Source organism: Pinus tabuliformis, chromosome 7, assembly GCF_031772625.1.
Source record: "Pinus tabuliformis cultivar Carrire ecotype Pingquan chromosome 7, CPIR1, whole genome shotgun sequence".
NCBI classification, from domain to species: domain Eukaryota; kingdom Viridiplantae; phylum Streptophyta; class Pinopsida; order Pinales; family Pinaceae; genus Pinus; species Pinus tabuliformis.
In genome coordinates this window covers 1885080469-1885152557 of record NC_142293.1, presented here as the reverse complement: position 1 = coordinate 1885152557, position 72089 = coordinate 1885080469, and positions in this window count along the sequence as shown.

The window sequence follows — 72089 nt, the reverse complement described above, 5'->3', positions numbered from 1 at the left end:
GATTAATTTTTGATAAAATATTAGTAAAGAGTAAAATTTATCATCTTTATTAATTAAGAACTAAGTTATAATAATTTTATAAAGCTAAAACATAAATATTAATTCACATTATATAAAAATAATACTACAACATTCTTTATTGGCAGATTAAGTAAAGGGAAATTGAGTCCCTTTGCCATTTGGACGTTAAATTGGCTGACCAAAGAGTTCATATATGCTCTTTTTACAAGCCAATATATACAATAAAATAACAAATTAAGACAATATTATATATTTGTGCATGATAACTCCCAAACATCAAGCTATGGATGATGGTGCATTGTCTTCAATAGGTTGATCAATTGGATCATTATAGTGTTGCTTCTCATTGTATTTATACCCAAAAGGTTTTAGGTTATCCTCGAGGATGATGGGATTCACTTGTGTTCTCTACAAGATACACAATTTCTCTCTCAAACTTGATTTTCATTTCATTTGTCATTTCAGAAACTTCTATGCTTATCCCAAAATTTCTTTACATATTGCTTCAAATTTTCCTTTAAAGATATAGATGTTATGGAGAATTTCCACTGTTCTTCCTTCTTGTTTTCTAGAGCTCGAGAAATATGAGTTTTGATAATCTAGTAAGTATTTGTTATTCTAAAAAAACTTTATCTCGAGGGTATAATAATATGCTAAGTCTTCAAGCCATCCATCTAATTCTTTAGGATTTTATTGTCAGTACAATTTTTCCTTATTTCCTTCACCATTTTTTTGAATTATAGAATTCTTGCATTAACTAGCTCAAGCAACCTTTTATGGAAGAGACTCTCCAACTCTATGGCCTCCTTCTCCGCTCTAGTCACATGCCCTAGATTCTTAGAAACTAAGAACATCAAGGAGAAATTATGTTTTATTTCTCAGTTCCCACATTTGGAGCTACCTCATTTGATTTCATCTAGAAAATGGCTAATAGGATATAAGATAAACGAAACCTTCCATGGCTAGAACATGAAAACTACCCTAAGAGATAGGGATCCCAACTAGTTCAACATAGACTAGAGCCTTAAACTCAAATAACCCCCCAAATAAGAAAAGAATCCCACCTATCACGTGTGGAGTATAGAAAGACTAACCCTCCTCACTCCAACCTAGAACGAAACAAAAAACAAATAAAAGAGTTGATCAAAGACAAGATAGTTATTTGAGACAGTAAGGCAATGACTCTTCGATTTTATTATAGTCTTGCTACTCCAAGGAGGTTATTTTTAATTACCATTATTACTCGATCTATTTGAGTAAGGGATTCCTTTTTTAAATTTTCATTCCAATAATTGTTAGAATAACCATTGTTTTGAGTTGCATTTGTCCCTTCCTCACTATAATTTTATCATGACATCACCCTCGGATATGCCTCCATAGATCACAATACCTTCCACTTGATATAATGTAGAACAAATTATTGTACCTAGTCACTTTCTCTTTTAGGTGAATGGTCATTTCAGAACACTTTGGGTGGGATTTCATATCCCCTTATAAACTCACCTTCTTGCCTCCAACTATGAAAATCACGTCATTCAGTTAATTAATGTAAATCTTGGACAATAAATCATCAATTTAGGGGCATAAAATTGCAATATACTAACACTATATGTGCAAACTTTACAACATTAATGGACTGTATAACATGTGCGAAAAACTTTTATACTTCTAATATAGTATTGTGAAATGAGAGTAATACTTTAAAATACAAATATATTGAAAGAAATGTTACAAAGATCTTGTTCACAAGATGGTAAACTTAGAGAAAGGTTTTTTCATCCATAGAGAAAAATTTTCATTCAATTAATACTCCTAAATTTTCTTATAACATTTACAAAACAAATATTATTCCCCACTTCATTGAGACATATTCTTTTGTAGCCAGCATCAAAAGAAATAACACATGTAAATGTGAAAAGTAAATCAAATCACTGCATAAAATTCACGAGAGATATCTAATCACTTGGTTGACAACACAAACCCTTTTTAATGCACAAGTTGTAATCTATCATTGTACTTGAGTTAAAGTTTTCTTGCAACAAAACATAGAATAACAAAGTGTTTCTCGGTCCTTCAATGAGTAAGGAAAATTTTAGGGGTAGAATTTCGTCATTTCGCTATTTTTTTTTACATTTTCTGAAAAATATATTTGAGCATTTGGTAAAAAAATCGCCTATTTTTTACATATATATGATTAAATGGATAATATTAGCCAAATAATTACTAATTTAAATAGTAAATTACATGTTTTTTTATTGAATGTCCACCTACATTCTATATGGATGACTTTTCAAACTAGAATAGTCACATATAATACTATAAATAGGCATAGTATTTGAATCCTTAAAAAATACTCAATGACTGAGATATCTCATATTTGCAAAAGAGAGACACACAATAGAGAATAAGCAATGAAAACAAAGTAAATGAACTAGTGAATGTAACACATCAATCATGAAATCATAAGAAAATCAACTGTGGACTAACTATAACTAACAATGTTACTCTAGAAAGTCAAAAAAACATAGCAACACGGATTGAATTGAGGGCCCCTCTCAATTAGTGTCACGCTACTTGGAAAGCTACAACATTAAAATAAAATCACACATGGGTTGTCTGAGAACACTAGCATCTACTGCTTTATATTAATCTTAGTTGAAGTTCATTAATAATAATCATTAACTATATGTATCCCATTAATCTACCAATATAAAAAAATCAAATAATTATAGAGATGATATATATAATCAAAAACTCTACTACATTTTTTTCACAATGGTTTATGTAGTTTCTACATAGTGAAAAATGACACATAAGTGGACTCTGCTAAATCCCATATTTCACATGTTGGAATCATCGAGTACATATAACTTTGGAAAAAAGAGAGTATTCTAGTGGATCCTTCAACAAAATTGGACCACGATTGATTCATATAGTGTGAGAATAGCATAGATCATTTCTCTTAGCTCGAACTTCTTTGACGGTCATGCCATTATTGGAACAATTTGACCATAAGTTTGACCAATGAAAAATACATGCTTTTGTTGGTTAGGAACAAATTTGATGGACATGGAAGAATCTAAAGCTATCAAAGACCAGGATTCATGCCTTGGCTTCCCTCTAGAGGTGTGCAGACATGCCAAACAACAAGGTGGGATATTAGATCCTTATGTAGGTTAAGGATCTAAACTAGTTAAACCATCATTAGTAGTAAATCAACTTTCAATCCCTCTAATTCATAAAAATAATGGAAAAGATGAGAAATAGAAAACATAATTACCTTCTAGGATTTCAAGTGACATTTCCATCTAAAGAATGAAAAAAAGGAACAATAATGAGGTGAAAATAAAAGGTTGATATGATCAAAAAGACATATTGGGTATTGAAAATAGCATCAAATTAGAGCCCTAACATCTCCCCATCACCTAATATTTTACTTGTCCTCGTCCAAACAAGATCTGTGGTTAGTTGCTTGATACAAATCTTGTCAAAACCTAAGAAAATCCTTGATTAGTTCTTCAACTATATCAATGGCTACTAGTTTTTAGATTTTCCTGTAGATTCATAGCTCATGTAATGTACTAAAACGTAAGACAAGAATCTACTCTACTCGCAAACAGCATAAACCAATAGAGCAATGAAAAAATTAATCAAAAAGAGGAAGATAATCAATGTCTCATAACATAATATTTATCGTGGGGGAAGCCACAACTGAAAACCCCTTGTACCTATATTGCATTAATCAGAAATCCAAGGTAAAAATACAATGCTTGTTCTCACTAGGACAATTCATGCACATGTATGATAAACTCTCTGCCCATAAGTTAGTTCAAGCCAAACCTTAGCCTATTTTGTTGCTCTCCAAGCCCCTATTTTCTTACGCAATTCCTAGAGGAATTAGCCTCTATCTAATGAGGAAATCCTTCTTCCATAACTGCATAATCCAAACTGAGGTCCTCATCTGATTGCATGCATGATCTGTACAACTTGGAAAATCATACAACTAATTGTACATTGTCCCTACACTCTAATATCTATTGGTTCTTCCTCTGAAATGACATGCATGAGTTTCTCATGAGTGAATATTTATTTAGGTGGAGTAGCATTGGGGATGCCCCAGTGCACCAACTTGCTACTTGACCTCTACTAGCTCCATAAACAATTAGAACTACTTTAATTGTCTATAACTCAGTCAAACTGAGTTATCTAATGACAATTCAAATAGAATCAATCTAGACCCCTAAAACTTAGCGATAACACTTACATGACTTCATATGGACTTCCAACTCGAAATTCCTAAGTCAACTAAGTTAATTAAATTAATTAACTATGTATAAGTTGTTATGAAAATAGAATTCGATTTTAATTCACAGTTTAATTCAAGGACAAATTAAACTATAATTTCTTATTTCCATTTCTCAATACTCACTCTCAATAAGAAATGGATTATCATCTACCCCAATCCTATCTCTGTAAAACTCAAATTTACATATTGACAATGCCTTTGTCAAAATTTCATCAGCTTGCTCCTTTGTGGGAATGTACTCCAACAACACAATCCGCCTCAATACACAATCTCTGAGATAATGATCTCATATGTCAATATGCTTGGACCGATCATGAAAAACTGGATTTTCAAGAGTTTGATACAACTCTAATTATCACAGTAAATCACAGTTGGATCCATCTTCTAACCAAATAAAATAAACCCGCATCTTCCTCATCGAGATGGCCTCACATGTTTCCTCACCTGCAACCATGTACTCTACCTCTGCCAAACTGAGTGCAATCAATCTTTTTTTCCTGCTTTACCAAGAAACTTTCACTGACCCAATACTGAAGATACCTCCCTATGTTGTCTTCCTATCGGATAGACTCCCTGCCCAATCTTACATTGGTGAAGCCTTGACGCTTCACTCCCTTTCTCTGTTGGTACTTCAATCGATACTAAGTAGTTCCCTTGAGGTATCTCAACATGTGATTTTCTACCTTCCAATATAGCTTGGTAGGCCTAACCATCACTCGACTAATCTTGTTGACTACATAGAACATATCCAGTCATGTGTTCACCAAATACATGAGTGAACCCACAAGCTACCTGTAAACAGTAGCTTCCGCTACTTCCCTTGAAGTAGCATCTTCTTTCCTCCAATTACCGGTTAGAGGAGCCTCTCCTCTCCATTTTCAATCTCCTGAGTATCTCATTGGCGTACTTTCCCTGAGACACAAACAATTCCCCATCACCATGCCATACTTCCATGCCATAAAAATAATGCATGAGCCCCATTTCCTTCATCTCAAACTCTCTTGCAAGGTCCTCCTTGGAAGACTTGATTATATGATCATTACCTACCAAAATCAAATCATCGACATTTAACACAATCAACAATTTACCTTCCACCACTATGTGGTATAGGTTTGCATCCTCTTCACTCTTGGTGAAGCCCAACCCGGCGAAGTAGCTATTGATCATAGTGTACCAAGCATGATGTGCTTGCTTCAGCCCATACATCTCTCTCTTGAGCTGGCACACATGCGACTCACTATCGAAAATCTCAAAACCTTCAGGCTGCTCTATCTACACCTTTACCCTGATCATGCAATTATGGAAGGTTGTCTTTACATCCATCTAATGTATATTCCAACCCATATGTTCTCATAGTGCCAATATAGATTTGATGGATGAGTACCTTGCAACAAAAGAAAGGGTCTCATCATAGTCAATCCCCTCTACGTTTGAAAAGCCATGGGCCACAAATATGGCCTGATGCTTCTCCACACTACCATATGTAGCTTGATTAACCTTGTAAATCCATCAGGATCTCACTATTGACTTGTCTTCCAATCTTAGGACCACATCCCAGACACTGTTATGAACTATGGAGTCATACTCCTCCACCATGGCATCAACACAAACCAGCTGCTACACTACCTCCTCATGGTAACACAGCTCTGTCTCAATACATCCTCTCATAAGAGCCATGTATCTAGTGTACCTCTCAGGTGACATCCTTTACCTGTGTTGAAATGTGCATGCTCCCACATTCTCTCGTGCATCATGCAATACTCTGTCAGCCTCTATGGTGTGCTTTCTCCCATCTCTGGAAGAATTTTCCTGAGTGGATGTCTCCACTCCCGATCCTATGCATGTGGTTGTTGCACATTAATATGAGGCTCCTAGACCTTAGGACCTAAAATATCCTTAACCACATGTAGTTGAAGCTCCCTCTTAATGGAAAATTGCATGGCCTTCTCATCATCGAATTTGACATCCATGTGAACCACTATCACCCTGTTGGTTGGAAAGTACACCCGATACTTATGAGGTGTATCAATGTACCCCACAAATATCCCAAACTATGTTGTTGTGTCAAGCTTCTTCTGTGCATCTTTGGTCACATGGGAATATACCAATGACCTAAAAATCCTCAAGTGACCAACATTTGGCCTCTTACAGGAATAAGCCTCTTTTGATCTCTTTTCCTCAAGCATCCAATGTGGGATACGATTCTAAAAATACATCATTTTGTTCCATGTCTCAATCCACAAGTGTAGTGGTAGGCCCTCATCATGAAACATTGCCCTTGTTTCCCCTACAATGTTTCTCTTCTTCCTCTCGACCACCCCATTCTACTATGGGTTATGGGGTGTCGTTAACTCCCATTTAACCCCTTATGATGCACATAATTTCTTAAACTCATTTGAGACATACTCACCAGGGTTGTTACTCCTCAGAGCTTTAACCTTCTTTCCAGACTCTTTCTCAGCCAATTCTTTAAATTCACAAAACTTTGTGAAAATTTGATCATTCTTCTGCATGAAAAATATTCAGCATTTATGAGAAAAGTCATAACCAAATATAACATAATAGATGTGTTTTGTCGTTGATGCTATTGAGAATGCTCCACACACATATGAATTCACTCGCTGGAATCACATCTACATGACTGTCTCTATCGTAAAAGGAAGCCTTGGTGTATTTTCCCAAATTACACCCCTTGCATGTATCAAATTGCTCTAGCTTGCCTTAGGGAAGACCAGTAGAGATCTACTGCATGATTTCAAAGCCCCATGATACAAGTGGCCCAATTGCCTATGCCACAACTCACCAATGTCTCGAGTCTACAACTTCGTTTCTTTTGTGCTCAAAGTGACAGAATCCTTTACCTCCAGCTTATAGAGATTCTTAACTCAAATCCCTACCTTCTTTACTTGACCCGTGGCTATGTGTCAAAGGAATGCCTTTCCTTTTGAGAACATCACATCATAGCTTTTATCCTCAAGGATGGCGACCGGAACTAAGTTCTTCTTCAACCCAGGAGCATACATAACATCCCACAAGGTGAGAGGAGCATCATGATCCCTGTAAAAAGAAATTGTGCCCAATCCAGTAGCACTATACCTTCTGTTGTCACCCATCTTGAGAAGCATCTGCAGATCTTTCTCTTCTAGGTCACTGAACAAATCCTTGTCACAAGTCATTTGGAATGAAGCTCCACTATCAAGGTATGATACATTACCCATCATTGATGACATCATGCATGTAATGAGAGTAAAATCCAATTCGAATTGAGAGGCGAAAGCCTCACCCATCACTCCTCCTTAAGACTTATTCTTAGACTTCTTAGTCAAACAATTTGTAGAAAAATGGCCCAAGTCGTGATAATGAAAGAACTTAACTTAACAATTTTTCTCATCATCGTTCTTTGATGAGGAACCATCTATGGTATTCCTTCTAATCTCCTCTTGCATCAAATATGGACACATTCGTTCCCAATATGGAAGATTCTCCCTCCCATTGATAGAGTCTTGATTATTATTCCAACTCTTGGGAAGGCTTAGGAGAGCTGGGCTCATTATATCATCCTTAGAAATGGTTATTTCAGCACTTCGAAGCTCATCACCAGAGTGAGTGAACCTGGTCAAGTATTTTGGAATGGTCTTGCCTTTCTCCATATTTATTTTTCTAAGTTTTCCTTTCAGTGCCAACTTCTTATGGTCACTGTTGTTATTGAATAGGTTCGTCAATGCTTTCCACATAGCATATGGAGTTTCCTCCCACGGAGACTCGAAACAATGTGGTCTTGAACTCCCTCAAGGATTATCTGCCTTGCCTTTGCCACACACTTCTTCCATTCGTCGTAATTTTGTGCATCCAATGTTGTTGGGCTAGGAATGTCTTGATCAACGAATTTCTTCAAGCCATTATCCTCTAGCACAGCCTCCATTTTATCCTTCAGCACTATATAATTCAAGCTTCCTTCCAAGGCATACTCAAGCCAAAAGGTATAGAATGTCATCAGTCAATCCTGAATTATGTATTGCAAATTTGAATTTCACATGTAACCCATAACTCAAAACTTAGAAATCCCCTCTAATATATTGTCTCCAGCTCAGATACCATGTATATTTTCATGTAGATTCACAACTCATGTAATGTAATGTACTAAAACACAAGCCAAGAATCTACTCTACTCTCAAAGAGTGGAAACCAATAGATCGATGAAAACAATAATTAGTGAGAGGAAGATAATCAATGGCACATAACACAATATTTATCTAGGTAAAGCCACAAATAAAAACCCCTACTATCTTTATCGCATTAATCAGAATCTAAGATGAAAATGTAATGCTTGTTCTCACTAGAACAATTCCTACACAAGTATGATCAACTCTCTGTTTGCAAGCTAGCTCAAGTCGAACCTTAACCTATTCTGCTACTCTCCAAGCCCCTATTTCCTTGCACAATTCGTAGAGAAATTAGCCTCTATTTAATGAGGAAATGCTTCTCCCATAACTATGCAATCCAAACTGAGGTTCTTCTCTCATTGCATGCATGATTTGTACAACTTGGAAAAACATACAACTCATAGTACATTGTCACTGTGTAGTATGCCTAGGCAGATATTATGGGGTATAGAGGGAGGTACTCAAGGGAATAATTTAACAATGTGACGGGCCATAGTTAATAAATAAAGTGGTTAACCCACATCATGTGAGGAACCACAAGTAGTTAGGAATAATGTGATAAGCTCATTGTATTAAATATATGTTATTGAGAGAATCATGGTAATGACCCATGGTATTGTATGTATGAATCCTATATATAGGCTAGAGACTCCCTATTAATGGAGGTCAAGGAATATTGTATGGACAAGCCATATACATTGAGAAAATCTATCATAATGTAGTTGTTAAATCACTAGCAGTAAAGATAGTTACCTTAGGCTAATTCATCTATTCCTCTAAGTCTTAGGTATTTAACATATATAATTACTTATGATGAAAGTAAGTTTTTCACTAACCGAAAATAGTTTTAAGGCATACTCCAAAACCAATTTGCTAAAGAAAACATTTTTTCTAGAATATATTTTAACATGAATTAAATTGTATATTCATAAAAAGAAAAAGAAAAAATGTTGAAGGAAGAAATTAAAAAGAAATTAAATAGAAAAATATGTTTGACTTTATAAATTTAGAGTAATTTTTAAATAGACAAATATGATACAAATATAATTTGACTTTATAGATTTAGATTCCCCTTATTAGTGACATGAAGCTTTTTGGCCAAGATCAAACTTTTGTAGAATGAGAAAATTACACAGCATAGATATAAAGCAACTAGGTATAATATTATATATACCTAATCTAATATTATATGATAGTGAAATTAGATTAAAATAAATATTATAAATGTAAATATATAATAATAATAATAATAATAATTATTATTATTATTATTATTATTATTATTATTATTATTATTATTATTGACATAATTTAATTACTTTTAGAATTTAGTGACATAAGTATTTTGGAAATTATATATTTTTTGTAATTTAAATTACATTCAATGTAGTGAAATTAGATTAAAATAAATATTATATAATATAAATGTAAATATATAATTAATTAATATAAAAAATAAAGATAATAATAATACTAATTATTATTAATATGAGCGATGTAATTTAATTATTTTATTTAGAATTTAGTGAGATAAGTATGTTTGAAATTATATATTTTTTGTATTTTAAATTACATTTTTTAATGTAGTGAAAATAGATTAAAATAAATATTATATTTTTTTACCCCAAGGAAAAATCATAAGTTTTCATTAATTTGAAAGATTACTTATAGTAGATGTCACTGGCATATGCAGTCTGTTGGTCGTAGCCTTCAAGAAATATCAAAAAATTATTGGTCATGTCCATGCAAAAATATATAGTTCTGTACATAATTTACCATGCAGGGAATACTGATAGCTCCAAGAGCAAGAATAAAGAGATATATACAATACATCATCATGATGTTGCCATAAACATTTCCGAAAATAGCATAATAGTTTGGCGCCTCACTGCCCTCTGAAATGCCTTATCAATATGAGGCCAATAATAGTACTAGTAGTGTTCATCTCCAAGCTACTCCTATATTAACCACAGGCCTTTGGGATGTGTCGTGGCCTCTTTGGAAAGTTGGTCAATAGCCGAGATATGGTCCTTGTGAATATGAGGACATGAAACATAACTAAACTGTGCTTTTAAGATCATGATTTCATCCAGTACTTTCTTGAGAGAGTGCACATGACATGTAGAAATGTTATTGAACCAATTGATGATGATTTTTAAGTCTCCAAAAATCTGAATATCATTTCATGCATGTGCAAGTCCAAAGTGTAGAATATGTCTGAGAGAGATCAGTTCTACAAAATTGTTTTCTCCTAATCCTAACCCCATTTTTCTTTTGAAATGGTGGTTTTTAGTTATATGAAGTAGGATTCCCCACCACATCCTTGTGCTTATGCTGCGCCATCAAAATAGGCCCAGGGAATAGAGCAATCAATGGTTTCAGGTAAGACAACATGTCCGATAGGTGTTTGATCATCTTCTTTTAGTTCATGATATGCAACAATGATTTTAGCAATGGTAGACAGCCATCGAGCCATTTTGTCTCTGAAAATGATCCCATTCCTTATCAACCAAATAGACGAGAAAATAAGTCGGGGTAGATAGTGTACTTTTGTATTCCAGTTTGCAACTCGCCAAAGATCGCAAGTAGCTATTACATTTTGTCCATGCCATATGATAGTTATAGATAGAGTAGCAAGAACTTGATTCCAAATACGATTAATCGTTGGGAAAGATATGAATAAGTGGTCATTTGTCTCCTCTGCGTGCTGAAAGAGCACACACTAGGTAGGCCTAACAAAAGATCGATGCATTAAGTTGTGTCCAGTAGGTGTCTTGTTTCAAATAACATTCCACATGAAAAGCTTCATTTGTGGAGGTGCTTTGAGCTTCCATATCTTACCCCACAAATCCATGAGTACAAGTGGTCTGTGCGCGATGTGAATAATGGGATAGCCTACCTTCGAGGAGTATGTGCCATGTTCTGTAGGAGTCATATGAGTTCATCAGCCCCATCTTTTATACAGACACAAGATTCAGTCAGAGCAATGATATAACCTTCCCATTCCTCCTTCCATTGTGCATGGATTCCTAAGTGCTCCGCTAATAACCATGCTTGATTAAAGATAGAGCTATTCCCCAAATCAAAAACATGAACATTTACAATAATATTCCTATTTTTGAGAAATTTAATGAGGTCGGAGGTAATCCAAACATGCTCCCACAACCCAACCAAGGGTCTAATCCAATGTGAATGGATTAGCCTTCATTAATTCTCCATGCTAATCCATTTCTTATAATAGGAATAGTGTTTAGGATCACTCGCCAGACCATAGATATCCAAAATCGTTGTTGTGTGGGAAGACGTATCTAATCCATAAGTTGTTGAGGTGAGATATATTTATAATAGATAACATATGTCCAAATACTGTGAGAGGTGAGGATTAGCCAACCCATCTTAGTAGAAAGTTCTTTTGTGAAAGGGTATAAGTCCTTCCGTCCCCAACCACCCCATTTTTTTGGTATAGCAATATTTTTCCATCCCACCCACGCAGATATGTTACCTTCCTTATAGTCATTCCAAAGGAATATGCATCATATCTTTCGTATCCGGGATATAATTCCTTAAGGAATCTAAGCTAGAGACATCCAGTAAACAGGTGTAGCCTCTAAGACTGATTCAATAAGCACTAGTTGGCCTACCCTGGAGAGGAATCTGTTGTTCCAATTGAGTAAGCTCTTTTTGATATTGACCACAAGCCAAATCCAGTCAGCAATCTTGTAGCAATGTGGCTTGATCCAGAAGCCCAGATATTTGAGCCCATCCTCCAGGAGATGGCTCTGAAAAGGGAATTTTTGTAGTGCAACTCATGCCTCATGTGGAGTGCATTCTAATAGAGTAATAGTGGATTTGAAATGGTTTTCTTCCATACCTATGAGCTTGGCGAAGTTTAGTAGTATATGGAAAAAGGTGGAAGTATCCCGTAAGCCTCCACTAAGGAAGATGAGCACATCATCTACAAAGAGTAGATGAGTGAGTATAAACTGATCAATTGTTTTGAGTCCTTCTAATCGCCCACTAAGACCTTCCATAACGATTAAGAAAAGAAGAGGAGAGAGTGGATAGACTTGTCTAAGTCCACGTTCATCATGAAAAAAGTATGATGCAAAGCCATTTATCAAGAAACTGAAGGAGGCCGATGTGATGCAGCACATAATCTAATCAATATAGGGAGTAAGAAATACCAGGTGGGTGAGGATCATTTTAATATAGAGCTAGCTGACCGGATCAAAAGATTTTGCAAGGTCAATTTTGAGGATGGAACCCTTGAGTTTTTTTTATTCCATGGAATGTAGGGCTTCTTACATACAGCCAATAGCCTCATGGATTTGTCTATTGCGTAGGAAAGAAAATTGTTCAGGAGAGATGTGACTGGAGAGGATAGGTTCGAGGTGGTTGGTTATGGTCTTAGTAATGATCTTGTAAAGACCGTTACAAAGGGATATGGGTCTGAAGTCATTGAACAATGATGGGGAGTCAGATTTGGGGATAAGGGAAATGAAAGTGGAATTTATAAACTCGTACAAATTCCCATATATCTTTCATTCTTCCACCTCCTTTAGAAGATCCTGGCCAGTAGTCTCATGAAAGGCAAGATAAAACTTAATAGACCATCCATCATGCCCTAGAGTCTTGTCTTTTTTGAACCATTTAAGCTACTTTCAAAGTCACCCATTGTAACAGGGGAAGTGAGCTCCTCAGCCTCATCAAGGTCGAAAAACTAAGGGAAATGTCCCACTATCTGAACAATATCAGCAAGAGTGGCATCAGGGGGGCCTACATTTTTCTTTGGAAATGTGAGTTTCCCAGATGAGCGAGTTGACTAAATGATGTTACAAGACTATCGTCCTCATTAGGCATGTGCCAGATAGTGTCGTTAAATTTCCTTCCCTTTGCATAGTTGTGGAACAACTTTGTATTCTCATCACTGGCCTGTAACAAATAGCCCGACTTTGGAGGCACTAGGTTTCTTCCCTCTTTTTAAGAATATTGGATCGTTGTGCCTCCAAGTTGATAAGGTGGGATTTTTCCTCCACAGGTGTGAAACCCCATCCCTATTGATCCAAAATATTGGTCAGAGTCTACTCAATAGTCCTGAGGTTCAGTTCATCATAGTCTCTTTCGTCCTTGGCCCATTTAATAGATAATCGCTTGATTTCAAGTAATTTATCACAAAAACACTCTACAATGCTTCTCCCCAAGGAGCGTGGATAAGAAAGCCAGTAATTGTTAACCAGGTGAATATATGAGGGGTCCTTTAGCGAGGTGGAGTTGAATTTGAAGGGTGCCCTAGGCTTTCATAAGGGACCAGAAAAATCCAAGTGGATGGGGGAGTGATCTGATATTCCTCCAGAACCAACCCATTGTCTGAAATTTGATAGGCCTCTCACCAATGGTTCCTTAATGAGGAAACGATCCAAACGCCTGGCCAGTGCAGCCTCCCCAATTATTCAATTGCGCCAAGTGGGTTGAGATTTTACAATATGGATATCTATTAAGTGATTTTGTTCAAGGATTTTCTCCATAATGGCAAATAAGGGATCCATTTATGCATTACTTCCCCATGATTCCCCATATCCAGTGGAGAAGTTCAAGTCTCCTCCCACAATGGTATTATCAGAAGTGGTAATAGAAATATTTAGGAGATGATTCCAAAAAGCCTCTCTATTATGACAAGGGCCATATGCATTGACAACCTTGAGATCCATGCCTAGATCGAAGGAAAATATATCCATGTCGATGAAGCCTGCCCCACCCCATGAGGCCTTGAGGTTTATAGTGCGAGGATTCATACTCAGGGCCAGCCCACCCAAATTCCCCATGACATGAAGAGACTGGAAAATCCAACCAGGTTTCAAAGATTGAAGAACAGGTATAATATTATCAACCAACCCAAGCGTTTCTTGCAGAAATATAATATCAACCGACTCAGATTCAAATAAGCATCTGAGGTATAGTTAAAGGAGAGCCACTTCAAGCGGGAGACTGAGGGAGGGTAGGCTATGCTCTAAGTTCCAATCGAGAGTAGATTGTCTTCCACAAGCCACTTCCACCCCGGCTGGCTGAATGGCCCTAGACATATGTGATTTTCGCTCCCTGTAGGATTCAGAAGAGCAAGGAGGGGAGACTAGGCCTAGCTCGAAATTCACAAAGGTCACAGGTGGACGTGAAGAGCAGGGATAGAGGCTATAATGGTGTGAGTGACCAGAAATTTTTGAAGGATCAGAATGAGGGGGTGAGCGATCTAGATCTGGGATAGTAGATGGAGTTGTTGAGTTAAACGACAGATGTGATCTTCTATAGATGCAAATGCAGGGTGAAATCTTTTTGCAGATCATAAATAAGAAGAAACAATAAGAGATCTTAAGAGAGGAGCAATACTTGATGATCAAGTAGTCGTGGCTATAACCCTTCATCTTTTCATCGGCGTGGAAGGTGGACAGGGAGTGCTCGAGGATGGCACCTGAGTCGATACACACATCTTTGACGGAGGAGAATTTGCCTATCGAGTCTAATTAGGAGTAGCTGTGAGTGCCCTGGCCGCTACATCCTCTGTGTTTTTTGTTGGAGAGGCGATCTTACAAACTAACGAACATTCCTTATAGAGTTTCCCAACCTTATAGCACCTATGACATCTAAGTGACACATTTTCATAGTCCAAGATTTGAATCATGGGGAATCCTTCCACTGTAGTGTGATTTTTTCTTCCAACCCTTATCTAGTGCACAAGTAAACCAGTATACGAGGCAATGATTGGTTTCCAAAGCTGATGTATGATTTTTCATAGTCCAGATAGGTGCCAAGTGGATTGCAGATGTGAATGAATATACCTCCACACCAGAAGTGTAGGGGAAGATCGGGTAACCTAACCCAAAGGCGTCCAACTCCAACTGATTCTCGCTCTGGATTAATTAGTGGACTCCAGTGCTTTAGCATGATCAAAGCCATATCTATATGCCAATATCTAGTAAGTGCCCAATTTCTGTATTCCTCCTACTGAAAATAGAGCAAGAACCATCCTTGAGCCAATGTTTTTACCTCTGGGAGTTCCTTGAAGATGTCCCTTCATATGGCTGAATAGATGTGACCATGAAGTATTCCTACAAGAACCTTCCTCATTGTGTCTACTACCTACCCCATGTTTACCCCTTCCCCAAATTTTAGGGTCAGATAATTGCTCGTGGCCTTCATACGCATAAGCTTTCATTTCCCAGGGCGTAGCGCAGTCGGATTATCCTACGAGGGATCATGAGAGCCTTGGTTCTCATGCTGAGGCTATTGAGAGGAGTGTCGAGCTTTGATCACTGGGGTTTCAAAATAGCCGGAGGGGGAGGATGAGGAGCCTCATGTCGCCACAGGAGGGGCAAGAGGAGCGAATGAAGGCTGGGCGAGTTTGGTCACCGAATCGAGTCATGCAGGTAAGGGAATTTCACAAGATGTCGGGCAGGCAAAATTTCTCGATGGCAATGGATCAAAAGCAGGGGATGGCAGTGTGTAGGAGGCAAGCAGGTTCAGAGTTGCTGGTAAGAGGGGAGGGCAGTCGAGATATGGGGAGTCAATGGAGAGGGAGGTGAAATGGAGGCCAGATGTGGATGGGAAGAGGAAAGAAATGGAGGGGCGACTAATGGGGATTTGTGAACAAGACAGCCCCTGTAACCCAACAGGCATAGTACCTAGCGTAGGGTTAGGGCTTGACCAGATAGTAGCATAGGGGTTAGGGTCAGCAGAGTAGTCCACCTCCTTAAGCTCCATACCTGACATCCGGAAACAAGCCTGACGGAAATAGAGGGCAACAGGTGACAGCAAAACCAAAGTGCAACCAACTGTAATAGTGAGGACGACAACCCAATTCAACGGGTGATCATGCGAAGTTAGCTACAAATACTGAAACCCTAACCCTACTCCTTGCTTGGTGAATTCACAAACGTATGGTTACCCATCATTCCTACCTCATCATTTATAAGCTAATTCATAATAAATATTATCTTATATTAAATGTAAATATATAATTACTTAATAATAATATTAATATTAGTGATATAATTTAATTATTTATTTAGAATTTAGTGATATAAGTAACTGTTTTTTTTTGTAAGCTTGGTAGATCCTGCTTTTTTCGTTAATTATGAAGAAAATTTACACCACATAGATTGGCTAGGTGGCCTCAAATTACCCGGTCAGAAACCAAGTCCCTTGACCACCTATCCACATTGTATGCCATCCAGAAACAATAAAAATTTAATCTTTCTACCTAAGCTATCTATGTCTCAGATACTATTCCATTCTATAGAGATCTACATACATATATATTTGCATAAGGAAATGTGAAATTTATTCGCATATATAAACAATGCCATAAAAGTAGATTATATATTCATGCTTCTCAGCAGAAGTGGATTCCACAGGCACTCAATCTTTGACATTCGTCCCCCGCATCTCAGTCTGAACCAGTATACAAGGCAGGTGCCTCTTAATTCGACCAAGTCTAACATCTTGTTTGTGCAGCTGGAATTGCAACTTCTGGAATTCCTGTTTGTAATTTGGAATGCCATGGATAGTGACAGCCATGCCCACCTAAATTTGTTCCATATCTTTACCCATCAGACTCTTCATCAACCAATATAGGTAGAGAGGTTGTTCAAACTGGGTGAATCTACCCCTCATGTTTCTAGGGTCTGGCACGAGGGTTATCCATTCCTCCATGTCCATGATTGTCTCACTCTCTTGTTCTATTTCCTCTTCCCAATCCTCTAACAGTTTCTAAATTTCCTCATGGTTGCATTCACGGTAGGCAACTGCTGCTTCACTTATAAACCTTTCAACTGCGTTTTTGCCTCTCCGTCCCTCGGACGTGCCCGATTATGTGTCCTTCCTATTTGCTTGGGCTCTCCTTCCATGACCAGAGGTTTTTGTAGGACTGATCCTGGTTTTTCTGTCATCCACCCCATTCGTTGCAACAAACCATAAGCCAATTACTCTTCAGCAATATACAACATGGAGATTTCACAGAGGTGGTAGGAGTATCACACACTAGCCTGCCTTTCTCAGACACACCTCTGCTAGTTTTAATGCCCGACCATTTAGGGTCATAGATTAGTTCCCTAGATGGGACTAACCAACAACTAGCCCGAGGGGATGCATTGCACTTAAGCAACCTCTTCTCAACTTCAATTCGTTGGGTTTTTTCCCCTGATTTCTGGTTGCTAAACACCACCGCTTACAAAATCTCTGCCAACCTTGGCTAGCATACCCTTGACGCTCTGCCCAAGTCATGAGAGGAGGACCAGACCCAATCTTCTACCCATCCCTGGTCCCCATGAAGTTGCTATCGCAAAGCCACCAACCATAGTCAATTCTATTACCTTGCTAAACTTCCCACCCATAGTTCTCAACCTTCTTCTTCATGTCGAGGTTGTGACCTACCTATTTGTGACTACGCATGGAACTAAAGTAGAGCCTACCAGCCAACATGTAGATGAGTCGGCCTACTCTACCCCCAAGGCTCATTCCTTAGCTTTGCAAGAAGGCCTCTTACAAACTGTTGAACTTGGACCTCAGCTTAGTGCCAATAGAATTCCCATACAGGAATGGAAAACTTCAAAGAAAAGCAAAAGAGATATTATGCCAAACAAGTGTGAGAGATAGACATAAAGCCAAACATATGCCACCAACCCACACCCCCAACTCTTATCAATTCTGCAATTGTCCCCCATACTTCCTCCCCTCGCCCCCATACTAAAACCAAAGAAGGTCAACATTACGAGAGCGAAAATATGTTTTAATACATACCCATTATCCTTTGTTCACAACCAGTAAGCGTGTTGCAGATGGTAACACCACAATTCCAACCAGATGCACTTGTCTATTCGAACACCAGCAGTCTTCCCTCCTTCCTTATTACCAAAACCATCATTGTCTTTACTCCCTCTACCACCTTTCCCTTGTACACTGCATTCCATCATGCATAGGGCCACCACACCCATCACCTCAAGCATGTGGGGGGTGTTGGTATTTTACATTGATGTACAAATCATTACTCCCATGGTTGAGTGGGTAACTGTCGGCTCGCACCCTAATCGAGGTGGTGATATAAGTATCTTTAAAATTATATATTTTACATTTTTGAATGTGTCAATTAATTTAGTGTACTAAAAAAATTCAATATATTTTGATTGGGTAGTTTATATTATTCAAATCTACTATTCCAACAAATCTCTATTCGATTTTGGGTATAGTTAAACCAAAAATATACTTGGAAAAAACCAAAATATAAAACATTTACACTGCTTAATTAATTTTGTTTAAAAAAAAAATACTATTTAATATTACATATAGATTTTATATTTATTATATCAATTACCATGAATAATTGTATATGTAAATATGGTTTTGGAGTATAGTCATACGTCATTTGTATATATTGTACAAATTAATTATTAAGTTATCTTTTTGAAAATTCAACATGGTTTCAAAGTTTATAAATGGACTTTCCAACACTAATATTATAAGATGACCACTACCCACGAGAGGCCACAAGAATTTATACTCAATGGAATTTATACATATTATATTCCATTGAAGTTCTCATCATTTTATTATTATGTTGGTGAAATTACATTTTTGAGACTAATCTTCATTTTCGAAAGGCACCATGCTAGAGAGACAAGAGAGATACCCAATTGTCATCAACCACTGACATGGTATAATAATGCAATGAATAGGGGAAATACTCTATAATCATCAAATGATTGGAAAAACTTGGAAGTGATTATAAGAGCCTCTTAAAAATACCCAATAATCATCAAATGAGTAGAAAATTTTGGAAGTGATTATAAAATTCTCTTAAAATTATAAGAATTGCTAAAGGTAAAGACTTTGTGAATCACGCCTATAAAGAATTTTGCTTCACATGGTTTGCATTTTATTAAGCTTCCTTGCATCATCAATGAGTATTTAAATTGTAATTACAATTATTTAGGGTCTTTTGCACATTTACATTTACATTAACATGTCCATGTAGGGATCAATCCCATAATTAATTTTAATTATAATATCAACAGGGATTACAAATAAGTTTTTACAATGATGATGCTTGTTCTAAATGGTAGGGGTTTGTGGAGGCATGTTTTAACCTAGGTGTCTACTACTTACCCAAGGGTTGTTTCATGTTCTAATATCAAAGTTGTGGTGCTAGTTGTAGATGGCATGGGTTTTATGAGGCATGTTCTAGGGTGGGTGTCTTCTTATGACACAACCGCTTTGCGGGGTTTTCTCACATATGGATGCCAATTATTATGTCATCCAACTCAAGACTTATGGAACTTGCATTGTTCTGTTTTCTATAAAATAATTGTTTTTCGACCTATCTTTATGAATAAACCTAGTTAAGTAGGATTTAAAAGGTTTCATGACTTGTGATGACCTAGTAAGTGGGGATAGCTTAGTGTGCAAATTCTTTGGTACTCAATTTTCTTGAATAATGTGGTAATTAGAATTTAAATCAGATAAATTTTGAATATTTTACCTTTAATATAAAGTTTAGACCATATGTTCTACACATTTTATATAGGAAACATATCAACACCTAACCTTTTCACCAAAAATACCTTAACATGATATCCATTCACCGTTAATCTAAAACCCATAAACTTTCCTAATAAAACATCATATATATTTATTAATAAAATTGAAATGTAACCATTTTAATTATTAAAATAAAAAGCCAAAAGTATTTATTCTTCTTGATCATTAAATAGGTTTTCCTCAACCAGGGATCTTAGTTGAGGATAAATTCGAGCCCACAAGATGGGATGCCTATGTTGTGTTAAACCGATAATCAGCAACACCTGCCTACCGTTTTGTGCTAAGCCAGGCCATGCTTGCTTTTTATTTTTGCAAAACAGGAGCTTGATGGTTAACAACACCTGCCTACCAAAGGGTTCGAAACAGTGATCTTAGATGAGGTTAAATCTAAATAGCCAACGAACACCCACATACCTTGGTGAACCACCATATTACTATAACCACTCCATTCTTATGCGGTCATGCCGCTCTGGCTCTTTTTTGGTCCTGAAAACCTATCATTCATCTTAGTTGATGGAGCAAATCTGAGAGAAAGGCATTCTAGAACATCCCAAACTACCCTATCGTCGGAGGCAGAGTAAAAACACTGTAAACGAAGCTGAGGAAGCTCAGGAAAATGGAGCCCATCAATTCATAAAGTTCGAATCTAGAAATTTACCCGTACACATAAATATATATTTATCAAGTCTATTTATAAATTATAATAATTTAATAGGTGCTAAAGGGCGGAAATTATAATACTTTAAAATAAATGGAAAGGATTAAAGGCATTTACTTTAAAATATCAAATATACTTAGAAAATGCATTTGAAAAGATTTATGACGAGTCCACCCACAAAATTTGCAGCGGACGAATGCCGAGAGGCCTTTCAACAATCAGATTTGGGTGAAGAGGGCCATCTGTTTTAAGATTAAGAAATCTAAACTCACGAGCTGTTCTGTCACGCTCTCAATTTTTTTTTCGTTTAATTGGCCGGGTGTGGCACCGCGTAAGTTAATAACTTGTTCACCGTTAGTTAACTTTACGAACTACACCTTCAACAATTTATAATAAACATGAATTCATATTATTAATGTGCAGAATCCATCAACAATATAAGAATAATAACAACTCGGCAATAATATAAAAGAACAATATTTTATTATATAATGAGAGTTTACAATGACCGGGAACCGCGCTCCACCGGTGTTAATAAAACAAGAGGACGCCTGCCTGTGCAAGAGCGCATGGCGGTCTGCCACAATAATCCATCGAAATACAATAACACATACACAAACTTAGCATTGGGCGAGCGGGCGGACCCATTCACGACCCGTGCCCAAACCTCAACCCAATCAAAGTGTATACCGGCTTGGGCACCCGTGCGCACCACTACAAATCTCACAAGACCTGCGCCCGACTCGGTGGGCTCATCCCCTAACCACGAGTTCTGGTAGTCTTTGCGCAATATCTTGTGCACACCTCCAATGTGTGAAGAGAATGCGATGAGAGTTGATGATCCAAATGAACCTGCGCCTCAAGCTTTTATACATTCACTTGGTGTGTCGCCCTTCATGTGGCCTATCTTTGTTTCCATAACAACAACGCCCAACGATTATGCAAAACACCGTCGGCTTGCCCCAACTCCTTGTGCATACCTTCGTCGGCTCATTCATAAGGCGCATTGCCTGTCTGCCTTATAAGTGGGTGAGCGCCCTCCATGACCGTGCACATTATTCACTTATGCCTTCATTGTTTGTGGAGCGCTCGCATTCATACTTAGTCGATTTTTCACGACGGAGGGAGCGTGCATCCGTGCCCAAGAACGCAGGGCGTTACATTCTCCCCCACTCGAAATCGTTGTCGTCCTCGACAACATACCATCTCGGTAGCCATCCACCAAGATCATTAATGCCCATGATGTCAACTCCTCCACATATTGCAATCATCATCGCAACATATGTAGAGCCACTGTCTCCACCATGTCTCGCCTTGGCAACCATCTGTCACCAAGATCACCATACCAAGGTATACACCTCATCGTTATGTCATACATCAGAGATCATCTCAATCCATGATCATCGATCATCCTGTCGCAATCTCCCCATGCTGCTCTCCACCAAGGAAGGTTGGTCCTTCCTTCCAAGCTACATGTCCACTACAACATCCATGTCGACCTCATCATGTATCATCATGTGAACTACTGCCATGATATTCCAACATAATGCTAACACATTTCTGTACACTACATGTCCCCATGTCTGAACTAGCTAGGTAGCTAATCCAACCATCACGCCCAAACCATGAGAATGCACATCCTCATGCCACCATCAGTCATTTCTCAAAACATCCTGTCACATCCTCAACTCGATCAAGAATCCATCTCCATATAAGTGTAGCCATACTCAGGTCCATGAAGTAGTCCTCATCTCATCTGCAACGTGTTGTCCATGATGTTTGGTGTCAATGTGCTACATGAAATCAGCCACATCTATCCCAATCATCATTCATAGGTGTATCTCCTCCATATGAAGAGATCATCTCATCAATCTCCAACTCTTGGTATGTCACATCTATGTCCATGAAGCAACCTCCATCATATCTGCAATGTGTCATCCCTCAAGTCTGCCATAGAAACAAGTATCTACTTGTCTCAGCTATCCATGTGCTGCCATGATCATAGATCAATCAGCTCCCATGTTTCAACGGTAGTTGAGTCTCGGCTCAACTCATTCCCAAGTGTTTCCACCAAGGCATCATCATCAGGGTAACTCTATCACTTCAAAGTGCCTCCTATCGATCCTCTACATCACGTCACTCTTCCAAGCCATGCCCATACATGTACTTTGAAAGTATGCATCCCATATTGCATGAAAGTCTCTTGACCTCAGCTCCTCAACGCATCAAATCCTCTAAGTCCACCATATATGAAGTCCCTAAAAGTCACAACAATCTCATGTCATCATAAGCTCCATAAACCATCCCCAACCAACACTCTAGCAAGAATACAAGTCTCGGCCCAAAGGTCTCAGCGAGATGCCTCAGCTCTCCATGTGTTATAGAAATTTTTGTGCCTTACAGCATTGAGCATGAAATGTCCATAATCAAGGGATCCAAAGTTCCTAAACATGTTGTTCCTACCCCTAGAGGAACAAGGCCATCTAACCACAGCAATTCACAGAAGTTCTCCACCTGAAAACACACAAAAACAGGTCATTTCTGGATCATGTCAACTACTCCACTGAGCATCTGCGCTGAATGTCAACTGCTCCACTGTCTACCTGCGTTGAATGTCAACTCCAACAAAGGTTACCTGCACTGAGCGTAATTGGACAAGTGGCAAGCTCATTCCTCAATGTGTCAATGCCCAGGAAGCTTCCAAAATGACACTTGTATCAGGGAATTCGACTGGTGATGCGTAAGAGGTTCCAAATCTCCAAGTGGAAGCAAGAACCTCCAAGTGGACTCAATAACTGAGAGAGGGAGAGGACACTAGTCAGATCTCAAGCTGACTCATCCTCTCTCCAAAATAACTATATATAGATCTCTCCTCCATGAGATCTAGAGGCTGGAATTTTGTTATTGCAAAGAATTGTTGTTGGTTTGTGACTAGAAACATTGGGTGCTTAATGCTTTGAAGGGAGTTGAAGAAGGAATTCCATTCTGCTGGGAAGGAGATGCTGGATTGGAGCCCTATGGGTTGTATCTCTTCCTGAACCCTATTACTTTTCAATAAAGCTATCTTGGTTCTTTCCTATATGCTGGTGTATTTTGTATGATTGCATTAGTGTATTTGATTTACTTCTAATCCTAAATCATTTATGAATATGAATATTTGCCTTTGTGTTGTGTTCTTCTCTTGTCGCAAGTAGCTGTTCTCTTGTCATAGGTAGCTGTTCTCTTGTGATCTTGTGGAAATCAAGTAGTTGTTCTCTTGAGCAAGCGAGGAGGCAAGTAGCTATGGACACCCAAAGAGAATAGGATCTAGATTGAGGGACAACCAGAAGACAACAGTAAGTCTACCGATCTCCCCTCTTTCACATTTCATAAAGGAAGAAATCATAATAGTTGTATCTGTTTGTTGCTAAGGCGCTGTCACACCTTAGGTGGATAAGATCGTCCTGCATAGGCATTTTTCCCCACAACAAATTGGCGACTCCGCTGAGGAGATTTCTTTTAGTCATTTTATTTGTGTTTACATCATTGTTTGTTTCATAGACTCAACAGCAACAATCGAACTGCTTCGCAAAGTAGACTGTTGTTGCCTTGATCCTTCACTGGGTTTTTGTCTATGATCTGAACAATGGACTCACAAATGACTTGATGATCCTTTGTAATAGTCTTTAGTACCCTCTCAAAGCATCCCTCTGTCTATACCTTGCTTGTGTTTCTGATTTGGCCTGAAACAGTTGATTTTTGAGCATTTTATGACCCGGAACCCAAGAGAAACGAGAGTTTCTCCTTCAACGCAGACACTGTGAAGGCAGTCTGCATTTCAACACAGGTCCCGTGAAGGCTACCTGCGCTGAATGTGAACTCCACAGTGTTAGACTTGCGCTGAACCAGTTTGGCCTTGTGCAGCTGGTGTTCTTTGCTGTCTTTTGCCCTCTTTTGATCTCTATTTTTGCAGCCTTTAACCGGCACAGGTACCAGTCTAATAACCCCTTTTCTTTCCTTGAATTCCGCCTCCTTTTGTACAAAAAAACTGTAAGTGTTTTTATGTGTTTGTGGCATCATTTACAGTTTTCCTTTGCGTGAGTGAAATAATCATCCTGTAGCCCTTCATTCAGATCTGATTGATTGTGATCTTAGGAGAGAGTTCATTGGTTGTTTGCAGTTGATTATACATTTGCTTTTGATTATTGGTTTGAGTTTGTCACTTTTGAGTGTCAAAACAAGTATTCATTTCGAAAAATCGCAAAGTGATTGTAATCTCTTCTACCCTTGCTGATTTTGGAAAAAAGTAAACTTGTTTATATCTGTCATTTAAAAGCGAATTCAAAGTTGTACAAAAAGCTTTCTTTGTAGGCATTTATACTAAGAAAGCGGAAAACAAACACCTGCATTGTGCATTTGCATTTTGATAAGTTTGCATGATTGATTTAGGAAGAAGTGCATTAGAGTGTGCTGATTTCTCTTTGATAAAAGATAGTCGCTTTCCTTTCCCTTAGTAGCTAGGATTTTCAAAGTTGAAAAGATAATAAATCTTGCTTATCATCTTAGACTGCATTTAGGAATTGTACCATACATCTCGTGGTGATCCTGAAAAACAAACTTTAAAAATATCAACTTAAAATAAACTGAATGAACCTAACAATGCTTTGCAACATAACGCGCAACATAGAGGTCTAGGCTAGAGATGTGTTCCGGCGTCGTTAAGCCTAGTGACTGTCGATCTCGTAGAAGGTGGGTGATTCCTCCTGAGGGACGATAGCTCTAGTACGGATTGTGCTCCCACGTACCGTCGCGTATATATTGGGAGACCCCTATAGCCATATATCCTTAATCCTTAGGAAGCCGTGTCGGCCGCCCTACTGATCGCAATGCAGTGAACACAGCATTCACAAAGATCGACCGCCCGTACCGTAAAACGTATTCTGCGGTTTTGCGAAAAGTTTGGCACACCCTCTGCCTAGATCTCCAGAGCAATTTCTTTTGGCCTTTTTTAGACTCTATAACAGAAAAAGTCCATCCAAGCATTTGTCACTTCGGGCTCGTAAAAACATCGAAGGAGACTAGAGTCATCTTTAGCTTTTTCTCGACTCTTTAAAAGTGAAAAAGCAAGTTGTGTCTAAAGCGTCTAATAAAATTCATTCAATTTGGAAATACACTTTCCCCTTTTGTATTTTAGTTGATCGAGTAATCTGCAATCGTGGAAGAAAGTCAATTGAAACCCCATCGTTTTCGGAGGCTTGCGAGTCAACCGTCTTTGTCTTCGGAATCGAAAATAGTACGGACAAAGCAAACTCGTTTAACCGGTTCGAAATCTCCTATCAAGGTTAGAACAAGTGTTCCGACAACATCTGAGATTCCGGTGACTCCAAACATTTCTGGAAACCCTGCCTCTATTAAGGAAGTTCAACAGCCACAGAGGGACAATAACATTGCTCCTAGTCTGAGAACAAGTACTTGTGTTACTGAACCAGTTCCATCTGTAACTGGTCCAGAGAGTCTTGTTCCTCAAACAACTATCGCTGTCGAAACAACCCCTTCTTCGGCACCAGAAATATTTTACGGACCTGAAGGTCTTCCTCTTCCACCTGGTCTGATTGCGATAGAGGAAATTGTAGAGGATCCGCAAGCAAGTACTCCAACCCATTTTGGAGTAGGGGTCACTCTTTTTCCTTCTACATCAGAAGTTAGTCCATCACCAGTGGAAGTTCCTGTAAAATCGCTAGGCAATTTATTGGATAGACTTAAAATTTCTGAGAAACCTTCGACATCTAGGACTGTGTCAAATGACACAGCGACAGCAGAGCTCCCTGCTGCCACTCCGACAATGTTTGCCGGTGTACCATCTGTCCCAACTAGCTCGCAACTGCTAGAAGGAGTCCACCCAGGGACTATTTCGACAGTGTGGTTTGTTCCAGTTTGTTCCTCTAGAATAATATCAGGTAATTCTTATGTTGAAACTAGACAAATTGATCCCTATGGAGGTCAATTTGGGCCATCCAGTCCCCAAGGGCAAGCCATACCCTTGAGTTCCGGATTGCTACCGTATGGGGGGCAGTATGCCCTTTCATTACCCCCTCCGGGAGGATATCCATATGGCAGTTCTCAACCATATTCAGGTTATATTGGAGTTATGACAAGTGGTTGGGTACCTATGCTACCCCAACAGCCAAGATTTGTGTATTCTATGCAACAATGTGTACCTATGTCGAACATCCCGACGACGCCAGCTATTGTAACAGTGTCACAAGTTCAAACGATGCCTGTTGTATGTCAACCTCAGATCTCTCAGGTTGTAATGCAACAACCCCTTGACCCCGTGACACAACCACAATCGCCAATTGGCGGGATGACACAGGTCCAAACGGGTTCAATTACCCCACATCTTGGTCCGTCGGTTAGTATAGCACAGCAGAACATGGCTTCACAACCGTGGCTAGTGCAATACCAACAACCACAATTCCAGCAGGTGTACCAAGTATCTGAGCAGCAGATCTTTGCGAACAGTGGACAACCGTATATTCAAAACGGTTTAAACCAACCGCTTTCACAAGTTCAAACGATGCCTGTTGTATGTCAACCTCAGATCTCTCAGGTTGTAATGCAACAACCCCTTGACCCCGTGACACAACCACAATCGCCAACTGGCGGGATGACACAGGTCCAAACGGGTTCAATTACCCCACATCTTGGTCCGTCGGTTAGTATAGCACAGCAGAACATGGCTTCACAACCGTGGCTAGTGCAATACCAACAACCACAATTCCAGCAGGTGTACCAAGGATCTGAGCAGCAGATCTTTGCGAATAGTGGACAACCGTATATTCAAAACGGTTTAAACCAACCGCTTTACAGTGGTCAAGTCCACCAACCATATCAATCATACCAACATCAATTACATTATGCTGGTATGCAAAGGCCTACTACTCAGGCGATTCCATCGTATCCTGGGTACACCTCGCCTAACCTGAACCAACAGTTACCATTCGTGGCAACTTTAGAATTACCAGATTTACACCGATTAACGAACGATCCGATTGCTTACGCCCCTTGGTGGCGAGCGATTCCTCACAAGCTTCCATCGGACATTCCTAAATTCAATGGAAATCCAGGCGAAGACCCGTCAAATCATGTGATGACTTTTCATCTGTGGTGTTCGTCGAACACCCTGAACAATGATTCGATAAGGCTTCACCTTTTTCAGAGGACATTGACTGGTCCAGCGGCTAAATGGTATATTGAATTACCTAGAGCCTCTTTCGACAATTTCAGCTCCCTAGCCACGACTTTCTTAACCCATTTTCAATTACCGATAAGGTATGAAACTGGAACAGAAATCTTAAACAATTTCAATCAGACAACGGCCACACATATATCTGATCATATACATGAGTGGCGTCGTCGTCGCAGAATGGTAAAGACTTACGTTCCCGATCAGCTATTAGCTGAATGGTTTATAAAGTCGTTACTTCCTGCTATAACGGAAGATGTGGCCAAGGGAGGAGTCGTAACAGAGGAGCAGGTTATTGCTCGTGCACAATATCTAGACTTAGTGTATACTCAGTCTGGCACGCTCTACGACAAGATACCTGACGCCCCTAGACCGGAATTTTCAATTCCTCCTCCTCCTAAATCAAATAGTGACTCTCATGCCGGCGACGGTGTGATTGGCACAGCAAACGCAAAGTCGACAAAGGCTTCGTCTAAGAAAGCCCGTAAGACTTCGGATCAAAATGCAAATCAAGAAATTCTTGCTTCGGAAGTAAATGCCGTATCAGCAGATAAAGGCAAAGAACCCAATCAACCAGGAAGCAAGAAGAAGCAAAACAAAGGGAAGAAGAAGAAACAGGGTGAATCATCCCCTGAGAAAACTTCTTCAAACCCTCCTAGGAAAGGGAAACCGAAAAGTCCATGCATGATATGTGACGATGATCATTGGACATACGATTGTCCATACAAAGCTGAGCTTAAGAAGTTCTTCAAAAGTTCACACACCTCAGCTGTGTTAACTGATCTGTTTCCCAATCAAGGTCAAAATCTGGTTGATAGTGGAAATGCTTCCCCGTCGCAAGTGCTAATGTTGTCAATCTCCAAGCAACAGAATGATGCTTTGATTTCGACAAGGAACAAAGATTACGGGAATCCGCCGCTGTCGAACGACAAAGGTAAAGATCAACCAAGTAGTTCGACAACAACTTCGACAGAAGTTGTACCACCCATCATTCATGAATTAACAATAAAACCGCCGAAGGGAGTAGTACACAAGTCGACATTTAATCCTCGCGCCAAGGCGGTGCAGCATTATAACATAGTGGAAGATTTGGCCCAATCGCCATCCGCTATGTCGACTCTTGAGGTACTACAAAATTTCCCATCCCAAAGGCAGGCGTTGTTATCGGCTATTGGTGGGGTTGATCCTAAGGATTCCAATCTTGTATCCTTTGACCACAAAGGATATGATCCTCAGTTACCAGCTCAACTAGCTTTCCTTATTCAAGTGAAAGCCCTCAACAAAACTGTTCATCGAACAATTATTGATGAGGGGGCATCTACATGTATCATGTCGATGAGTTGCTGGAAAACTCTCGGATCTCCAACCTTGTCGCGATCTTCGAGGACACTAAAAGCATTCGACGGAAGGACGTACACCCTGTACGGTATCCTAAATAACTTGAAGGTTGAACTAGGAGGAAAAACAGTGGAAATTGATGTTGAAGTCATCGATGGAAATCTTGACTATAACATCCTACTGGGAAGACCATGGATATATGCCATGGTGGTTGTAGTGTCGACTTATTTTAGGAAGATCGCATTCCCTTTTCAAGGAGGGATTATGGTCGTCGACCAACAGAACTTCCTCCCTAATGGTTCACAAGTTACAGGAAGCATTCCCATGATCCATGGGAGCGACCATTCAATTCAAGATATCGGAGTAGGCCTATTGAAAGACCCCACAATGATGGGAACTTTCGCGCTTCCACCTCCTATTTACATAGGAAATATAGCGTTGGTAGCAACCTGCAACATGATATCTTCCACGAAGGTCGCAAAAGATAATATCGACATGGATCAGGCCATGGTTTTGCCCCCAAGCCCAATAGAAATATTGTAGCAATCAATGTTTCAAGCATGGGAGGCAAACCCAAATCAACGCTCGTCAAGCGTTTGGGTAGATAGGTCTAGAGAATATGGTACCCCATTAGATCCTTGGTCAAAAGTACATGGGACTGACGAAGGAATCTTACAATCAATGTTGATTGAGGGGGCACCATGGAATGATCACCACCATCGTTCCCTTCTTCCAGAATATGAAGAAGATACTCAACATTACCTTTATCACCCTTCAGTTTTTGAATTCCTAACCAATACTGTAAATACGGTGGATTCAGAGCGAAACTTATCCAATATTGAAGAGACTATAGCCATAAATATCTCGACTAAACCAAATGTTGTAGAGAATATTTATGTCGGCAAAGGATGTTCCCCTTCAGAACTGGAAATATATAACGCTCTTTTTCGCGAATTCAGAGATGTCTTTGCTTGGTCATATAATGAAATGCCAGGCATTGACTCGAGTATTGTTGAACATGAAATTAAAATGTATCCTGATGTCAAACCAGTAAGACAACGGCTTCTGCAGGTGCACCCCAAGAAAGTCGCTGCCATTAAGGCAGAAGTTGAGAAACTTCTCCATGCTGGTTTCATCTACCCGGTTCCTCTAACCGATTGGGTATCGAATATTGTCCCTGTTATGAAGAAACAAGGGACGATTAGAGTGTGTGTCGACTACAGGGATGTAAACCAAGCTTGTCCAAAGGACAACTACCCTACACCCTTTATCGACCAGATAATTGATGAATGCGCCGAATGTGAAATCTTTTCATTTATGGATGGATTTTCCGGGTATAATCAAATAAATATCCGCCCACAGGACTAGTCAAAGACTGCATTTATTTGTCCGTGGGGTACATTCGCTTATCGAAAATTACCCTTTGATTTAAAGAACGCAGGGGCGACGTTTCAGAGGGCAATGAATTATGCCTTCCATGACATCAAGAACATCGTTCAACCATATCTCGACGACCTTCTGGCTCATTCGCGAAAGCGGACTGATCATCCGCAGCATTTAAGAGTGATATTTCTGCGTTGCCGACACTACAAGATAACACTCAATCCACACAAATGTGTGTTTTGCGTTGGTTCTGGTCATTTACTTGGCTTTGTAGTCTCTAAGGATGGGATTCGTCTCAACCCTTGCAAGGTTCAGGCAATTATTAATTTGCCTCCACCTTCAAATTTGCTTCAGATTCAGAAACTCCAAGGGAAAGCAAACTTTCTGAGGAGGTTCATTCCAAATTACGTAGAACTTGCTAAAGGTTACACTCGTCTTTTGAAAAAGGATGTACCTTTTGTCTGGGATCAGGTGGCGCAAGCTTCCTTTGATGCTCTGAAAGATTCTCTAGTAAAATCATCATTAATGTATGCCCCAGACTATCAAAGAGATTTTAACCTGTATCTGGCTGCAGCAGATACGACCATTGCGATGGTTTTAGTTCAAGAAGTCGATGGAATTGAACATCCTATATATTATTTAAGTAAAAACTTAAATGATACAGAAAGTAAATATTCTTATGTTGAAAAACTAGCGCTTGCAGCTATTCAAGCGATTCAAAGATTTCAACATTATGTCCTCTTTCGGAAAACTACCATTTTATCGGATTGCAACCCCATGACTTATATACTGTCGCGACAGTTGCTGGGGGGAAAATATTCGAAATGGATAGCGATCCTTCAAGAGTTTGATCTGGAATTTGTAAAATCCAAATCAAAAAAAGCTCTAGTTTTCGCAGAATTATTGTGCGATCTCCCATCGTCGTCCAACGATGAAACCTCCGAAGAATCAATCGTGGACGAAAATTTGTTTCTGATATCTACAAGCAATATTTATCTCCAAACCCAAAAGTTCAGGCCTAACACCTCCCACTCTGAACAGAAACGTATACGATACTAAGCTAAAGACTACATGATCCTCGGTGATACGCTTTACCGTCGTGGTATCGATACAGTTCTAAGGAGGTGCCTTACCCATGAGGAGGCCGAAAAAGCCCTGAATGAGTGTCATTCAGGCGCATGTGAGGGGCATCAATCTGGATATGCAACAACACAAAAAATCTTACGAGCAGGATACTTCTGGCCAACCATGTTTAAATATTGCATAATCGCAGTCAGAAGTTGCCATGCTTGTCAAATGTTTGATAGCAAAACCAGAAGACCGCCCGCACCTTTACAGCCAATAGTTGCTGTTGGGCCTTTCGCCAAATGGGGCATCGATTTCATGCAATGTAACCCCACCTCGACCGGGGGGCATGGGTATATTATAGTCGCCGTTGACTATTTTACCAAATGGGCCGAGGCGATGCCTACATTGGATAACACTGGTGAAACAACTGCCCTTTTCTTTTTCAATCATGTAGTCGCCAGGTTCGGCGTACCACAGGCTATAGTTACAGATCATGGATCACATTTTTGCAATCACATGATGGTTGAATTAGCTGCCAAGCTAGGGCTATCTCACGACAGCTCTACCCCGTATTATCCGCAAGCCAATGGACAAGTTGAATCAATCAACAAGGTCCTGAAGCGTATGTTGTAAAGGATGATCGGGGTTCACAAAAGAAGGTGGCACCTAATCCTGTACTCAGCATTGTGGTCTTACTGAACATCGGTAAAGAATGCGACTGGGTTCACACCTTTTCAACTGGTGTATGGCCTGGAGGCAGTCTTACTAGTCCAGTGTGAAATTTCGTCTCTTAAACTCGCAATTGATCTCCTCCCCGGAAATTCAGAAGAAGAGGCACGTTTCTTGGAATTAATCCAATTGGATGAAACCCGTCGTGACGCCGCTTTGGCTAATGAAGCCCATAAGAAACGAGTCAAGGCACAGTTCGACAAAAATGTCAAACCCCGTGTCTTCTCAGAAGGTGACTTGGTCTTGCTTTACGATCAAGAATCCGATAAATTGGGAGTAGGTAAATTTAATTCTTTATGGATGGGCCCCTATATTTTTAAACGAGTGTTCACAAAAGGAGCCTACGAGTTAATGGATTATGACGGAATTCCACTGGCGCAACCCTGCAATGGGTTGTACCACAAGCGTTACTATGCCTAAATAGTAACCTGTGTGCTTTTGTTGTATTTTGTTTTCGCTAAAGTGTTTGTTTTGGTCGAGTAATCCGCCTTTTTACATTTATTGCAGATGCTGAACCTTTCTGAGACATGTGTGAGATATGCTGATGGAGCGAGTCGTAGTTCGCGGAACCTGTCCTCCGCGGCCTGGGCAATTTTTGATCTAAGCGGCGAGTTAGTGAGTTTCAGAGGTGTGTGTATTGGGCAATCAACGAATAATATCGCTGAGTATAGCGCGTTGATAGAAATCCTCTCTTATGCCATTACCCATGGTATACGCCGACTAATCGTCAGGCTAGACTCACAACTCGTGATACTACATCTCAATGGTATATATTTTGTCCGCAATCCAGCTATTTATCGTATGTTTCTAAGGGTTAAGATTTTGGAAAGACAGTTTGATTTAATTCAATACCAACATATTTCCAGGAACTTAAACACATTAACCGACTCATTAGCAAACTATGTGTTAGATAGACATTTGCGGCATTTATAAAAAGAAAATGCATCATCGATACAAGTGGATCATATAACTCAACCAGAATAAAACCTCGAAAATCAAAATATATATATAAAAGTTGTTTATCGTTTACACATAATGTTCTGTTACCAAGACGGAAATTGGTTGCATGACCCAAAAACTCAAAAGTGCTAGGGGGCACCCTAGCCTAGTGGTGCTCATGATAGCACGTCACGACCTGTGCAATCATGCGCGAGAGACGAGTCCATCGTCTAGGCACACCAGTAGTATGCCGCTGCAACTGTAAAGGTAACTCATCGATCCGTACATCCGAAATACCAAGAGTAAGGCTCTCAACCTGCTCCTGCACAGCTGTAAGGGTCTCGGCCACGTCAAGGTCACGAAGAATAACTCTCCCAGCAGGCTCCACTGTTGGGGCAGCGACTGGCGGTCTCGGACGAATTGCTGGACGAACAGGACCAACATCTGCATGCACACAAGAGTTTGATTAAAAGTCTTGACAGAATAAATCACAACAACATTATGAATAAAAACAATAAACAGTGATATGGTCAGAGATTTTACCAATAGCACCCCATTGTTCGCCATCCGGTAACACCAAATCCGGATCACCTCGGAAATCCATACCCACATATGGATACTTAGAAAAGACCATCTCCTGGCGCTCAAACCACCTGAAGAAGGTATCATTAAAAGTAATCTGAGGTTGACAAGCATGCCTAGACATGTGATCGACCCATCTCTGCATGCGTGGCTCGGTCGGAGAAGGCAAGTCCAGTGCAATATACTGAGGCTGCATCAGTGGTATTTTCTCCAAGGCTAAGGCAGTCAGAATAGAACCAAATCCAAAGTTATTCAGCTTCCCGTCCTTCACCTTGGTCAATTAACTTTTCATCTAAACAAGTACTGCATCACACCAGTTGAATACTTTCGGTTGGAGACACTCCAAGGCGTGCTGCACATAAGATCTGTTGGCAACATGAAGGGATGCACTACCAGCCATCCTACCAATAGTATACATAATGGACCTGAGAGACCTGTCAGTAATCTCACGGATAACAACCTTGTCGTCTCTGCTCGGCTGGGAACCTTCCCTGCAGTACTGGCGAACATAGTCTCTCACGGAGTCATTCCCCTGGGCCGAACCTGACAAAGAAATGGGGGCACCCCGCCTTGACAACCCAGTCAAGAAGTAAATGTCTACGATGGTCAAGGGGATGGATTTTCCCCTAATCTGGAATACTTGATTGATGGGATCCCAAGCATCAAGCATATACTGCAGTAAAGAGAACTGTGCTCTCATGCTAGAGATACAGAAAAACTTCAGCAGGCCACAGTTCCGCAACGCGTTCACCGTGACAGGGTCATGGAGAGCAATCATATCTTCTTCTTCATGTTCTCGTTCCCGCCATGTAAGGGACATTTTGCTCAAAGGTCCCTACAAAACGAACAAGAGAATGAGTAAGTTCCTGAATTTGATGAGAAACTTGCGAAATTTCATCAAAAAACTGTGCAAAAAGACCTGTTTTTGTGCCCAACGCAGGCAACAAGTGTCCTACCTGCGTTGAAGGTCAAACTGCCTTAAGGCAGTTTGACATTCAACGCAGGTTTCGAATGGACCACCTGCGTTGATGGCAGGGCGCCCTGGCAAAACCCCAGGTGCTCAGGAAGACAAGGAAACAGGCACAGAATGGAAAAATTAAACCATGAAAAGAAAGAGCTAGTGTTTAGCTCCTACCTAGTCCAGACGGCGCCGAGAATCGTCCACAGAATCTCCCGAAATCAGCTAGTGAAAATCAAGGGGGAAGAGGCACCTCCGAAGCTCCAACAAACCAAGTTCAAATGAAATGATAAAATGAGAGGTAAAAACACTTTTTAATTTCTTTTTACGTAGTTCAAAGCGAAATATTAGGGTTTTTATCTCATGTTATGTATTTCTAACTAAGTTTGATGCAGCAATTAAGAATGCAGTACTATCCTTGAAAAGAGAAAAGCTAGTTATGGTAAAAAATCAAAATTTGACTATATAAACGAGCAGTTTTAGCATAAAGTTCATGCTCGTTAAAAAATAAACGCAAGATCCGAGCAGTTTTAACGCGGAATTCATGCTCGTTAAAAAATAAACATAAGCTTGAGCAGTGTTTTGGCGCATTCAAGCTCATTAAAAAATGAACCCATCTCGGTAAATAACCATTGTGTATGTAACCTCATCTGCCATAAAAGCCTTGGTCGTGTTTGCACCGTCACCTCCACTTTTCATTTGGCCGATCGTTCACCTCCATATGATTGTTTACCCATTTTGAGGAACAGCTGCGAAGAGTGATTTCACCTAGCCATCCTTGTGACACTGCCGTGATTGGAAAATTCCAACCTATACCTAGAATCAGCTGCTAACCCTGTTCATCACTCGTTCCTCAAAAGATGAGTCTTCTTTAAGCTCTTTTCAACTGACTCATAAACTATGAAAAGATTGCCGAGTTTTGGCCTTCCAGCTCGTTAAAACGACCAGAAGAGCTATCCCTCCTCTAGATTTTAATCTTTTTGGACCTGAGCGATTATTGCACAAAAAGATCGAGCGCTTGTTTTGTTCGGCTCATTAAAACTATCGAAAACTCATCCCTTCTGTATTGTTTTATACTTTTTCGGACTTAAGGGATTAGATGATGAAAAAGGACTTTTGGAGTTAACTTTATGTACCTTTTTAGACTCTCTAAAAATGAAAAGGACCGAGTTATCCTTGTCGTTAGACTCGTTAAAATCACTAAATAGCGACAAACTTGTCTTTAGACGAGAACGAGTTTCACTATCACTAGGCTCGTTAAAACATAGCGATGGGCTTGCCTGAAGGGCAGGTTATAGAACAAGCATATGTTATCCTCCTCAAGCTTGACAAAAATAAAGAGGTACTGGTCAGCAATGACTGGGGAAAAATTGGGAAAAAATCAAGAAAACTTTGATGGTAGCATGTCGCTCTTGAACATGACACTTTTCCTCCGTACCACAATCGGGTTGGGTTTTTTCATTCACCAGCCACATCACCATGGTCTCGCCATACCATCCATACTTGGGGTAATGCTACCGATCCATCGCATCAGTGTCGCCATATGTTCAAGAGAAGTCGTTCGGAAAGAGTCAACCGGGTCCCATCCACTACCATACATTATCCTTCATCCATTCATGACCGCCACCCTGAATCATATGTCACAGATCATTTTCACCTCGATTAAAGTCATTAGCTCCGTTCCGTGTCACTGATGTGGGATTCATTAAGGCCCTCCTTTGATGGATCACTTCTTGTCGACATCAGCTCATTATCCAAGAAGTTGATCTAGGAACAACCCCCTCAGTACTTTGAAGATTGCATGCCTCAATGGAAAGTTTCTCACTTCCGGCGACAGGTATACATCAATGACCTTCGACCAGAAGATTTTGCGTGGTGTTCGACACCAAGTCCTTTATTCACACCACGTGAATTGTACTGCAGTACCTTGAGGGTCATTATCATTATCGGTGATTCCTCTCGTGCTTGTTAACGGTTTACATCATTGACCGGTAATCAAGCGATGTCTTTCCATGTTCGGCTTCAGCGCAATTCTCACATGGATCAACTTGTAATTAGAGTGAAGATCGAACGAGTTTGAAGACCCCGGATCTAGTTTCATCCATCCTGGCTGTGATATATATTCAGGAAAAATAAAGACATTTGACATGTACATCATTGCAGCAGATGATCATCCTACTCAAAGGATGATAATTTCACCAAAATTATTAGTCTACCATCAGACGATCGTCTGTTCTATGTACAAAAATGAATTTATAAAGCTGAGCATGGGAATGCCCGCCTCAGCTAGATCATGAAAGCAGTATGAATCATAATGTATTGTATTGTATCTTATTACAGGTCTCCTCCCAGCAACTGGATGAACTTCGGACCCTCCTGGATAAAGCATTTCACCCGATAAACGGCCTCATACTTTAGGGGGCAACTGTTATAGACATTTTTGTGCCTTACAGCATTGAGCATGAAATGTCCATAATCAAGGGATCCAAAGTCCCTAAACATGTTGTTCCTACCCCTAGAGGAACAAGGCCATCTAACCACAACAATTCACAGAAGTTCTCCACCTGAAAACACTCAAAAACAAGTCATTTCTGGATCATGTCAACTGCTCCACTGAGCATCTGCGCTGAATGTCAACTGCTCCACTGTCTACCTGCGTTGAATGTCAACTCCAACAAAGGTTACCTGCGCTGAGCGTAATTGGACAAGTGGCAGGCTCATTCCTCAATGTGTCAATGCCCAAGAAGCTTCCAAAATGACACTTGTATCAGGGAATTCGACTGGTGATGAGTAAGAGGTTCCAAATCTCCAAGTGGAAGCAAGAACCTCCAAGTGGACTCAAGAACTGAGAGAGGGAGAGGACACTAGTCAGATCTCAAGCTGACTCATCCTCTCTCCAAAATAAATATATATAGATCTCTCCTCCATGAGATCTAGAGGCTGGAATTTTGTTATTGCAAAGAATTGTTGTTGGTTTGTGACTAGAAACATTGGGTGCTTAATGCTTTGAAGGGAGCTGAAGAAGGAATTCCATTCTGTTGGGAAGGAGATGCTGGATTGGAGACCTATGGGTTGTATCTCTTCCTGAACCCTGTTACTTATCAATAAAGCTATCTTGGTTCTTTCCTATATGCTGGTGTATTTTGTATGATTGCATTAGTGTATTTGATTTACTTCTAATCGTAAATCATTTATGAATATGAATATTTGCCTTTGTGTTGTGTTCTTCTCTTGTCACAAGTAGCTGTTCTCTTGTCATAGGTAGTTGTTCTCTTGTGATCTCGTGGAATTCAAGTAGCTGTTCTCTTTAGCAAGCGTGGAGGCAAGTAGCTCTGGACACCCAAAGAGAAGAGGATCTAGATCGAGGGACAACCGGAAGACAACGGTAAGTCTACCGATCTCCCCTCTTTCACATTTCATAAAGGAAGAAATCATAATAGTTATATCTGTTTGTCGCTAAGGCGCTGTCACACCTTAGGTGGATAGGATCGTCCTACATAGGCATTTTTCCCCACAACACCATGTAGTAAGAATGCCCCTTAATCTGCTCACAACTCCATCCAATTCCATGGTCTTGTTGCATAAGAGTGTACAATCTCTCCATAGGCTCATAAGTAAAACATCTCCATGTCACACCGGCAAATCTACCTGCACAACATCCCTGCCTTGGCACCCCTCATTGGATGTCCATAAGTGACACCTCTACAAGTGCTCCCACATAATGTCCCTGCATAAGATTGCCATGCTCCATGTCTTCAAGCTGATGTCCATGACTAAGTTGTCCATGTAGTCCAACCAAGTAGACCCATCACAACAATCGGTCATCCTCATCCAAGTCTTCAATCTTCAGTTTAGTGAACTCGGTCACCCAACCATATCATCATCATCATGAGTCCCTTCCATCGTAGCTCCTCCACCTGAGGTACCACCAAGACTATCTCTTGGTCTCGGCCATGAGAAGTCCACCCAAGCATCATCAAATGTGTGCCCTCCTCAACCTATCCATGAGTCACGCCGGGCACTTAGCCCATTCTCCATGTGGCTAAAGTATGACCCAATCCTCCACAACAATCATCATGTTCCTCCCTTGTCACGGGCCTTTGTACCTTCTACCATAAGGTCACAAGCAACCCCAACAAGTCCTGCAACAATCGAGAATCCTCGCTTATCCATACAAGGTCTCATCATAAACATCCATGGTAAGATGCTCCCTTGCCTTGGAAAACTGGCTTTGCCCTTCCCTGCATACGGTCCATCTGCCAAATGCCTAAATGAAACACAAGTACCAATACTTACTTTATCAACATCATGAGGTTCCTCCAAATGAGTATCCTCATCCTTCCATGCTAACAACCTGCACGATCCTGGTCCAACTTGATCAATCTCAAGTTCATCCTCCATCATGGCCATGTCTGCAACATCTTCAATCATCATCACTTCCTCTTCCTTGATAGCACAATCTGCAGCTTCATCTTGCTCCATTGTCCAACCAAGTTGAAGAAGTTCATCTTCAACATTCCTTTCCAAGGCTTCAAGTTCCTTTCGAATTCAGGGTCTCTCTTCCTTCAACCTCTTCAACCTGTATAAGGTAAGCAAGAGCTTCCCTTCACCTTCTCCCAAACTTGTCATGCCTTGTACTTCATCTCTCCTAGTTCGTACTTCGTTTGGTCCCCAGATGCCCAAACCGTGTATACCTGCCCACACGCAGTCCCACTTGTCTACCTGACAAGTGCCCAAATCGTATGACCAGCACGTAGTACCGCCTGCCCAACTCTACGATACCTGGTTCCAACCTTCACTAGCTTCACCAAGTTCCTTGCAACCATGAACCAACCCTTGTTCCACTTGTATGTGAAACTAGCTTCCTTCACCTGCAAGTACCTGATTCCACTGTCATGAGCAACCTTGCTAAAATATCAATTGTCAAGTGTATATACACCTGCTTCACCCAGCTCCCTGCAAGACTCCTCCAAGTCTTCAGACTAGCTCTGATACCAACTTCACTTCGATGAAGTTGTGTAGCAGCTTCAATCTTTAATACCCTGAATCAACTGCTCTGATACCAACTGTCACGCCTCCAATTCTTTTTTCGTTTAATTGGCCGGGTGCGGCACCGCCTAAGTTAATAACTTGTTCACCGTTAGTTAACTTTACGAACTACGCCTTCAACGATTCATAATAAACATGAATTCATATTATTAATGTGCGGAATCCATCAGCAATATAAGAATAATAACAACTCGGCAATAATATAAAAGAACGATCTTTTATTATATAATGAGAGTTTACAATGACCGGGAGCCGCGCTCCACCGTCGTTAATAAAACAAGAGGGCACCCGCCCGTGCAAGAGCGCACGGCGGTCTGCCACAATAATCCACCGAAATACAATATCACATACACAAACTTAGCGTTGGGCGGGCGGGCGCACCCGTGCACGACCCGTGCCCAAACCTCAACCTAATCCAAGTGTATACCGGCGTGGGCGCCCGTGCGCACCACCATAAATATCAGAAGACCTGCGCCCGGCTCGGCGGGCTCATCCCCTAACCACGAGCTGCAGTAGTCTTTGTGCAATCTCTTGTGTGCACCTCCGATGTGCGAAGAGAATGCGATGAGAGTTGATGATCCAAATGAACCTGCGCTTCAAGCTTTTATACGTTCACTTGGTGTGTCGCCCTTCATGCGGCCGACCTTCGGTTCCATAACAAAAATGCCCAACGATTATGCGAAACACCGTCAGCTTGCCCCAACTCCTTGTGCATACCTTCGTCGGCTCATTCATAAGGCGAGCTGCCTGTCCGCCTTATAAGTGGGTGAGCGCCCTCCACAACCGTGCGCATTATTCACTTATGCCTTCGTTGTTTATGGAGCGCTCGCATTCATACTTTGTCGATTTTTCACGATGGAGGGAGCGCACGCCCGTGCCCAAGAACGCAGGATGTTACATGTTCCCTTCTATCGAACCTGCCAAAAAATACGAAGATTAAAAAACCCAGACGATTCGAACCCATGACCTGCTCCTTTCCTATTGTGAAAACAAGGGATTTTATATCTCGAGATATAAACACCCACCATGGAGCTCGAACCCACGGTGAAAAGCCTTGCGATGTATTAACTGAAGTTTGAACTAGACAGACTTCGTATGTTTTTGTCTATCAGCATGAATAGGGATTGTAAACTATCTTTTGATAATTGTTTAATATTTAATTGAAAATTGAATCTATTGTTTTAACGTTTATCTGGTATTGTAAAATGTCTTTTCATAACTCATTAATTGAAAATTGAATTGATTGTTTTAACATTTATATGCGATTGTAAAATATATTTTGATAATTAATTAATCGAAATATGACTGAATGTTTTAACGTCTATATGGGATTGTAAAAAATCTTTTGATAATTGATTAATCGAAATTTGAATCAATGGTTTTAACGTTTATATGGGATTGTAATAAATATTTTGATAATTGATCAATCGAAATTTGAATCAATGGTTTTAACGTTTATATGGGATTCTAAAATATCTTTTGATAATTGATTAATCAAAATCTGAATCAATGGTTTTAATGTTTATATGATATTGTAAATCATTGAATAATCGAAATTTGAATCGATTGTTTTAACCTTAAGATGGGATTGTAAAATATCCTTAATCGAAATTTGAATCAATTGCTTTATTGTTAATATGGTGGTTGTAGATTAGTGGTGAGAATTCCACGTTGTAGTGGTGACCCAGGTTCGAATCTCACTGCAATTTGAAACCAGAAATTTTGTAATTTTTAATTGAGTAGTTTTGTAATTCTGACCTTTTTCCATTCCACCAATTACCGTCATCTCCATCTCCATCTCCTTTGACGTGGATGTTTTTATATGCAGTTAAAAAGAGTGGTTCCCTCCGCACCCATTTCAAGTCCTTGTAACCCAATTGCCATAATTTAAACATAAAACACAAGTTATTTTTCTTCTATTAATCACACAAAACATGATGCCTACAATGAACCAAATGGAGGGTATTTATCCTTTTCCAACTAGATACTTGCCTAAAATATTTTGACGTGCAACCACACACTCAAAGTCGTCTATCACTTAACTTGACTTGACTCAACACTGAAACACTCAACCACTCAATCAGTGAATCACTTAGTTAACTGACTCTCTATGTTTAGCCAACTACTCATGCAGGAGTAATTATCTTATTTTAACACTCCCCTTTAATTACGACCGCTAAACTAAAACATGACTCATGACAACTCAAACATGTATGTTGGTCTATGTCTCAACTAAGCTTACAACACCCAAGTTTCTTCTATGAAACACAAACACATCTTGTGCTAATGACTTAGTAAATATATCAGCCAATTGATCACTAGATTTACGAGGCTTCAAGTAAACTTCTCCATTACTCATAAGTTCTCTAATAGAGTGATATCTAGTATCAAATATGTTCGCGCTTCTGATGAAGCACACTATTCTTGGATAGTGAAATTGGTGAGGTGTTGTCACAATTTATTATTGTTGATCCTTGTTGTTTCTACTTGAGTCCATCAAATACTCTTCTTAACCACATTACTTTACATGTTGTTGATGTTGTTGTTACATATTCTGCTTCTGTTGACAAAAATGTCACAATGGGTTGCTTCTTAGATACCCATGAAATCACAGCTGAACCAAGATGGAACACATAACCAGAAGTGCTCTTCCTATCATCCAAACTGCCTACAAAATCACTATGTGTGTATCCAAACAAATCTTTCTTTTCTATGCTTGAATACATTATGCCACAATCTCTAGTTCCTACTATGTATCTTATAATTCTTTTTCCATCACTCCAATGTGTGTTTTTTCGAGTCTCCATAAATCTAGAAATCAAACTCACTCCTTGCATGATATCCAGTTTCATAGCTGCGAGATACATGAGGCTTCTAACCAATTTTTTAATAGAGTTGGATTGACATCTAATCCTTCACCATCCTTGCTTAACTTTGTACCCATTGCAACTGGTGTAGGGACAAGTTTGCAATTTTCCATCCTAAATATTTTCAACAAATCTTTGGCATATTTATTTTGACACATAAAAATTCCCTTTTAAGATTTCTAAACTTCTATGCCAAGAAAATATTTCATGAGACAAAGATCTGTCATCTTAAATTCTTTCATCATGGCTTCTTTAAATTCATCTATCTCAAAATCACCTATAAAAATCATGTCATCAAAATATAAACAAACAATCAAAATTTTTCCATGCTCATTTACCTTTGTGTACAAGGTAGCCTCAATGTTGCTTCTACAAAATCCATTCTTGATCATGTAGTTGTCAATTCTTCTTTGCGAAGCTATAAGTGGTTACTTCAGTCCATAGAGTGCTTTCTTCAATGTGTAAACTTTATCTTTGTTACTTTCAAATTCATATCTTAGAGGTTGTTGCAAATAAATTTCTTCTTCTAATATTCCATTCAAGAAGGCTAATCTCACATCCATCTAGAATACTTTCCACTTGTTCTGACTTGCTATGGCTAGAAATGCTCTTACAATATCCAATCTGGCTATCAGAGTAAACGTTTCTCCAAAGTATATTCTCGGTTGCTACGAGAATCCCTTTGCTACAAGTCGTGCTTTAAATATGTCAATTTCACCTTTCTCATTCAACTTTGTCTTGTACACCCACTTTACACCAATGATATTTTTGTCCTTTGGTAAATCAACCAAATCCCATGTATCATTATTTTCAATAGCTTCAATTTCTTCATCCATGGCTTGCACCCAATTTTCATCTCATTGCTTCTTCAAATGAAGAAGTTTGGAATGACAACAATGCAAAACTTGAATTAACATCCAAATCATCATAAATATCTTTTGGACTTCTCATCTTTCTCTTACCATTGCTTGATTCTTCACCTGATTGATTGCTGAGAGAATCATGATCTGTTCATCTGTTTGAAGATCCATGCTTCTGAAAATCTTGGAGTCCTTGTTTAGTGTCTTCACCTGTGATTCTTGCTGCTCCTTTTTTGCTACATCATCTTCTTCCATCAGTGGAACTTGTGCATCAACTATTTTGTTAACAGTTCCATTCCATGGCCCTTGTTCTTTGAACACAACATCTCTACTAATTATGGTCTTCTTTGTGAAAGTGTTACACTATATGTAAGTTTTTGATTGCTCACTATAACCAGTGAATATGCATTTTTCACTTTTATCATCCAATTTGCCTCTTTGCTCCTTAGGCATATGTGCATAATCTACATATCCAAATAATTTGAGATGAGATACACTGCAAGACATACCTGGCCATACTTGTTCTGGTACTTCATTCACCACACTCTTTGTACGAGATTTGTTGATCACGTAAATAGCACATGCAACTTCTTCTGCCCAATACTCATTAGAGAAGTTTTTGTCATTCAACATGCTTCTTACATGTTTATAATTATCTTGTTCTTTCTCTCCGCTACACCATTCTATTGTGGTGTGTACCTAGTTGTAAATTGTCTTCTAATTCCATGTTGTTTACAGTAACCATGGAATGCCTTTGAGTCATATTCTTCACCATGATCTGACCTCAATAGCTTGATCTGTTGATCACTTTGGTTCTCTATTAAGGCTTTGAATTCCTTGAACTTTGCAAAAGTTTTAAACTTCTTCTTCAGGAAGTAAACCTAAGTCTTTCTGCTATAATCATCAATGAAAGTGAGGAAGTAACAATTTCCACCAATAAACTGTCCTCATAGATCCACACAAGTCTGTATATACTAGCTCAAGAGGTTTCTTTGCTTTGTATGCAACTCCCTTTGGAAAGCTTTCATGTTGTTTTTTTTCCCAAGAAGCAACACTCACAAGTACTAGTAGGTTCTTTGATGGGAGGTAATCCTCTCACCATCTGTTTTTGTTGCAACAATCTTAAACCAGAAAACTGCAAGTGTCCAAATCAAAAGTTCCATAACCAATAATCATCATAACATGCAATTGTAGAAGAACTCACCTGACCACTGTAACTCATAATTAGAGGAAAGAGTCTCTTCCTCATCATATGCACCTTTTCTATAAGTTTATTTCCTGAGGGCTTGTCATATATAACACATTGTTGACCTTGAAAGATAACTTTGTATCCCTTCTGTGGTAATTGAACAACACTTAACAAATTATGTTTGAGGCTAGGAACATAATATACCTTTGAGATTGTCTTTGACTCCCCCTGCTTGGTCAGAATGTTGACCACTACTTTTCCATCTACTTCCACAGTCTTATATGTCCCCAATTTGACATTTGTCTTCAGAGATTGATCGAAATTTGCAACCAAATTCTGTTGCATGTCATGTGGTTACTGCAACCACTATCTAACAGCCACACACTAGCAGAAGGTTCATGCATGGTATGGCAAGCTAGGAACATGGGGTTAGTACTGTGTGTAGTGACATTATCTCTTTGGTTCCCTTGATCATCTATCTTCTTCCTACAATCACGAGCATAGTCACCAAATTTACTGCAATAATAACATCTCTTTGACTATTTTTTAAGCTTCTTTGGTTGCTTCTACTTTCATGTTCATGCTCTTCTCAGCCGTCTCTCGGTCACCCTATCGTATGCTCCGTCCTCTACCCCTCGTTTTCCTTCTGCCTCGACCTTTGTCTCTTGAAATAGAAACCTGACTTTTGAAATTGGTCTCAAAAGTGGAATCCTTATTTCTGTCTATTCTTGCCTCATGCGATAGAAGTGATCCCATCAACTAATCAATTGTTAATAATGCCAAATCCTTGGCTTCTTCTATGGATGCAACCATAACATCAAACTTGGTAGAAAAAGATTTGGGGACCTTCTCAACCACTGTTTGACATTTAATTTCTTCACCATAATCTTTAACTGATTTATGACAGTTATGACACAATTCACGAAATAATCGATTTCCTCTGTCTCCTTCTAGTATTCTAGTATTCTGGAACTTAACAATATTGACTTTGTCCATACTTGTATAGTTTGTCGCCAAAGTATCCCATGCTACTTTTGTTGAAGACATGATCATAATCTTCTGGAACACTGCTTGGTTCACTCCTAGTTGAATAAGCTACAACGCTTGTGCATTTTTCTTCTTGTCTTTCTTCCATTGTTCTTTCTGTGTATTACTCAGAGCTTGCTCTACTACTTCATCCTTAGGTTTTGAAAACCCAAACTGGACATAATCCCAGACATCATGTGCCTGCAATGTGATCGTCATCTTAATGGCTCATGCATCATAATCCTTCCCTGTAAACGGTGGGAACTAGGGCAGGAAATTTGAGAAGACCATCTTTCTCCAAAATTTTCTATTTGAAAAAAAAAAACCTAAAATTCTCCTTTTCTTAACTTTTCAAAAAAAAATACACATTTCAATAAAACCCCAAATTTTTTATTTTTAATCTCAAATATTTTTCCAAAGCAAAACTTTTGAAAAATTTCACTACATTAAAAAAAAACTTCTATGGTAAAGCCCAAGTACTTTAATCTAAAAACTTTAAAAAATCACACTCTCACCTTTATATAACCAATCCAACGAATTAAAAAAAAATTACGTGGCTCCTTTTTAATAAATCTTCCCACTCAACGTATATGAAGTCAACGAGTTTTAAGACGTTTGACTGTAATTTTTGAAACTACGTTATTCACACTAACGTGTATCCCATGAGAATGGCATGCAATAAAACATATTGAACGATAGGGAGCAGCGCCTTAATGATATAACACTTTAAAAGTTAACATAACTCGCGTGCATTCAAATCGCGCTAAGTTTTTGACCATTAACGTGGCTCTCTCTTTAGCGAATGTGTTATAGCGCCTTGTATATAATCGGAGGATCCGTTAATTCTCAAACCACAAGGAAAAAAAATGGTAGATTTTTCCTCTCACACGGATTACTACAAATGTGTTCTTTCTCACTCTTTGTACCTTTGTTTTGATACTAATTTGTTGGAAAGGTGGAGAAGACAAAGCACAAATAATTCACACATAAAACATGGTTGTTCTTCTAGTGGTCACACAAAACATGGTGCTTACAATGAACCCTTTACTCGACCTGACTCAACACTCAAACACTCAACCACTCCATCACTCAGTTAATTGACTCTCTATGTTTAGCCAACTTCTTATGAAGGAATAATTATCTTATTTTAACAACACAACCATATTAAATGGACAAATATATTTTAGCCATATATGCATTATGTTAGCTTCTTACTATCATTCATATTTACATTATGTTTATCATTCATATTTACATTATGTTTATCCTTACAAGAATTTAAAAGGAGGTGATATTATTATAAATTTTAATTAGATATTAAGCTAAAGTAAATATCATAAATCCAATAATTTCAAAGGAAGTGACATTATTATAAATTTTAATTAGATATTAAGTTTAATAAATTTATAAATCCAATAATTTCAAATTTGGATTGGTTAAAATTAAAAGTTGAAAATCACTTACATACATTTATTAATTCATGATTGGTTATTCCGTAAATAGGATTGTTTACTTCAATTTGATGATATTGCAAATAATAATTAAGATTAGAATTAACAAATTGACCTTTAGAGGAAATTTCTCCACTAAGAGTGACATTTTATTCTTTATTATTCCTTATAGATATAGAAAAGTATTTCATGTATGTATTATTATATATGAACTTTCATTTGGTGTATAAGTAAGTTTTCATCACTAGTTTATGCATGATATTATTATTTTAGAATGATGAAACTTATGAAGACGCTTTGGCATGTTTTCTCTCTAGTTTTCTTATGTGAAGATTTAATATCAGGAATTGCTCACCCTGTCGGTCCTTATTCGACTAATGAGATAAGTTATTCCGTGATCGATATTACCTCACCTTTCTTACGTCGGGTGAGCGCTTTCACTCCTCAAATTAGATTGCGTTGTTATTGTTTTGTTGTATATTTCATAATAATTAAAGTTCAGAAACTTTTAGCGAAAGGGATCAAATTTCTATTTTGAATTTAACTATTAAAGTGAAAAAATATATACTAAATTCATTAATGCACATAATGATGTCTAACATTGTAGGTATCCCAAACATTTTACCAAGAAAAGTCTAACATGAAAAGGACATGCACTCCATTTCATTTCATGAATGCTCCCTATTGTAAGTCCATTACTACTTATTAGATGCCTAACCCAACAAGGGCATCAAATGAGGCTTAAAATAGAGATAGCTAGCCTAAGGGATTGGCTCAAGCACTTGAACTAACCCACTGGGTATATTATAATGCATAGCACTTGAACTAATCCACTAGGATACATTGTAATGCATGTTTTTTAAACAAGTATTACCAAAGCTTTCCAAGTTTGATTTGATTTTTGAGTTTCTTTTTAGCCTTTGAGAGCATTAATTTTGAGGTAATTCTTTAGAATTTAACTTAAATTGAGGTCATACACACAATCTTAACTTGTAAGATAAATGTGAGTTATACTGAGTCAACCAGTTTGATTCACAACCCTTGCAACATTTACAGGGGCGAGTCAAACCCTATATTTTCCTATAAATGAAAAAAAAATATACAATATACCATTTTTAATTTTTTATATGATTTTATAAAATAAGACTAATTTATCAATTATTTATAATCTATAATATAAATTTTATGTTTTTCAATAAATTATTATTTAAATTTTAAATTATATAAAATATTATAAACCCTAGAGTAAAGATGGTTGACCATACTGTCATATTGTGACAAGGATTGTCTCAAAATGAAAATCAATCATTGTCAACCATGTTTATTTTAGGGTTTATAATATTTTTCTTAGGGTTTATATACCTTGGGTTTATAATATTAATCCCTAGGGTTTAATATTATTCCCTTGGGTTAATAATTCCTTGGGTTTTTAGTATTAATCTCTTGGATTCTTAGTATTAAATAATAATATTTAATATTTAATATTAAATAATATTTATTATAAAGAAATAATTATTGTTAATTATAATGATAATAATAATATTTTTATTGCAATAATATTTTTATTATTATTATTTTTGTTGTTATATATTTATCAATGGTGTATACAAATGAAGCCTTCAACTAATATCAACCAATTAATTGCTTTTAATATTAAAGAATTTTCTCTCAAATCTCAGAATATTGAAGAAAACAATTCACACGAAGAAATTGCATATAAATTCAACCATTATCAATTTCATATCATAAGCTGAAAAGAGTTTAAATGATAGGTCCCAAATTGTGGCCACATGAACTAAATATTTGCAGCCAAGGACAATTTTAATTCAATTTGGGGTAAAGTTGTTCAAATATATGATTGAAATTGGTGAATTTTGGGTAACATTGATGAACTACATTCAATTGTTTAATATTCCCCATAGTTAAAGTTGTTTAATATTCAAAACCCAAGAAGGCATTCAAATCACCCAATTTAAAACCTAACGATCAATCCCACCAAGTGTTTGAATCCCCCAATGTGATTAACATGCGGTGAAATAAATCACTTTTAAATTAAATGTGTTATTCTTTGATATGAAATTAAATCCCTTTTCTTAACAGGTGATAAAATAAATAGTTTTAAATTAAACCTGGATTTCTATGATTTGAAACTAAAGTTCACTCAAATATCTTTCATATCATCCATTCGATGATGTATTAGTCAAAGAATATTCTCTTGAAATCAAATCTTGTCCACTCATTTATTTAAAAATCAAAATTTTTGAAACCCAATTCTAATATTGACCATGCCTATGACGTAAATATTTTCAAGCTGAAACCAATAAATTGAGTTATACGATTTAGACCATGCCTATTCGCCTGCCAATCATTTTGCCAAGTAAGCCATTCATCTAAGGAGTACAGAAAAGTTAACTAGTTATCCGACGTGTAATGTACACGTCATCCAATATATTGCCATACTACAATGTACGTGGACAACTTTAATCCTATGGTTTTGTTGGTTCTCCAATGTTGTGTTTTCTAATCGTGTCAATTTTTCCTCACTCTCGCTACAACAAATATTGCAAAACGTAATATTTATAGTTAAAATATTGAAGAATCTCCTCTCAAATTTCGGAATATTGAAGAAAGCAACTCACGAGAAGAAATTGCACATAAATTCGACCATTATCAATTTCATATCATAAGGTGCGAAGATTTTAAATATGTTGAAATCTAATTCCAACTGCAGCGTAAAACCACCAATTTCTTCCCCGCACCGCTCTTTGCCAGACAGTGGTATTTCCTGGGAGGCAACGATCACAATCACTTGCCGACACGTGTCTGAGCAGTTTTGTCCAAAACCATTTTCCCCGGCGGGTAACGTTCAGCAAATAAGGTCGTGTGATATTGCCAGCAGCTGTCCGATCAATGAGGGGCAGATCAACGGTTATGGTAGCGGAAGCATGTTTTTATTTACTGCAATGTACATTGAAGTACGTTGATTGAAAAGTCGTATCCAGTTCGCAGATTGTACCTTCGATATAGAAATTAATTTATCGCCATGTTGAAGTAATTAAGGAAATGTACTGTGGTTGGTATATGTTGGTAAAGTCTTTAATTTTTTTTAAAAACTCACGGGAGTCATTTTTCTTATGATACAAGAAAAAGGTAATGTAATTTGTTTTTGTTTTTTACTGCATACAAGTTAGGCGTGGTGGGCGGAAGAGTTCAGTGCCCAAAGGTATTGTTTACGGGAAGCTGAAGAAACAGGGTATTACCCACTTCAAGTTTCAGCGTAGCTTGAGATCATGGCGGTGAAAGTATTCATTAATTTTTGCAAGCATGAATGTTCTAGGATTGTAATGTGAAACGCAACAATGTGAATGTAAAAGATTTTTTTTTTTTTACACAGCAGTGTAAATTTTCAAAGGAGAGACTGAGTATTTTTTTTTTTGTGTGTGGAACTGAAGCGTTCCTGTTGTAATGCCTCAGGAAGGGGAAGACCCTGTAACAGTCAGTTTTATTAATGAATACAAGTTTCTCTATGCATATGTAAAACTATGTTCTTCATAAAACAATTTTAGCTTCCCTGTGTTAAGAAACAAAGCATTTTTCCTCTGTTTATTTGTTTTGGAATTATCAGAAATTCCCAACATGGTATCAGAGCTTGTCCAGGCTCTTTGAAGGTGTCAAAGAAGCTGAAGGAAGGATTTCTTGTTGCAGCAGCTTCTCCAACAGAGTGAAGACTCAGTCAAAAATCCAAGGTATTTCTCAAGTCAGTTTTTGGTGTTACTGTTGAAGACAGCCAGTTATTTTAAATACACAGTCAAGTATTTTGAAGCATAGTTAAGAGTGCAAGAATGGCTGGAGCCAGCACTAGCATGGGTATCTGTAATACTCAGCTCCCACAATTTAATGGGAAAAACTATGACTATTGGGCAATAACTATGAAAGCTTTGCTTGCTTCCCAAGACTTATGGGAATTTGTTGAGGATGGATTTGAAGAACCAGCAGATGAAAATGAGTTTAATAGTTTAACTCAAGAAGAGAAAGATCCGTTGAAGAGAAATAAGAAGAAGGATTCTAAGGCCCTCTACTTTTTGTATGAAGCAATGCATGAGAGTGTGTTTCCAAGGATAGCAGCAACTAAGAGATCCAAAGAAGCATGGAAAACTCTCAAGATAGCCTATCAAGGCAGGGAGAAAGTGAAGACAGCAAAACTGCAGTTGCTGAGGATAGATTTTGAGAATCTATGCATGAAGGAGTCAGATAATATTGACTCATTCTTCACACATGTGATGGGTCTGGTCACACAGATAAGGTCTCATGGAGAGATTCTTGAAGAAAGGAGGATTGTGGAGAAACTGTTGAGGATCCTACCCTCAAGGTTCGATGTGATTGTCACCACCATAGAAGAGACAAAGGATCTCACAAACTTCTCAATTGATGAACTACATGCATCACTGATAACACATGAGCAGAGATTGAGTAGAAATGAAAACTCATCTCTAGAACATGCCTTTAAGACCCAGATGTTCTTTGGAAGAGGAAGAGGTCAAGGCAGAGGAAACAAAAGAGGAAGAGGCAGAAGCCAAAACAAAGGTGGAAGGAACAGTCCAACAAATGCTCAAGGAAGAGGCAGCAATCGAAATTAGAACCAAGGCCAAGGCAACAACCAACAAAGTGGACAACATCATGCTCAAGGACAAAGGTATGATAAATCCAATGTCCAATGTCACTATTGTAAAAAATATGGGCATTATGCAAATGAATGTAGGAAGAAACATCATGATATGAGTAATAGAACTAGTGCAAATTTCACTAGAGAAAATATCAGCCAAAATAATTTGTTTTTAACATGTAATATGGTTGAATAAAAGAGTGAATATGTATGGTTCCTAGACTCCGGTTGCAGCAACCATATGATAGGAAACATAGCCCTGTTTTCTATGTTAGATCAGAATGTGAAGTCACAAGTAACACTAGGGACTGATTATAAAGTTTTTGTTATGGGAAAAGGAGAGGTAAATGTCTTAACAAAGAAAGGTGAAAAGAAAACCATAGTATATGTTTATTATGTTCTTGGAATGAAATGTAACCTCTTAAGTATTGGACAACTTACTCAAAAGGGGTACAATGTTTTCTTTATGGATGATGTATGCACCATCATGGATAAAACACCCGTCAAACAATTTATTGTTGAAGTAAAGATGACAAGGAGCAGGATGTTCCCTCTCAGAATGAAAGCAGATTTAAAAAATGGAGAAGAAATAGCAGCAGTAATACAAGAGGCTTTCCAAAGTGAACCAAAAGATGAAAATTAGTTGTGGCACTTGAGATTTACACATCTCAACTTTGGAGGTCTTAACTTGTTGAATAGAAAAGGAATGGTAAGAGGATTACCATTGATAGAGAAACCAGACAGCCTTTGTGAAGGTTGTATCTTGGGGAAACAACACAGAGAAAGTTTTCCATCTCGGAAAAGCATAAGAGCAAAAGCACCCTTAGAGATTGTCCACTCAGATTTATGTGGACCAATGTAAACTCCATCACTTGCAGGCAGCCACTATATACTAACATTTATTGATGATTTTACTAGAAAAACTTGGGTTTATTTCCTGAAGAACAAAAGTGAAGTGTTTGAAAGATTTTTCAATTCCAAAGCACTTGTAGAAAACCAAACTGGACTGCATATCAAAGTTTTAAGAACTGATAGAGGAGGTGAGTATATCTCCAAATAATTTCTACGTTTTTGTAGAGAAAATGGAATTCATAAGCAGTTTACCACTAGGTACACTCCGCAGAAAAATGGAGTTGCCGAAAGGAAGAATAGGACAATCATGGATATGGCGAGGAGTATTTTAAAGGCAAAGCATTTGCCAAATGATTATTGGGCTGAAGCTGTACATTGTGCAGCATACATTTTGAATAGATGCCCTACAAAAGCAGTCATGAACAGAGTGTTGGAGGAAGCATGGAGTGGGACAAAGCAAGGAATCACCCACATGAAAGTTTTTGGATGTGTGGCTTATGCACACATTCTAGATCAGCTAAGAAAGAAGTTGGACAACAAAGGGGAGAAATGTATTTTCATTGGATAAAGTGAGGAATCTAAAGCTTATAGGTTGTATAACCCATCCACCAAGAAGCTTATTGTGAGTAGATATGTACAATTCATTGAGGAGGAAGCTTGGGATGGAAGGATAGAGAAAACAGTGAATGTTAAAAACTCTTTGTCACATGATGAAGATGATGAGGAGATGGATGAAATAGATCCCCAAACAACAGCACCAACACAAGGGCAGCATGAGACACCCTTGAGGAGAAATGAAATTGCTTCTCCAAGCACACCATGAGGAGGAAATTCAGGTGCTTCTTCAAGCACTTGTACACCAAATGAAAGAAGTAAGAAGATCAGAAATTTAAGTGACATTTATGAACAAGACGCAACAAATCAAGGTATGAACTCTTTGTTTGCTTTATATTGTCATGTTGATTACCCTATTCATTTCAAGGAAGCAATTAAGAATAGAAGCTATGGATGAGGAGAACAATGCCATAGAAAGAAACAAGACATGGGACTTAGTTGAACTACCAAAAGGAAAAGAATTCATTGGAGTTAAATGGGTCTACAAGACCAAGAGTAATGTTGAAGGCAAAATAGAAAGACACAAGGAAATACTAGTTGCCAAAGGATATAAGTAGCAGTATGGGAGAGACTATGAGGAAACTTTTGCACCGGTTTCTAGAATGGAAACAGTGAGAGCAGTGTTGTCCATAGCAGCACAAAACAAGTGGAAAGTTTACCAAATGGATGTGAAGTCAGCATTCCTAAATCGAGTGTTAATGGAGGAGGTTTACATTGAACAACCTCTAGGCTATGAGAAGAAAGGCCAAGAGCACAAAGTGTGTAGATTGAAGAAAGCTCTTTATGGGTTGAAGCAAGCACCAAGAGCGTGGTACATTAGGATAGATTCCTATCCACTGGAAAATGGATTTGAAAAATGTGAGGGAGAACCCACCCTCTACATCAAAGAAAATGATGGTAAATTACTAATTGTTGTGTTATATGTTGATGATTTTATTTTAACAGGTAATGATGATTACCTTATTGAAAATTTCAAAACAGTCATGAAAGAAGAATTTGAAATGACTGACATGGGTTTTCTGAGATACTTTTTAGGAATAGAAGTAGAACAAAATGGAAATGAGATTTTTATCTCACAAGTGAAATATGTTAATGAAGTGTTGGAAAGATTTAATATGCAGGAGAGCAAGGCAGCAATCACTCCCACAGTGATGGGATTAAAACTCAGCAAAGAGGACAACAGCAAGGATTTTGATCCTGGTTTGTACAAGAGAACAGTTGGAAGCCTCATGTGTTTGACTGCAACTAGGCCGGATATAATGTATGTTGTTAATTTAATTTCCAGATTCATGGAGAGGCCAAAAGAAGTATATTGGTAGGCAGCAAAAAGGATTCTGAGGTATGTTAAAGGTACTAAAAGGTTTGGCATTTTATATACTACTTCAGAATGTTTAGATTTAATTGGATACACTGATAGTGATTGGGCTGGAAGTGTAGATGATCGGAAAAGCACATCTGGTTATGTTTTTCACATGGGTTCAGGAGCCATTTCATGGGCTTCTAAAAAACAAACTATTGTAGCATTGTCTGCAACAGAGGAAGAATATGTGGTAGCTACAGCAGTAGCATGTCAAGCAATTTGGATGAAAAGGATGTTAAGGAGCTTATGCCAAGAGCAAACAAAAGGAACTGTGATTTTTTGTGACAATAGTTCAGTTATTGCATTATCCAAGAATTTTGTGTTTCATAAGAGAACGAAACACATTGACGCAAAGTTTCATTACATCAAAGAATTGATAAACAATGGAGAAATTGTTTTACAACTCTACAGAACTCAGGAGCAGGTTGCAAACATTCTGACCAAACCATTGGGGCAGAAAAGTTTTGAGTTTTTGAGGAAATGTCTGGGTATGACTGATAACCCAGCAGTTGAAATTAAAGGGGAGTGTTGAAATGTAATTCCAACTGCAGCATAAAACCACCAGTTTCTTCCCCACACCGCTCTTTGCCGGAAAGTGGTATTTCCCAGGAGGCAACGATCACAATCACTTGCTGACACGTGTCTAAGCAGTTTTGTCCAAAACCATTTTCCCCGGTGAGTAACATTCAACAAATAAGGCCGCACTATATTGCCAGCAACCGTCTGATCAATGAGGAGGCAAATTAACGGTTATGGTAGCGGGAGCATGTTTTTATTTACAGCAATGTACATTGAAGTACTCTGATTGAAAAGTTGTATCCAGTTCGCAGATTGTACCTTCGATCTGGAAATTAATTTATCGCCATGCTGAAGTAATTAAGGAAATGTACTTTGGTTGGTATATGTTGGTAAATTCTTTAATTAAGGAAATGTACTTTGGTTGGTATATGTTGGTAAAGTCTTTAATTTTACTTATGATACAAGAAAAAGGTAATGTAATTTGTTTTTGTTTTTTACTGCATACAAGTTAGGCGTGGTGGGCGGAAGAGTTCAGTGCCCAAAGGTATTGTCTACGGGAAGCCCAAGAATCAGGGTATTACCCAACTCAAGTTTCAGCGTAGCTTGAGATCATGGCGGTGAAAGTATTCATTGTAATGTGAAACGCAGTAGCTTGAATGTAAAAGAATTTTTTTCTTTTTTACACAGCAGCAGTGTAAATTTTCAAAGGAGAGAAAGAGTAATTATTTTTTTATGTGGAACTGAACCGTTCCTGTTGTAATCCCTGAGGAAGAGGAAGACCCAATCCCTCAGGAAGAGGAAGACCCTTTTTGTAACATGCAGTTTTATTAATGAATACAAGTTTCTCTATGCATATGTAAAACTAAGTTCTTCAGAAAACCATTTTGGCTTCCCTGTGTTAAGAAACAGAGCATTTTTCCTCTGTTTATTTGTTTTGGAATTATCAAACTTTCCCAACAAAATAATAGGTCCCATTGTTGCGGCCAGACGAACTAAACCTTTGAAGCCAAACACAATTTTAATTCAATTTGCGGTAAAGTTGTTCAAATATATAATTGAAATTGATAAATTTGGGGTAACATTGATGAACTACATTGAATTGTTTAATATTCCCCATGATTAAAGTTTTTTAATATTCAAAACCCAACAAAACGTTCAAATCACCCAATTCAAAACCTAATGATCAATCCCACCCAGCGTTGGAATAGCCCAATGCGCTTAACCCGTGGTGAAATAAATGATTTTTAAATTAAATTGGTTATTTTTTATATTTGAAACTAAAATTATGTCTTTAACTTCTCATAAAATAAATAATTTTTAAATTAAATTTTTTATTTCTTGATTTGAAACTAAATTCTGTTTAAATATTTTTCATATTATCTATTGGATGATGTATTAGTAAAAAAATATTATCTTGAAATCAAATCTTGTCCACTCATTTATCTAACAATCAAAATTTCTCAAACCTAATTATAAATTTCCAATATTGGTTGGAACCCAAATGGTCAAATCACGACATAAATCTAGTATTCCTCTAAGTCTTTGATATTTAACCTATATCAATACTTATGAGGAAAGTGAGTTTTTACCTAGCCAAGAGTAGTTTTAAGGCATACTCCAAAACCAATTTAGTAACCAAACAATTTTTCTAGAGCAAGTTTTACATTAATTAAATTGTATATTCATTAAAAGAAAATAAATGGTGAAAATATGATTTGACTTTATAGGTTTAAAGTTCTCCTATGACCTGAGACTTTTTGGCCAACAACAAACTTGTTTTAGAATGAGAAAATTACATAGAATAGATATAAATCAACGAACATCAAACTTGCTATAGAATGAGAAAATTACATAGAATATATATAAAATCAACTAAGTAGAATATTATATGTTAATATTATATGATAGTAAAATAAGATTAAAATAAATATAATATTATATTAAATGTAAATATATAATTAAACATTATTAACACGAGCTGTTTCCTTCCAAACACGAGCGATCTTGAGATTAAGAAATTACGTTCCGGTAGTCCCAGACGAGGTAACCTACAGAAATGGTTACTAACGTTGACTGACTCGTATGGATTTTGACATAAAATCAGGAGGGCTTATAATAAGAGAGTTTGAAATGAAGAAATCCAGACTTGGGATTCATTGTGCCTAAAATCAGGCTTGCGATTCATTGTGCCAAAAATTATAGCGATCTTGAGATTAAGAAATCCAAACACGACCTGTTCTCTTCTATGGAGCCTGCCAAAACCAAATACAAAGATTAAAAAAACCAGACGGCTCGAACCGACTACCTGCTCCTTTCCTATTGTGAGAACAAGGGATTTTATATCTCGGAATATAAACGCCCACCATGCAGCTCGAACCCACGGTTAAAAGCCTTGCACTCTACAAACTGAAGTTTCAACTGGACAGACTTCGAATGTTTTTTACTATCAGCATGGATAGCGATTGTAAAATATCTTTTGATAATTGATTAATCAAAAATTGAATTGTAAAATATCTTTTAATCGAAAATTGAATCGATTGTTTTAAAATATCTTTTCATAATTAATTCATCGAAATTTGAATAAAATCTTTTAATGGGATTGTAAAAACTCTTTTGATAATTGATTGGTCGAAATTTGAATAGAATGATCAACGTTTATATGGGATTGTAAAATATCTTTTCATAATTCATTCATCGAAAATTCAATTGTAAAATATCTTTTAATAACCGATTAATCGAAAATTGAGTCGATTGTTTTAACGGTTATATGGGATTGTAAAATATCTTTTTATAATTAATTAATAGAATGTTTTAACGGGATTGTAAAATATATTTGGGCAATTCATGAATTTAAATTTGAATGGAATGTTTTAACGTTCATATGAGATTGTAAAATACCCTTTGATCATTCATTAATCAAAATTTGAATCGATTGTTTTAACGTTTATATGGGATTGTAAATCATTGAATAATCGAAATTTGAATCGATTCTTTTAACATTATTATGGGATCGTAAAATGTCTTTTGATTAATCGAAATTTGAATCAATTGCTTTAATTTAATGTCAATGCAGTGCTTGTAGTTTAGCGCTGAGAATTCCACGTTGTAGGGGTGACAGGAAATCTTGCCACAATTTGAAACAGTAAATTTTGTAATTTTTAATTGAGTGATGTTGTAACTTGGACCTTTTCCCTTGCACCAATTTCCATCTCCGTCTCCATTGATGTGCTCGTTTGTATATCCAGTTAAAATGAGCGGTTCCCTCCGCGCCCATTTCAAATCTTTGTAACCCAATTCCCATCTCCACTTCCATTGACGTGGACGTGGACCGCCAACTCCGTTCATCATTATCATTGACAATAATGTCGAGGCACCTGCCAACTCCTTTGATAGAAGGAAATTCATATGGATTGACGATTCATTTTATCATCATTAACGGGAAAGAAATTAAGATTCATTGAAGAGAAAGAAATTTTTATTTTGATTTTAACTATTAAAATGCAAAAGTATATACAAAATTCTAACCTAATACGTAACTCAAACATTTTATTTAGAAAAAGTTAATTGGAAAGAGACCTGCACTCTATTTCATTTTATGAATGCTCCTTATTGTTAGTTTATTAGTACCTATTAGTTTTCTAACCCAACAAAGGCATCAAATGAGGCTTACATTAGAGATAGCTAGCATAAGGGATTGGCTCTCGCACTTGAACTAATCCACTAGGTTATATTATAGTGCATAGCACTTGAACTAATCTACTAGGATACATTGTAATGCATGTTTTTTTAACAAGCCTTATCAAAGTTTTTCAGGTTTGATTTTATTTTTGAGTTTGACTTTAGTTTTTGAGTGCATTCATTTTAAGGTAATTCCTTAGATTTTGACTTAAAATGAAGTCATACTCACAATCTTAACTTGTAAGATAAAAGTGAGTTATATTCACAACTCTTGCAACTTTGACAGGTGCAAGTCAAACCTTATATTTTCCTATGAATAAAGAAAAAATACAATACATTTTTTTTTTATATATGATTAAAAATAAAAATAAAAACCTAATTTGTCAATTATTTATAATCTCTAATATAAATTGTGTTTTTCAACAAATTATTATTTAAATTTTAAATTATATAAAATATTATAAATTTTTATTTTATTTTAGATATCATTTTTGGGATTCAACTGCGTTAAGTAAGTCATTCAAACTTATGACGATTTACCTGACAGGTAGTCGTAACTGACTAATTTCTCTTGATTTTTGACTAGTTCACTTAGCAGTCATTGCATCCGCTGATGCTCTGGGATTGAAACTAGTGAAATGTGGAGAAAGAATCACATAGCATAGTGAAATGTGATTGAAACTTTTATTTTATATATATATATATATATGTTCACATTGCTAAATAATCTTCCCCTATCAATTATAATTAAAATATTTTCAAGCTCAAACCAATAAATTGAATTATCGAATTAAGATAGCCAATAATATATGTGGAATGGTAAATCTCCAACTAAATTATGGAATTAAGATACCCAATAATATTCTGATGGATGGTAAATCTCCACTATTGGTTACAAGCTAAATGGTCAAAGCACAAAGTACACTTTTTCTCTTTTAAACATCTTTTTTGACACATGGAAAATTTCTATTACAATTTAGTTATTAAATAAACATCAATAAAGATAGCTATCTCTGTTGTTATGGGCTAACCGTTAATGTAGGCAAATGCATCACCCTTATTTAAGTAAAATCACCCCACTTGAAATTACTTCCTAAGTTCTCTAGCCACATCCTTCTAATTCTTGAGGCCTTTAATCTATTTCCTTATGAGAAAGACAAGCTCTTAGTCAACATAAGTGACATACAAAAAATAATTAGATTAAAATAAATATATTATTCTATTAAATGTAAATATATAATTAATTAGTGGTATAATTTATTTATTTTATGTTTTTTTGTTTATTTATTTAGAATTTAGTGATATAATTATCTTGAAATTATATTGTTTTTAGTTTAAATTAAATTTTTTAATGTATAAACTAATTTAGTCTGCTAAGAAAATCTCAATATACTTTGATTGTGTAGACTACATTATTCAAATATACAATTCCAATCAATCTCTCCTAGATTTTGAGTAAAATTAAACCAAAAATATACTTGAAAAAACTAAAATATAAAACAATTACACCACTTAATTAATTTATAAAATTTTGTCCTTTGTATACATCTTATATTCCATTGAAGCTTTCATTATTTTATTATTATGTTGGTGAAATTACATTTTTGAGACCTAATTGTCACCAACCACTAACATGGTACAAAAATAATTATCAAATGATTACAAAATTTTAGAAGTGATTATAAAAGGCTCTTAAAGCTATAAGAATTGCTAAAAGTAAATACTTCGTGAATCATTCCTTTGAAAAATTGTTAAAAGTAAAGACTTTGTGAATCATGCGTATGAATAATTTTTCTTCACATAGTTTGCATTATATTAGGCTTCATTGGATCATCAACCAGTATATAAATCATTATTAAATTTATTTAGGGTCTTTTGCACGTTTACATTTACATGTCCATGTAGGGATGAATACAATAGTTAATTTTAATTGCAATATCAACAGGGATTAGAAAAAGAGATTTTACAATGATAGTGCTTGTTGTGAATGGTAAGGGTTTATGGAGACATGCTCTAACCTAGTTCTCTACGTGGCTACTACATACCTAAGGGTTTGTCTCATGTATTGATATCAAAGTTGTGGTCCTAGTTGTAGATGGTATGGGTTTGGACGCATGTTCTAGGTTGGGTGTCTTCTTGTGGCGCAACTTGTTTAAGGGTTCGTCTCACATATGGATGCCAATTATTATGGTAGAAAACTCAAGACTTATGCAACTTGCATTGTTTTTCTGGATGCTCTATTAAAAAAATATTTTTGGACCTAACTTTATGGATAAACCTAGTTAACTTGGATTTAAAAGGTTGCATGACTTTTGATGACCTAGTATGTGGGGATAGATTAGTGTGCAATTTCCCTCATACTCATTACTTTCTTCAATGATATGGAAATTAGAGTTTTAAATAAGCTAATATTCTATTACTTTATATTTAATATAGCTTTTATAGTATATCTTCTAAACACTTTGTAGGAAATATATCAACCGGTGACCCTTTCCTAGAAAGTGCCTTAACCTAACATCTATTCAATATCAATCTAAAACCCCAAGACATTTCCTAATAAAACTTTATTACTTATTAATAAAATTAAAAAAAAAAAACCTTTATTTGAAAAAATAACTATTAGAAAAACAATATTAATCATTAAATATTTTTCAGGATTTTAGTTGAGGATAATTCCAAAAATAGTCAATGTAACACCTCCATACCGTGAGGTTCGAACCCACAACATGGGATGTCTACTTTGTGTTAAAAAATCAACAATAGTCAACAACACACGGCTGTCGTGGGGTTCAAATCCACGACCTGTAATGCTTGTTTTATGTTTTTCCCAAACAAGAGCTTGATATTCGACAACACCTGCCAAGCATGGGGTTCTAACCCACAATCTGGGATGCTTTCTTTGTGCTAAACATGGGGATGTATAGGCTAGGTCTGAGTGGGATTTATTTAAATGCAGGGTTCCTCCATGCTAGACCAACTGTAGTTACACAATTTTTGTCTAATAGAGATGCCCCTACATTCTCCAGATGGTCAAGTTATCAACAAATCTCACACAGGTCCCAACAGATGCTAATGAGGGATTTTGGTTTGCATTCCACTACTGATTCTCAAGTGCTCATGGGTTGATAGAAGGTTTGTTTGATTTGCGAGGAAATGACAGATTCAGGAACAACAAAATCATTAGCAAGTTAATGAGGAAGGGAAAGGCTGAGAGTGTTGAATGAGGGCAATTCTAAAAGGTAGAATGAGACTGGAGGACCCCATCAGCTGGATGAAAAGGAATGTAATTAAAAACAACAGGAAAATAGACTTTGCAGAAAATGAAAAGAAAGGACAGGAATACAACTACACTAACAACAAAATGAAATGAACTCTAACCTACTCAGGGGGTAACCACCATATGGTGGCTACTGGAACTATCTCTTGAGATGTTGGCCATTAACAGGGATTTTTTCAGTTTCTCCCTGTAAGGTTTTCAATCTGTAAATTCCATGACCAATTTTTTCCACAACTTGCAATGGGCTCAGCCATGAGTGTTGTAATTTGGTGTGCTCACTTGTTGGCTCACTCATAAGAGATGAAAAGTAAATAAATTTCTCAACGAAATACATCACCTTGTCTTCACTTTCATTTATAAGTTTGTCATGCTCCTTTTTGTTAATGGTTGTGTTTCTGAGTGTTCTTTCACAATGCAGGAACTCAAGGATTTGATTATCCCCTTTGAATACCTACTAATTTGATATGTTATCAGTTACCAATGATCTGAAAATGAATTCAACATAAAATTTATTCTTGTTTAATCTAAGACTAGGCAAAAGTTTCGCAGTCATAACAGCCATCAGATTGACCTCATGGTTATACTTTTGAGGTATGTGTGTGATATTGAAAGAATCAAAATTGTCAATTAAACTCCATACCTCATGTTGGTACCTCACCAGGTGTGGCAAATTGCAGTGTATCTTTTTCTTTACCTGACCTACAATTATTAAGACGTCACCAATTATATGACCTTTCACTTTAACATCAATGGCCCCTTTCAGGTGCCACTGCAATCCTTCATATTCTGTCATGTTGTTGGTGTATGTGACCTCCAACCACACAGCCATTAGATGTTGGTTCTCTTGCGGGTTGATGAGAATGTTTCTAGCGTCTGCACCTTCAAGGCAGTTAGAGCTATTAAAATAGAGTTCCCAAAATGTATAATCTAATGCTACATCAACTGAACTATTATCTACAAAATTAATCCTATCATCTACTATAGTACAAGATAGCTCATCAATTGGATTCTAGGGGTGATGACTCTTTCTTCCAACTATGTGTTTGTCAAAATATCCTCAACTGTTTTTGCATGGAATTCTCTAAAACAGGTTTCCGTGGCATAAACATGAAAACTATAATTCCCAAGGATAGATTTAGAGAACATTACAGTTTCATTGAGGTTGTTTAGTTCCATTACCACATATTTCATATATCTTTTGTGATCCACTCTCAGCATATCACCTTTGCCCCTCTAAGGCAACAAAATATGGGACCAATCCCTACTAAGAAGCATTCCATAAGCCTCGGGTATATCCATTACCACTATAACAATAACTTGAGTGTATTGAGGTTTGGTAGCCATCAAAATCAACACATCTTTCAGCTCCCCAATAACTCTCACATTCATTCTGTCCAACTGAATAATTCATGTTTCAGTTTTATCGGGTATTTCCTGAAGTCTCTTAGAAACAACGTAAAGCATAATAGTGGATGAGGCACCAGAGTCTACCAAGCAATTGTGCACATTCATGTTGAAGATTTCAAATGTGATGAGGAAGGGTGGAGTCATAGATTTTGATTTCCTCCCTATCACGGCTGCACTAACATCTTGGGGCTTTCAAGCATTTTAGACAGAGTGGCTTCCATGGTTGATGATATTTGGGTTGCTCTAGAGGCACTGAAAGGTCTGGCCACTGGCTTCTTGGTTTGGCTACTTGGGGTAGTGGGGGTTTTGTAGTTCCAATCGTTCATAGATTTCAATAGAAAATCTTTTTGTTGCATTAATTTTAACAAGTTGAAATATGTGATATTAGCCCTAGACTTCTTGAGATCATCTATAATATTATAGTTAATGTTATAAACGGGATAGGGTAGGGTAAGCATACCGGTGATGCTATTCTTAGATGGGAGTTTTCCGTCTTGAGTCGCCTTAGTTGCAGTGGGAGATGTCTTATCCTTTTCTGGATGGTTTGCAATAGGGGTATTCTTGGAATCACCACTAGATCTATATTTTCTAGTAGAAACTTCGGGAACAGATGTTTTCATAGGGCGAGCATCTTGCTTGGTCCAGTTTATGGGTTTTATCACACCTGGGAGCGGCCCTTTACTTCGCATGTGGATTTCATTAGCATTGATTTCTACATTGTTATCTCCCTCGTTATCGTTCTCATTACTATGGAAATCCAACAACACATTAATATGGGTGTCATATTTCGAGGGCTCTTCTACTTGGTATTCCTCCTCGTCTCCTTATTCTAGTTCGAGATCCAGTATAGGTTATTCTTTGTTAAGGACTGATCCAATAAGAGCCAAATCTTCTATGTTCAAATCCCCTTCATTAGGTGGAGTAAGCAATGCAAGCTCGCCATGACCACCTTCTAATTTTTTACGATAGAAAGATTTGAAGGGATTTCTATTCTTATAGTCCCCTCCATTACCACTAGAACTCTCTCCATGCTTCCTTTTCATATGAATGACTATGTTCATTAGTTTATTAATGATTTGATGCAACCCTTCCACATCCATGGTGGCATTTTCTTTAGTTTTAGCCCCTTTGTTATCATTTCCATTATTCTTCTTAGACGTCTGAGAGGCTTTCTTTCCTCTAGTTGTAAGGTGGCATGCTGTAACACTCAGCATTTCATTCTTGACCTTTACTGCTTCATCGATAACACCTTGTAAGCTTTACACATTACTCGTTTCAACCCACATTGTTGTAGGGGCAGGGAGAGCATAGACATAGAACTCCATGAGCACTTCCTCAGTAGGTCTAGCGGTTGCTAGGATTCTATTGAATAAGGTGTTGAATCAGATATTAATATCCTTAACCTTCTCATTGGCTTCCATTTTCAGAGGGGATAATTCTAAAATTAAGGGCGCAAGTGTTTTTTCATCACCAAACTTGCCTAAAAAGGCCTGTTGAAAAGCATTCCAAGAGGTAATCGACCCTATTCTCAAACTAAAAGACCATGTGGAGGCTGCAACAGTCAAATTAAAAGAGAATAGGCAGCATACCACATCTTCATCGGCAACCCCCAACCTGCGAAAGGCTAGGAAGAAAGAGTGAATATGGTTATTAGTAGTATCTCCCCGCTCAGGGTGAAAATTACGTAACACTCTTTCTGTATTTTTGGGTAAGGTATGTTGTTGCCCAAGTATCGCTACAACATCCTATCAAAGCCAGGGAGGGAGTGCTCCTGGAGGAGGTGGGGGTTGATTCCCACCTTGTGGGGGAGGTGGAGGCTGATTTCCACCTGGAGGGGGAACGTTGGCCATATTATGGGTAGGGAAGTTTTGGTCGGAGGCTTCTCCACTAGGATTCTCAAAATCAAGTGAGGAGTTACCTTTAGAAGGGAAATCCTCAGGAATTTCCTCCCAGGGGGTGTCTATACTTTAAGAGTATTATAGCACAATGTCTCCGAGAGAAGTGGCTACTGATGTATCTTCACTCAGTGTAAAGATCCTTGGCTTTCTCTTAGTTGTCGGAGGTAAAGAGTGAAATATGGGAAGATGAGAGAGGGAACGAGCATAAGCCCGAATAAGTGCTCTGACTAGTTGTTCTTGAGTGACATGATACTCCCACAGTCTCTCTTCCTTGGGTGACCCAAAAAAAAGACTTAGAGGGGTCTCTGTTTCTTCAAAATTAGGCTCTTTCAGATGTGTGGCAGCATCTCTCCAACCATTACAATCCATACATTAGTCCTTTTGAATCCATGTGGGGTACTTATAGATGAAATATTGAAAAGCTGGAGAGGGTGGTTCAGGCCCTCCTTCTAGCACCAATTTGTTGACATGGCAAATTTTCATGATGCAAACAAGGGGAACTAAACTATTTGCAAGCCCTAAGTAGACCTGCTTTCATTTGGGATGCCTAGCTCTGACGGGTTTTAAGGTACCATATAAACTATTTGGACATGTCGAAAGGTTGCTTCCGGAGGAAGACTTCAATTAGATCAAAAAAGATAAAATAGCTAACCTCTAAGTACTAAATCCTATCTATCCTACTTCTAACTACTCAAATCTAGTACTAGCTATCCCAATCTATCTCGCAGGAGCATATAAGGACGTTTAAACATCACATATATATTCTGCAGGGACGTGATAAAGAAGGTTAAACATCATGCATAAATTCAAGTCCAAATGAATCAATTAGTGAATTCACAACTGGACAAGATTGTATTAAAGACAAATTGCAATTAAATCACTCATATAGGAATCCACATTCTTCTATGAAATTAAAACTTACAACTGATGTTGAACTTAGTTCAAATTAGAGACCATTCACAAGTTAACCGTGAAACTGAATCACATTCAATTTAACAAGAATAATGGTGAACTGTGAGTCATCAATATGCATAAACACAAATCACATTTACATTCATGCCAGTAACAACATTCTAATCCAAAACAATACAATGAGTCAGAAACTAAAGGCTCCTTCTCTCAAAAACAGTCCTCCCCATTCACAATAAAGAAACATTGTTCTTCTCGAAAATTAAAAGCCCCTTTTCCTCTTCAGAGGAAATATTTATGCAAAAGCTCTTCACTCTAGGTCTACCCTACCTCTTCATCTTCCCTACAACTTTTGATATGCAGATCAAGTATACAGAGATAAAACCGTCAGCGTAACCATTGCCGCATAGTAAGCATATCTGTTGGAGTGATTAGTTTCAAGAAGAAGTGAACATATGTGAGCAAGAGGGGTGGCTATGTATCGCTTCCTCGTGATGAAAACCGGGCTAGCTTTGTTCTGAGACTATACAACCAACACATGGGGCTCTGACTCGGAATGCTTGAGACTAGACCTTCAAACCCAACGCTTCTGCACATATGGCTCTTCGAATCCACTCCTGCATGTTTTGCTTCTCACCTGTGGAGATAGCCATCATTATCTTCATGATTATGAACAATCTAACATAAATATTCATATAAAGCACAAGTACTACCTTCTACACTAAAAACCCAATCCCTTTCTTATTTTGGAAAATTTGGAAAAGATAGGAAAACAAGGAAAACCTCGCCTTGATCACTCAAATCAAACCTCAAATGTTATATATCGGCGCTTATAAATATCGCTAGGTTTGGTATATCGTATATCACAATATGCATGATCCTGGGGCTCCGCTGATATGCAATATGTGATATGGCCTTGGACCCAAAAACATATAGTTATATATATATATATACATATATATATATATATACATATATATATATATATACATATATATATATATATACATATATATATATATATACATATATATATATATATACATATATATATATATATACATATATATATATATATACATATATATATATATATATATATATATATATACGTTAATACTATATATATATATATACGTTAATACTACTGGCAGGTCCGTAATACAGGCTTGCCTTTGAAAACCAAGATTTCAATATTTTTTCGAAACAAAGGAATATACAAGGAAAACCATCTCCAGCCATAACGCCAGACTTGAAATGTTATATGCTCAAGTTCATAGAAATTAGTGGATCTACCACATCGCCATAGACACTATGTATAAGGCCCATGCTCTACTGATGCACGATATGCAAAGCGGCCGTAGACATGACAATGTATATAATGCGATTAATAATGTCGTCAGGTGTGGGGGCCAATCGCACACCATATAGATATGCATAAACCTTGGACTTAGGCAGATTGTGATGTGTGATAAGGCTTTCGAACCCGAATATATATATATATATATATATATATATATATATATATATATATATATATATATATATATATAGATATTATATTTGATAGGATGACGAGTCCATTATGTCACTGCGTGTAATATATATAAGGCCCATGGCTCTGCTGATATGCAATATGCGATAGGCTCTGGACACGAAATGCATATATTTGAGTTACTAAAACTCGTCTGGTCCGGAAGCCGTGAATGCCTTGTGTTGATTGCGATATGCCCCAAAAAGGATTTATGCATGCTTTGTAAAAGGATCATTCAGAGATGATAGATTAGACTTATAGGGGACCCATTCAGAATTTGCTATCAGAGCATGTTTTAATAGGGTGGTAGTTGTGGCCACAACACCTTGCAACCTCCTTATTCCTACGCTATTCCAAGACATGTACCTTGTCCTACACTAGCTTTATATTTCATATTTAAGGGTTACAAATGTGCTTAATTATTTGCTTTTATATTTATGCCTTTAATATTCTTTGCAAATAAGATTTCCTTTCCTAAAGTATCTGATAAGAAACATATTGATCATTTCATTAGAATGGTTGACTCCATGTAAGATTCTTGCACCGTTGGTGAATCCTAAACTGTCGTGACAGCTAACTACCAAACGCAAACACCTCGTTCTAGATCATTCATCTCGAGTTGGGCTAGGATCTGAGATAACCCAAGGATATGATAGAGATTTGCTTGTCTGTCAAATGCTCAATATTAGCATTTCATTATAGCCTAATTTCTTAGTATGTACTATTATTGTTATTTTGTGATAGCCGAAAGGCTCAGATTGGAATGCTGGATGTAATTTGTGTCGGGAATAATACTGAGATGGGGGTGAATTAGTATTTACAAATCAATAGCTTTTTCATTTCCATAATCAGATTTATATATGCTACTTCAGTGAAGGGAACTCGCATGTGCACGCAACTACTATTAAGGAAACCAACATATATCCAGTGAACTTGTGATTCAATTAATTCATCATATGTTGATCTTTAATTAGGTCATCAATACTTTATTAAACATTAAACAATAACCATGCGCAGTAATAATAGAATAAATCATCACACATAAGAAACACATAGGAACATCAATATTTAATGTGGAAACCCAATGCGAGACAAAAAAACACCCATTGTTGTTGTCCATGTCTTCTTTTAATATAAAGAATAATCCATTTACAATCTTGTACTAGTGTAGAATCATACCAATAAGCAAGCATCCACCTGCAAAAGGATACAACCCTCTCTTGTTCTCCAGCCTCTATTGGAAGGGAGCTACAACCCCCTAGCTCTTGTACTAGCCGATCTGTTTACTAGTACATAGGCGCCACCTACATAAGGCTACAACCTTCACTTGTTCTCTAGCTAACACTAGAAGGGAGTTCCAACCCCCTCATCAAATAACCAACCACTACTGGCAAGAAGATTCAACCTCCTCACTGAAGGCTCCAACCCTCAGTATCCTCCAGGGACCACGTTTCATAAATTTTCATACAGGATACTCCTGGTACATAAAAACATAATATGTAGGCCACGTTTCATCAAATTTTGACACTGGACCCATCAGTAACATTGAAGCTCAAAATCAATCACCACTGCAATACATCCAGCAAATAAATCTGCATCAACCAATTACTAAAACCCAATCATCAATATCTAAATCAAACAAAATTGAAACCTTTGACACACTGTATCAAATAATCACTGAACCTCTGACACAGTTGAATTAACCATTCATTCAAACTTAATCAAATTCAACCAATCAACTGGAATAGATAGATCATTGTAGCTAGTACACAGATCTCAACCCAGAACACTACATCAACAACCAGAACCAACTGTAACCTCAAAATTCATGTATCATAATGTATATGCTCCTTCAATGAAGCCAACCTACATCAGTACGATACTTCCTTTAGCCCAACCTATGTATACCTTTAAAGATACTAAATCATAAAACCTCTTAACCATAAATTATATCAAGCAGTGACATTATGAAGATCTATTGTCATATTACAGAGTTCTAAATAGATAGTAACAAGGATCACCCTTATTTCTCAATCAATGAATCAACCATACTCAATATCCTTATACAATAAATTTTTCTTTCAAATCTAATGAAGACATCATTGATAAACATCAGTAAAACAACAACACTGATTAGATAGATAAGTCATCCATTAGGAGATTTTTGAGGTCTAAAATGGGCCTCCTAAGTAAATTATAAAATAATAGTGGAACTAATAAAATAAGATTACATTACATCATCAAATTTTAGAGGGAAAAAACAAAACTAATTTTCAACTCGTATTTTCAACTTATCTCCCTATGGGTTTACTCAAATTTTGAGTGGAAACACTTGTTGGATGCAAAATTTGATTCCTCATCCAAAGAGTACCCATGTTGCATAATTTCAATGGACCCTGCTACACGAAAAATGAGAAATACATGAAAAACGTGATTGCAATCACATTTTTTCATGTATTTCTCATTTTTCGTGTAGCAAGGTCCATCAAAAGTATGAAACATGGGTACTCATTAGATGAGGAATTAAATTTTGCATTCAACGAGTACTCCCGCTCAAAATTTGAGTAAAATAATAGGGAGATAATTTGAAAATATGAGTTGAAAAGTAGTTTCTATTATTTTATTATTTTTTAATCTTTGTACTTTTTTACTCCAAAAATGGGGAATCATCCCCCATGGTTGACATCATCATATTGAATCCTATTGGTTCTTATAAATTTTATTTTTGTTGTACATTTTTCTTAAGAGGCCGATTTTAGACCTCAAAGTTCCCCTAATGTCTGAACAATAGAGTTTTCTTTTGCATACGCTACTTGGAAGAGTCAAACCAGCGTGTATACACACCTTCACCAAAACGAACCAGCGTATAGATGTGAAAATACTTACTTATAACTTCATGACTATTCCAGACATCAACCATACCGAGATCATAACATATAAAGGATAAAACATTTGTTAGTACTTAGATCTAGCCTATCACATCACATAAAGATAAGTCATTATGATCCAGATCCGTCATTAGATCTCACCCATCTTCAAATACTCAAGTGCATACTTAGTCTAGATCAAGCAGAGAATTAAAAACCCATAACATGTATATTTCTTTTTGATTTAACACTTCATAAGATATTCATTAATTGTACACATATCCCTTTGATCTTATCCTCGTTATATAGTTTTATCCTTTCTCAATACCTCAGACCAAAACTTGGGACCAATGCCTCAGAATAAAACCTCAAACCAATACCTTGGACCCAAACCTCAGACAAAAACCTTGATTTTCCATCCCATACACACTTTTCCTTCTGTGAAAGTGTGTGGATACGTATATGCTTCTTCTATTCTGTGAACCTGCATGTATACACTACTTGGACAAGGTGAACAAGCATATACTTCTTAAACCATTCTCTTTATTCAATTTCTTGATTTTGATCTGTAGTTATTTTCTCCTTCGTCCTATTCCTTTGTACCATTACTTTATTCCCTCTGAAGAGACCTGTTATAATGTGATTTTCCATATTACTTCTAAAATGATTCCTTTGAACTGCCCTAGATTTGGTCACATCTGTAAACACAATTGCCATGCATTCTGACATATTTGATATCTCTCCCGTAGATTCATCTAGCTATGTAGATTCATCTAGTGACCATATAAAAGTGAGTTGTTCTGCTACAAGCGGGTTTCCATCAAGTACAACACATGCATCATAATGCCACCAATCTCCCCCTTTGGACTTGATGGAAACCATATTTGTGTTTATTACTTCATTCTATAAAACATGTTAGATGTATCAAGCAACACCAATATACTCTCCCCATTTCACATCAAGGGCAATGGGAGGATCAATATATTCTCTCCTTCTGGGATCAAGGGAAAAGGACTAACCAAAATAAAGACTTCCATATCTGAATGGATGAATATGAACATGGAACATGCTCCTCGTAGGCATAAGCTCAATTCTCATATTTAACTCTCCCTTTG